The sequence below is a fragment of the Lithobates pipiens genome, unplaced genomic scaffold, assembly GCF_037356315.1.
Source record: "Lithobates pipiens isolate NorthernLeopardFrog02 unplaced genomic scaffold, aLitPip1_a1.2 Scaffold_18, whole genome shotgun sequence".
Classification (NCBI taxonomy): domain Eukaryota; kingdom Metazoa; phylum Chordata; class Amphibia; order Anura; family Ranidae; genus Lithobates; species Lithobates pipiens.
The window spans coordinates 587,120,431-587,192,519 of record NW_027507758.1 but is presented as its reverse complement, the minus strand read 5'-3'; the positions used below and the strand labels follow the sequence as shown (position 1 = coordinate 587,192,519).

Genomic DNA, 72,089 nt, shown 5'->3' with positions numbered 1-72,089 from the left:
TTTATTTCTTAATTCGCTCCGTATGATATCTTGATCCTCATTCTGAATTCGCTTTTTAATCGGGTTACCAGCCAAGTATTTTTTAATATTCAAGGTCCTTACATACTTCTGTATTCCTACATAAGTTTCAAATTTGTCTAAATTCTTTGTCGGGGCATATTTGAGACCTTTATCTAGTACGCCAATCTCTTCTTGGGACAGGGGGAGGCCACTCAAGTTGAAGATCCCCTCACCTTTTAGTCTCTTCTTTGCCTGTATTCTTTTTCCGGACCTCTTCCCTCTCTTCTTACAGGACTTCTTCTTTGATCCCATTGATCGTTTAGGCGTCTTGGTGGGTGATTCTCCGTGCCCCTCCCTAAAAAAGGCCTGCTTTGATACTGGTCCTGGTAGTAGCCATGGGATCTCCCATCTCCAATTTCCTCATAATGGTCCCTTAGGGGAGCATAATAATTGTTTGTAGGTATTGGATAGCGTCCATCGGGATAGGGGTAATCGCGCGGTGTGCCCCAATTATCTCTATGACCAGTCCCATAATTATGTGGGGGGGTCCTTCCTCGTTGGCCTTGCATTCCTTGGGGTGGGCCCCTATTTTCCCTTTGATCCCTAAGGTCATATGGTGGCTTATTGTAGTTGCCATTCTGTGTCCTTCTCTGGTTATTATTTTTCCAGTAAGGCTTCTTACCCCCATTATGTGGTGTTTGGTTTGAGTAGGGCGGTCTCCTCTCAGCTCTTTGTGGTGTGGAGTAGTTGTGGTCATTTTCTCTCTCATTACCCCTTGGGGCCCTAGATGGTTCTACCCGATTTCCAGTTTGTAGATCATTTTGCTCTGGTCTGTATTGGATACTCCCAGGTTGTGTAATTCTCTCTGGGGTGGAGAATGTAGAGATCGGATCCAAATTACCTCTCTGTCTCTGCCATTTAAAAACATCATCATTTTTAAAATCATTGATGTCCCTTGTGTACTTCTTGCTTTTCCTAGTCTGGACTTCTTTGTCCTTCTTGGCTAGGTCTTTATTCAATTGTGACATGAGTGAGGTGAGCTCAGGCTTATCCTTATGTGTTTCCAGTTCCCCTTTTATCTCTCCTATGGTCTGGTCTATTTTCTTTAATTTCCTCTGTTTTCTTTTGAGTAGGAAAGTAAGTAATTCTAAACCTTTTGTGTTAAAGAAAGAAAACCATTCGTCAATCGACTCCTGGTCAACCAAACCATCGTTTGGTGTAATATCCCATCTGAGTCTTCTCGGCACTATGCTGTCTTTCTGGTACTGCTCAAAAGTGGTTATGTCCCACCATAGGCTCACTTTTTTCTCCATATTGTGGCCCAACTTCCGCATCAGACTCTCTAAACCCCCATTTTTTATTACATTGGAGTCTGAGCTATTAAATACTTGTTCTAGATCAATTTTCCTTTTTTCCATAAAAGAAAATACCTCCATTATGGCTGCAAGGATATATGGGAGAGTAAGTCAAAGTAGTAATGGTAGGTTATCCTCGCGCTATAGTGGTAAAGTTAGAGCAGGTTGGTGTGGTTGCAGCAAAAAACACCGACAGAGGTGCAAACCCTCCCCTCAAAGTGACAGTAAATAGTAAATAGATGGTGTTGCGCTCCACATAAAATAAATTAAGTCTAATAACACAATTAATAAATAATCTCATAAAATCTTGAAAACGCACTCATGTGATTAAAATTAAAATCACTAAATAATCGCATAAAATCTTGAAAATGTGCTCATGCGATTAAAAATTCCATTAATTCTAAAATAAATACCAAGTGAATAATAAAGTGCTTGAAGCTATTTCCTACTAATATTCATAAAATGAAGAAGCTAAAATAATCTATATACTCGTGATAAAGTGACAAGAAAAAAAATCGCAAGTCTTAAAATTATCAACAGAATCGTGACATCAAACAAATCTGTGTCAGTCCATGAAAGTGCATACAAGTGCCAGCATATGTGCAAAAAAGAGTATATATAAAAATATACAATAAAAATATAAAAAACGGTGTATGAAAAAATTATTATCACAAAATGCAAAAGATAGTAGTCCAGCAAACGTGATAAAAAATGTCTCTAAATAAGTGTACAAAGGCTAAATCATAAAGTTCATGCAGAAGATGAAATAAATCCACGCTGTGCTATGTGAAGAAATGAATCCTATGAACAACCCCGGGATGATTCCACCAGTGATTTTTCAGCTCCTTAAACGTGGGTGCTCACACACTGAGTGCAGTGGGTACCTTACCTCACTGCTGTCAGTAAGACAGCAAAATACTCCAGTGCAGCAGTTGTGTCCTCAAATGGGGTGTATATCCTCAGTAGGTATAGGGGAACTTCAACACTTTGCGGTGTATATCCTAAATGTAGTATGGGCGCCCCCAAAACCTTTTCCTCCAGATATTCCGCAAGGGATCGCAAATCAGACCCAAGAAAGAAAGAGGGGTGCTCCAATAGTGAAGTACGTTCACACAAATGCTTTATTATAAAAAGGAACTAAGTCCTGGGTACTCACAATTATACAGTAACAATCAAGCGGTTTTTTCACTAACAAACAACGAACGGCTTCCTCGTTCGTACCCCGGACGTCACTTCCGGTATCCTCCTAGGCCAATCCTACGCGTATCGTCATTGATCACGTGACTTCATCAGGGACTAATGCATAGGAGGTGGACGAACGTTTAAATAGTGGAGACACTGAATCGCAATGACAGAAATATTAAATTATCATGGGTAGTTAATAGCGAATCCATCTCTTTTCTTGATCTAGAAATATTGCAAGAAAATGAAACTCTACGCACAAGAACGCACTTTAAGAATGTGGACAAAAACAGTTATTTGCCAATCATGAGCTGCCACCACAAAAACTGGTTGTGCAATATTCCAAAAGGGCAGCTGATGCGATTGCGCAGAAATTGCACAAAAACGGAAGAATATCTGACACAAGCAGAGAAGATTGGTCATAGGTTCACAAATAAAGGATATAAAGACGAAGAAATTAGAAGGAAAATTTTAGAAGTTAAAAATATGGATCGCATGGAGATGATTAAAGACAAACAAATCCCTAAGCTGGAAGCAGGCAAAGTACCAATCGTTCTGAATTATAATGCCCAATATAAGAAAATAGAGGCAATTATTAAAAAATACTGGTACATTTTACGCTCAGATGTGCATCTAAAAGACCTTCTACCCCAATTTCCCAAGTTCGTGTACAAAAGGGCACCAACATTGAGGGATAAGATCGTCCGGAATGTTCCTGACCCACCATACAATGGTGTGACCTTTTTCACAGGAAAGGGTTTTTTTCCATGCAAGCGGTGTTTCGCGTGTACAAAAACAAAACGCCCACCCGAAAAAAGATTCAAATTTAGCTCCACAAGCACTGGGAATTCCTACGATATTAAAGAGTTTATTTGTTGTAACACTGAAGGGGCCGTTTATGTCCTACAATGCAGTTGCGGCCTACAGTATGTAGGCCGCACCAAGAGACCGCTGAGGGTTCGCATAAAGGAACATATTAAAAATATAATTAATGGATTTGACAAACACAGTGTGTCAAAACATTTTCTAACACACCATAATAAGGATCCCACCCACCTCACATTTTGGGGGATCGAGCCCTACAGAAAGCATTGGAGGGGGGGGCATAAAGTGAGAACGCTCAGCCAGCTAGAATCTAAATGGATTTTTACCTTAGACACTTTCACACCTCAAGGACTCAACATAGAATTTGATCTTAACTGTTTTATCAGCGATTTTTAGGTAATTTTAGATATTTTATTATGAATTTGAATTTTATATATTTAAAGCATTATGACATACAACATCTTGCCTGTTACTGTACTCTACAATGATATACTGAAAGGGGTGTGTTTGGAACTCTGGACTTCATTTCCGGTACCCATCCCCCAAATCGCATATATATGCGTCCTTTTGATATCTTGATCATCGCTTAAAGTGTCGGGAGCATTTTTAATTTTATTTTATCTTAATATGAAAAATATTATGTCACACTATTCTAGATATTTTACTTATTAACCAGTACCAATATTTTAATAATTTATAGGAAAGATTTAGAGTCAATATGTTTTTTTTACCAATTAAAGAATATCTAATAATTCGCACATTACCCTCCATCTCAAGCCATTTTTTATAATTTTATAATAATTTTTTATGAATTTTCTATTTCTTATTACAATACTAGTTCAATTTTAAGTTTAATTTTAAACCAGCTCACGAACGAACTGCGGTCCCGTCGTTCCAATAGCAAGTGAATGTGTTTACATTGCCACTGACATTAAGAATGCTATTAGGGAGATCCCGGGTTATTGTTTGAATAAACATAACCACCAAATGTCCCAATTAGGCTTGAAGCCAGGTAAGCGGACACAGATCTACCTAATACACGAATAGACTATTTCTGTATCTATAGAAAATACGACCGTGAAGCGCACAAGAACCGGTCGAGAAGGTAGTCTATCACAAAATGGCCGTCTAACTAGAGTCGTGCCTGCGAATAGTAGTAAATAGGATTGACTACAGGAAAATGGCCGCCCATTACAAAGACTATTTAAACGTTCGTCCACCTCCTATGCATTAGTCCCTGATGAAGTCACGTGATCAATGACGATACGCGTAGGATTGGCCTAGGAGGATACCGGAAGTGACGTCCGGGGTACGAACGAGGAAGCCGTTCGTTGTTTGTTAGTGAAAAAACCGCTTGATTGTTACTGTATAATTGTGAGTACCCAGGACTTAGTTCCTTTTTATAATAAAGCATTTGTGTGAACGTACTTCACTATTGGAGCACCCCTCTTTCTTTCTTGGGTCTGATTTGCGATCCCTTGCGGAATATCTGGAGGAAAAGGTTTTGGGGGCGCCCATACTACATTTAGGATATACACCGCAAAGTGTTGAAGTTCCCCTATACCTACTGAGGATATACACCCCATTTGAGGACACAACTGCTGCACTGGAGTATTTTGCTGTCTTACTGACAGCAGTGAGGTAAGGTACCCACTGCACTCAGTGTGTGAGCACCCACGTTTAAGGAGCTGAAAAATCACTGGTGGAATCATCCCGGGGTTGTTCATAGGATTCATTTCTTCACATAGCACAGCGTGGATTTATTTCATCTTCTGCATGAACTTTATGATTTAGCCTTTGTACACTTATTTAGAGACATTTTTTATCACGTTTGCTGGACTACTATCTTTTGCATTTTGTGATAATAATTTTTTCATACACCGTTTTTTATATTTTTATTGTATATTTTTATATATACTCTTTTTTGCACATATGCTGGCACTTGTATGCACTTTCATGGACTGACACAGATTTGTTTGATGTCACGATTCTGTTGATAATTTTAAGACTTGCGATTTTTTTTTCTTGTCACTTTATCACGAGTATATAGATTATTTTAGCTTCTTCATTTTATGAATATTAGTAGGAAATAGCTTCAAGCACTTTATTATTCACTTGGTATTTATTTTAGAATTAATGGAATTTTTAATCGCATGAGCACATTTTCAAGATTTTATGCGATTATTTAGTGATTTTAATTTTAATCACATGAGTGCGTTTTCAAGATTTTATGAGATTATTTATTAATTGTGTTATTAGACTTAATTTATTTTATGTGGAGCGCAACACCATCTATTTACTATTTACTGTCACTTTGAGGGGAGGGTTTGCACCTCTGTCGGTGTTTTTTGCTGCAACCACACCAACCTGCTCTAACTTTACCACTATAGCGCGAGGATAACCTACCATTACTACTTTGACTTACTCTCCCATATATCCTTGCAGCCATAATGGAGGTATTTTCTTTTATGGAAAAAAGGAAAATTGATCTAGAACAAGTATTTAATAGCTCAGACTCCAATGTAATAAAAAATGGGGGTTTAGAGAGTCTGATGCGGAAGTTGGGCCACAATATGGAGAAAAAAGTGAGCCTATGGTGGGACATAACCACTTTTGAGCAGTACCAGAAAGACAGCATAGTGCCGAGAAGACTCAGATGGGATATTACACCAAACGATGGTTTGGTTGACCAGGAGTCGATTGACGAATGGTTTTCTTTCTTTAACACAAAAGGTTTAGAATTACTTACTTTCCTACTCAAAAGAAAACAGAGGAAATTAAAGAAAATAGACCAGACCATAGGAGAGATAAAAGGGGAACTGGAAACACATAAGGATAAGCCTGAGCTCACCTCACTCATGTCACAATTGAATAAAGACCTAGCCAAGAAGGACAAAGAAGTCCAGACTAGGAAAAGCAAGAAGTACACAAGGGACATCAATGATTTTAAAAATGATGATGTTTTTAAATGGCAGAGACAGAGAGGTAATTTGGATCCGATCTCTACATTCTCCACCCCAGAGAGAATTACACAACCTGGGAGTATCCAATACAGACCAGAGCAAAATGATCTACAAACTGGAAATCGGGTAGAACCATCTAGGGCCCCAAGGGGTAATGAGAGAGAAAATGACCACAACTACTCCACACCACAAAGAGCTGAGAGGAGACCGCCCTACTCAAACCAAACACCACATAATGGGGGTAAGAAGCCTTACTGGAAAAATAATAACCAGAGAAGGACACAGAATGGCAACTACAATAAGCCACCATATGACCTTAGGGATCAAAGGGAAAATAGGGGCCCACCCCAAGGAATGCAAGGCCAACGAGGAAGGACCCCCCCACATAATTATGGGACTGGTCATAGAGATAATTGGGGCACACCGCGCGATTACCCCTATCCCGATGGACGCTATCCAATACCTACAAACAATTATTATGCTCCCCTAAGGGACCATTATGAGGAAATTGGAGATGGGAGATCCCATGGCTACTACCAGGACCAGTATCAAAGCAGGCCTTTTTTAGGGAGGGGCACGGAGAATCACCCACCAAGACGCCTAAACGATCAATGGGATCAAAGAAGAAGTCCTGTAAGAAGAGAGGGAAGAGGTCCGGAAAAAGAATACAGGCAAAGAAGAGACTAAAAGGTGAGGGGATCTTCAACTTGAGTGGCCTCCCCCTGTCCCAAGAAGAGATTGGCGTACTAGATAAAGGTCTCAAATATGCCCCGACAAAGAATTTAGACAAATTTGAAACTTATGTAGGAATACAGAAGTATGTAAGGACCTTGAATATTAAAAAATACTTGGCTGGTAACCCGATTAAAAAGCGAATTCAGAATGAGGATCAAGATATCATACGGAGCGAATTAAGAAATAAATCAGTTTTTAACCCTTTGATTTCGAACAACAGACATATTGAAGTTTTTAAAAAAGTGGTTTTACAAGACTTGAAAGATTTAAGAATTAAGAAACTGGAGGAACCTAAACATATAAAGAGCGGCATCAGAAAACTAACAAAGAGGAAGGATATAGTTATCCGACCTGCTGACAAAGGGGGAGGGATTGTAATCCTCTCTAAAATACAGTATAAGAACAGTATGACAAAATTACTGTCAGACAGTGTTACCTATACTAAATTAACAAAAAACCCAGTGTTTAAATGTAGAAAGGAGCTGGAAAAGGTGGTGCATCTGGGATTAAAAAGAAACATCTTGACTAAAAAAGAAGCGAAGTATCTGATCCCCGAGGCATGTAGGACCCCGATTATTTACTCACTTCCCAAGATCCATAAGGATAAAGCAGACCCGCCCCCAAGACCCATAGTTAATGGGATCGACTCTTTAACCTCTAGAATGGGGGAATATATCGATAAATATCTTCAACCAGTAGTCAAACAAACAAAAGCGTACCTCAGAGACACCAAACAAGTATTACAAATTTTGGAAGGGCTACCAAAAGAGGAAGGCCCATTGATTATGGCATCTGCAGACGTTTCGTCACTATATACAATAATCCTACACCATCAAGCGTGTGAGGCAGTGAAGTGGGGCTTAAGGAAATACAGTACTTTGCCATGCGTACAGCGAAAATACTTAGTGAAATGTTTGGACTTTTGCCTCAAGAACAGCTATTTTTGGTATGATCGCGAGTATTACTACCAAAAAACTGGAGTTGCGATGGGAGCGAAGTTTGCGCCCAGTGTAGCTTGTCTTTATATGTCTCAATGGGAAGAGGATGCGATACTACCTGGCAAACCTGAAGAGTTAATACTATATAAGAGGTATATAGATGACATCCTCATACTCTGGAAAGGAGACATAGATAGCCTAACCTTATTCCTGGAGACACTGAATCGCAATGACAGAAATATTAAATTATCATGGGTAGTTAATAGCGAATCCATCTCTTTTCTTGATCTAGAAATATTGCAAGAAAATGAAACTCTACGCACAAGAACGCACTTTAAGAATGTGGACAAAAACAGTTATTTGCCAATCATGAGCTGCCACCACAAAAACTGGTTGTGCAATATTCCAAAAGGGCAGCTGATGCGATTGCGCAGAAATTGCACAAAAACGGAAGAATATCTGACACAAGCAGAGAAGATTGGTCATAGGTTCACAAATAAAGGATATAAAGACGAAGAAATTAGAAGGAAAATTTTAGAAGTTAAAAATATGGATCGCATGGAGATGATTAAAGACAAACAAATCCCTAAGCTGGAAGCAGGCAAAGTACCAATCGTTCTGAATTATAATGCCCAATATAAGAAAATAGAGGCAATTATTAAAAAATACTGGTACATTTTACGCTCAGATGTGCATCTAAAAGACCTTCTACCCCAATTTCCCAAGTTCGTGTACAAAAGGGCACCAACATTGAGGGATAAGATCGTCCGGAATGTTCCTGACCCACCATACAATGGTGTGACCTTTTTCACAGGAAAGGGTTTTTTTCCATGCAAGCGGTGTTTCACGTGTACAAAAACAAAACGCCCACCCGAAAAAAGATTCAAATTTAGCTCCACAAGCACTGGGAATTCCTACGATATTAAAGAGTTTATTTGTTGTAACACTGAAGGGGCCGTTTATGTCCTACAATGCAGTTGCGGCCTACAGTATGTAGGCCGCACCAAGAGACCGCTGAGGGTTCGCATAAAGGAACATATTAAAAATATAATTAATGGATTTGACAAACACAGTGTGTCAAAACATTTTCTAACACACCATAATAAGGATCCCACCCACCTCACATTTTGGGGGATCGAGCCCTACAGAAAGCATTGGAGGGGGGGGCATAAAGTGAGAACGCTCAGCCAGCTAGAATCTAAATGGATTTTTACCTTAGACACTTTCACACCTCAAGGACTCAACATAGAATTTGATCTTAACTGTTTTATCAGCGATTTTTAGGTAATTTTAGATATTTTATTATGAATTTGAATTTTATATATTTAAAGCATTATGACATACAACATCTTGCCTGTTACTGTACTCTACAATGATATACTGAAAGGGGTGTGTTTGGAACTCTGGACTTCATTTCCGGTACCCATCCCCCAAATCGCATATATATGCGTCCTTTTGATATCTTGATCATCGCTTAAAGTGTCGGGAGCATTTTTAATTTTATTTTATCTTAATATGAAAAATATTATGTCACACTATTCTAGATATTTTACTTATTAACCAGTACCAATATTTTAATAATTTATAGGAAAGATTTAGAGTCAATATGTTTTTTTACCAATTAAAGAATATCTAATAATTCGCACATTACCCTCCATCTCAAGCCATTTTTTATAATTTTATAATAATTTTTTATGAATTTTCTATTTCTTATTACAATACTAGTTCAATTTTAAGTTTAATTTTAAACCAGCTCACGAACGAACTGCGGTCCCGTCGTTCCAATAGCAAGTGAATGTGTTTACATTGCCACTGACATTAAGAATGCTATTAGGGAGATCCCGGGTTATTGTTTGAATAAACATAACCACCAAATGTCCCAATTAGGCTTGAAGCCAGGTAAGCGGACACAGATCTACCTAATACACGAATAGACTATTTCTGTATCTATAGAAAATACGACCGTGAAGCGCACAAGAACCGGTCGAGAAGGTAGTCTATCACAAAATGGCCGTCTAACTAGAGTCGTGCCTGCGAATAGTAGTAAATAGGATTGACTACAGGAAAATGGCCGCCCATTACAAAGACTATTTAAACGTTCGTCCACCTCCTATGCATTAGTCCCTGATGAAGTCACGTGATCAATGACGATACGCGTAGGATTGGCCTAGGAGGATACCGGAAGTGACGTCCGGGGTACGAACGAGGAAGCCGTTCGTTGTTTGTTAGTGAAAAAACCGCTTGATTGTTACTGTATAATTGTGAGTACCCAGGACTTAGTTCCTTTTTATAATAAAGCATTTGTGTGAACGTACTTCACTATTGGAGCACCCCTCTTTCTTTCTTGGGTCTGATTTGCGATCCCTTGCGGAATATCTGGAGGAAAAGGTTTTGGGGGCGCCCATACTACATTTAGGATATACACCGCAAAGTGTTGAAGTTCCCCTATACCTACTGAGGATATACACCCCATTTGAGGACACAACTGCTGCACTGGAGTATTTTGCTGTCTTACTGACAGCAGTGAGGTAAGGTACCCACTGCACTCAGTGTGTGAGCACCCACGTTTAAGGAGCTGAAAAATCACTGGTGGAATCATCCCGGGGTTGTTCATAGGATTCATTTCTTCACATAGCACAGCGTGGATTTATTTCATCTTCTGCATGAACTTTATGATTTAGCCTTTGTACACTTATTTAGAGACATTTTTTATCACGTTTGCTGGACTACTATCTTTTGCATTTTGTGATAATAATTTTTTCATACACCGTTTTTTATATTTTTATTGTATATTTTTATATATACTCTTTTTTGCACATATGCTGGCACTTGTATGCACTTTCATGGACTGACACAGATTTGTTTGATGTCACGATTCTGTTGATAATTTTAAGACTTGCGATTTTTTTTTCTTGTCACTTTATCACGAGTATATAGATTATTTTAGCTTCTTCATTTTATGAATATTAGTAGGAAATAGCTTCAAGCACTTTATTATTCACTTGGTATTTATTTTAGAATTAATGGAATTTTTAATCGCATGAGCACATTTTCAAGATTTTATGCGATTATTTAGTGATTTTAATTTTAATCACATGAGTGCGTTTTCAAGATTTTATGAGATTATTTATTAATTGTGTTATTAGACTTAATTTATTTTATGTGGAGCGCAACACCATCTATTTACTATTTACTGTCACTTTGAGGGGAGGGTTTGCACCTCTGTCGGTGTTTTTTGCTGCAACCACACCAACCTGCTCTAACTTTACCACTATAGCGCGAGGATAACCTACCATTACTACTCCTGCAAGATAAACCCAAGTTGAAGAAGAAGGCGTTCACCATTTTGGAAGTTTGTGAAGCTGTAGGATTTTTCTTTGTACTGGAACTGTAGGAGGAAGGGGAAGGCCCATTTGTATTTTATCAATTTCTGGGTGAGAATTTTTAAGGAGAGGTTTGAGGGATCTCCTCTTCTGAATTTTGGCAGGGGAGATATCTGCAAAGATTTGCATGTTGTTACTGTGTATGGCAAGATTGTCACGGTTGCGAGATCTCCTCATAATTTCTTCCTTCACCCCGTAGTGGTGGGGTTTTACTATAATGTCCTGTGGGAGTTCATCCTGGCAGGGGGGTTGTAGTGCTCTGTGGGCCCTATCTAATTCGAGCCTGTGATCTTGACTGTCTGGTATGATGTCCTTTATAAAAGATTTGACGGTGCCTTGAATATCAATGATCGATTCGGGTACACCTCTGATGCGGAAATTATAGCGTCTGCTTCTATTTTCCAAATCATCTATTTTGGACAGAGCAGATTCAAGTTGTTCCTGTAGCGTCTGGATGCACATTCTGGTATTCTGATTTGTGCGTGCAGCAAAATCATCTACTGCCTGTTCAATTGCGTCCATTCTGGCCCCCAGGCTTTGCAGGTCTGCTTTTAGAGGATGCGATCTGCATTGCATTTTGGGCCAACCCTGCTGCCAGCATGTCAGAAAAGCTGTTTAGTAATTGAGTCATTTCAGGAGGGTGATGAGGCAGGGGAGAGGCCTGTAGAGAGTCAGCCAGGCTATTGGGAGTGTTAATCAGGGGAGAGTGAGAGAAGTCTGCCAGCAATCTTTTTAGGAGTGATTCAGTGGAGCCTGGGGAGGCAAGGAAGTCCTAATGGGTACTCACAGTAGTGTAGGCAGGCAAGGGAGGAGGTGGAGGGTATTCAATGCTGTTCTGGATGGTAGGGCCTCTGCATGGAAGAGGAGCGGCCGCCATCTTGGAGGGCTCAGGATTAGCTAGGTCGAAATGGAGCTGATGGTTTACGTCCTTCTTCGGCTGGATCCCTGACATATGGGCAGGTGCCCTGTGCTGTCCGGAGTTCAGGGGGGTCTCGCCTTGGGGTCCCACTAGTTGTAGCTGTGTTTATCAAGTGGTACTAGAATTCAGTAGACATGTGCAGAGTAAAATATTTCGTTTCGGAATTTAGTTTTCGTCCGAAAACTTAATTTATTTAGTTACTCCCGAAATTCGTTTTTATTTATTTCGTTTTTCGTTTTAAAAATTGCATTAGTCCAAAAATCCACATGAATTACGGTCGAATCTGTCTTTGAAGGCTTATGGTGTCTGTTGAATGTATAAAGAAGATTCGATGGAGCTAGTATACAGCATACTTTAGAACCCTATTAAAGTCTATGGGACTCCAACGTTCAAAATCTAAAGTGCTAATTTTAAAGGCTAATTTGCAAGTTACTGTCCTAAAAAGTGTTTGGGGACCCGGGTCCTGCCCCAGGGGACATGTATCAATGCTAAAAAAAGTTTTAAAAACGGCCGTTTTTTCGGGAGCAGTTATTTTAATAATGATTAAAGTGAAACAATAAAAGTGTAATATTCCTTTAAATTTCGTAGGGGGGGGGTTGTCTATAGTATGCCTGTGAAGGGGCGCATGTTTCTGGTGCTTAGAACTGTCCCTGCACAAAGTGTCATTTATGCAGGAAAAAAAGTCCTTTAAAATCACTCGCAGCTATTATGAATTGTCGGCTCCCGTAATACAGAGAACACTCATTGAAAGTCATTGATAAAAAAATAAAAAAATAAATAAATAAAAAAGCGTGGGAGTCCCCCAAATTCAATTACCAGGCCCTTCAGGTCTGGTATGGATATTAAGGGGAACCCTGCCCTAAATTTAAGAAAAAATTTGACGTGGGGTTCCCCCTAAATATCCATAACCAGACCCTTCAGGTCTGGTATGGATATTAAGGGGAACCCCGCGTCAAAATTAAAAAAAAATTGACGTGGGGTTCCCCCTAAAAATCCATACCAGACCCTTTATCCGAGCACGCAACCTGGCAGGCCGCAGGAAAAGAGGGGGGGACGAGAGAGCGGCCCCCCTCTCTCCTGAACCGTACCAGGCCACATGCCCTCAACATTGGGAGGATGCTTTGGGGGTCTGTGACCCCTCAAAGCACCTTGTCCCCATGTTGATGAAGACAAGGGCCTCATCCCCACAACCCTGGCCGGTGGTTGTGGAGGTCTGCGGGCGGGGGGCTTATCAGAATCTGGAAGCCCCCCTTAACAAGGGGACCCCCAGATCCCGGCCCCCCCCCCTGTTTGAAATGGTAAGGGGGTACAAAAGTACCCCTACCATTTCACAAAGAAAGTGTAAAAAATGGTTAAATAAAACAAACACACTTTTGAAAAATTCCTTTATTAAAAATAAAAAAATAAAAAAAAGATTCCAGCGGTGGTAATCCACTCTTGCTATCCAGCGACGGACGGTCATCTCTCCAGTGATGGCTCATCTCATCCAGCGCAGCGAATACATCCTTCTTCTGTCTCCGTGGAGGAGACACTGCAGGCATTCCGGTGGCTGACGTTTCTTATATACGGAGGGCGGGGCCACCCGTCACCTGACCCCGCCCCCCTCTGACGCAAGGGGAAACCCGGGGTTCCCCGTGACGTATGGGTGACCCCGCCCCCTCTGATGTAACGAAACCTGCCTGTGTTACATCAGAGGGGTGCGGGGTCACCCATACATCACAGGGAACCCCGGGTTTCCCCTTACGTCAGAGGGGGGTGGGGTCAGGTGAAGGGTGGCCCCGCCCTCCGTATATAAGAAACGTCAGCCGCCGGAATCCTTGCAGTGTCTCCTCCACGGAGACAGAAGAAGGATGTATTCGCTGCGCTGGATGAGATGAGCCATCGCTGGAGAGATGACCGTCCGTCGCTGGATAGCAAGAGTGGATTACCGCCGCTGGAATCTTTTTTTATTTTTTTATTTTTAATAAAGGAATTTTTCAAAAGTGTGTTTGTTTTATTTAACCATTTTTTACACTTTCTTTGTGAAATGGTAGGGGTACTTTTGTACCCCCTTACCATTTCAAACAGGGGGGGGGGCGGGATCTGGGGGTCCCCTTGTTAAAGGGGGCTTCCAGATTCTGATAAGCCCCCCGCCCGCAGACCTCCACAACCACCGGCCAGGGTTGTGGGGATGAGGCCCTTGTCCTCATCAACATGGGGACAAGGTGCTTTGAGGGGTCACAGACCCCCAAAGCATCCTCCCAATGTTGAGGGCATGTGGCCTGGTACGGTTCAGGAGGGAGGGGGGGCCGCTCTCTCGTCCCCCCTCTTTTCCTGTGGCCTGCCAGGTTGCGTGCTCGGATAAAGGGTCTGGTATGGATTTTTAGGGGGAACCCCACGTCAATTTTTTTTTTAATTTGACGCGGGGTTCCCCTTAATATCCATACCAGACCTGAAGGGTCTGGTTATGGATATTTAGGGGGAACCCCACGTCAAATTTTTTCTTAAATTTGAGGCAGGGTTCCCCTTATTATCCATACCAGACCTGAAGGACCTGGTAATTGAATTTGGGGGACCCCCACGTTTTTTTATTTATTTATTTATTTATTTATTTATTTTTATCAATGACTTTCAATGAGTGTTCTCTGTATTACGGGAGCCGACAATTCATAATAGCTGCGAGTGATTTTAAAGGACTTTTTTTCCTGCATAAATGACACTTTGTGCAGGGACAGTTCTAAGCACGGGAAACATGCGCCCCTTCACAGGCATACTATAGACACCCCCCCCCCTACGAAATTTAAAGGAATATTACACTTTTATTGTTTCACTTTAATCATTATTAAAATAACTGCTCCCGAAAAAAACGTCTGTTTTTAAAACTTTTTTTGCATTGATACATGTCCCCTGGGGCAGGACCCGGGTCCCCAAACACTTTTTAGGACAGTAACTTGCAGAATCTTTTCTCTCTGTCAAATCTTTTTTCTCTGTCGAATATTTTCTCTATATAATCTTGGACTAATAGAGGTAAGGTTAGGCACATTCGACCACAGGTTCTATAGACAGATTGTTATTGTCAGAGTCATGTCGAATCTCCTATTCTATATCGAACTGTTGTAACAATGAAAACGAAAATAAAGCATTTATTTATGTCGGATCTTTCGTTTTTCGGATTTTGTGCTTTCGTTATCGTTTGTCAAAACGAAAACGAAAATAGCTGAAATTGGGACGAAAATGCATTCGGACGAAAACGAATGCACATGTCTAGAATTCAGCCACTAAAATCAGGCAAGGCAATGGGCCATAGGAATGTGTACGAGATTTAAAGGGACCACATCCTTTATTCTCTGAAAACAAGAAAATTCCTCTGGATGGGACTTTAGAGGGACAGTGAACAACTAAGCAATCACAAGGAAGTACAAAAAAATATATATAATTTTAATAGCTCAAGGTTAAAATAGATACAGTACATAAAAATTTGTTTAAGATGCAAATACAGGTGTAATGCAACTGAATGACAAAAGTTGACAACCACCATTGGGCTGTTGAAAAAATGATATAAGCAACAGATATACCCAACGCGTTTCAAGTTTACATTATTGGTTCTCTTCTTCAGGGGTAGGAGGTTAACATCAGCATGTTAGTACGTCTAAAATTAGCAAGAAAGAAAATGTAAGGGTATATATTTATAACAAACAATTGAACAAGAAAATATTTTTTTCTTTTTACTCTTACTCCAGTGTGCCCAACAATTGCCACTACTGTGCCCCATCAAATGCTGCCAGTGTTCCCATCAATTGCTGCTACTGTGCCCCATCAAATTCTGCCAGTGTGCCCATCAATTGCCATGACTATACCCAATCAAATTCTGCCAGTCTGCCCATCAATTGCCGCTACTATGCCCCATCAAATTCTGCCAGTGTGCTCATCAATAGCCGCTACTGTGCCCCATCAAATGCTGCCAGTGTGCCCATCAATTTCCGCTGCTATGCCCCATCAAATGCTGCCAGTGTGCCCATCAATTGCCGCTACTGTGCCCCATAAAATGCTGCCAGTGTGCCCATCAATTGCCATTACTCTGCCCCATAAAATTCTGCCAGTGGAGGAGTGCGCATGCGCGAGGCTTCCAAGATGGCCGCGATCATCTAAAGCTCCGCTGCCTCGCGGAACGACGGAACCCCTACCGCACGACACGGCTACCCTTCCGCTTCCCGAGCTATAGGGACGGACTCCCGAAGAGTTGGGGCACATTACCAAATGACCGGTGGACTGGCTAAACGCAATCTGGGCCCGCTGTTCGCTTCATTGGACGTGTGGGAGAAATCCAAGATGGCCACCGCAGCACAGCTCCTATCTCAGGATCACAGATCCGCAGGCACAGTGGATTTCAGGTCAGATACAGACTTTCCTCCTCTCCACGCCACCCCAGGCAACCTCAGGGGTCCTCCCAAGGAAGCCACACTGTCCCCGGCCTCCACGGTCTCTCTGCTGGAACGCACCCTCCAGGAGTTCTCCCCCTCCCCAGCGGGGACATACAGGGCTACCCAGGCCGCCATGGCCTCCCATGAGGCTGCTCATGCAGACCCAGTCTCCCACATGGATGCCCTGTTTGGCAAATTCTCTGAACTATTAGAAAGGGGCCTCTCCCAAACTGCCTTGCAAATCACGGGGGAATTGAAAGCTGACTTTATTTAACCTAGGCGCCCGGATCGAAACGATCGAACATAAAATGGAGGATACCATTGCCAGATCCATCCAAAACTCCAGGCACATTTATTCAGTACAGGAGCAATTAGACCTAGCCATGGCCCGTATCGATGACCTCGAAAATAGGTCACGCAGATATAACATCAGAATTCGCGGGCTTCCAGAATCAATAACTGATGTGTCCAGGGCGGTGCAAGACCTCATTACACAGCTAATCCCTGACATCCCAGCTCCTAAGCTTGAACTTGACCGGGTCCATAGAACCCTCGGCCCCCCTAGGAAGGATGGCACTCCGCGTGATGTTCTGGCCAAGCCACATCACTTTTCGGTGAAAGAAGAAGTTATGAAGAGAGCCAGATCCCTGCAACACGTCACATACCAGGGCCACCAGGTTCAGATCTTTGCGGACCTCTCCCCCTCCACCATACAGAGACAGAGAGCTCTGAAACCCCTCTTGCTTGCAATGTCACAAAAAGACATAAAATACAAATGGGCATTCCCATTTGCGGTCAGGTTCACGGACAAAGGGAAGTCTTTTGCTTTCTCCACTTTCCCCGAGGGGGAAAAGCTCCTCACCAGGCTGAAAATCATTTCTCAAGAAGCTGATATGGACACTTCTAACCCTGGCCAGAGCTCCAACAAACGGCCCACTCCTAACAGCCCACAATCCCCGTTGTGGACCTCCGGAAGAGCCAAGAAGGTCAAGGATAATGCACCCACCTGAGCAACATTCAGACCCCTTTTCAGACTCTCCATTCTGGGTCTGACCGTCCGAGGTCCTGGAGAGGGCCGGAGGACTTCTCCCCAAACATTGAAAGTTTGGCCCTCCACCCTTTTTTGCCCTCCCCTTGCCTAGGACTTGTGCTACCCTCTTCCCCATTGCCTTCAATATCCCGGGACGCTATGCAGCACTTCGTCCATCTACTGGACTGCCCGTAACCCCTCATATTAATTGCGCCCCTTCGAAATGGGCCCTAAGGGCTGCTTTAAGGACTCTTCAGGGGGCTGCAGTCCCCAGCACCCTCCCTGGATATACCATCTTACCTTTTGCCTAATGACCAGCATTCATTGTTTAGCCCCAGTGTCTTCTAATCATTATGTTTAGCCGTGCCTTAAGTTTTTTATTGCTGCTTATCTTCTATTGTTATTTAATGTTGAATCAACAGACCGGGTTGTTACCCGACTAGGGGTCCCCAGTTCCGCGAGGGACCACATGTGTAACTCCCCCTCCCTCGGCCTCTCCCGGGCGCCTGAGGGTCGGGACTTCTGACCTTATGGGTCGGTTGTTTACATTGTTCTTTCTTGGGATTTCGGGGGGTGTCTCCTGCCCTGATCTCCTCTTTCTCTTCTCAGGAACGCTTTCTTTCCTTGCCCTTTCTCCTTCTCTCTCCCCTCTAGGTGGTAAGCTACTCCTGTTGAATGTTTGCATGACACTATTTTTTTTCTCCTCAGGTCTGGCTGAGCTAACCCAGTCGGCAATGTATTCTGGGAAAAAACCACGGGCCACCGATCCCAATGCTCTTGCCGAGAACCCCGCTATGGATTGGGTAAGTGAGGTCGCTTTCAGATGCTGGGCTCCCCCTCTGCTCCATGGCTGATCCACAGGCTGCTAGGCTTAAGATAGCCACCCACAACATTCAGGGTCTTAATTCCCCCATCAAACGGAGAAAAGCCCTTGATTAATACAAATCTCTGAAACTAGATATAATTCTACTTCAGGAAACGCACCTTCCTATCCGTTATAGTCCCAAGTTCCTACATGCCCACTTCCCTCAGTTCTACTTAGCCAACGCGGAATCCAAGACCAGGGGGGTGGCCATTTTGATTGCCAAAACATGCAAATTCAATAAAAGTTTTGAAAAGGCGGATCCAGAGGGCAGGTTTTTACTTGTAAAGGGCACTGTGGGGGACCACCTTTATTCCTTGGTCTCCTACTACGCCCCGGGTCAGGCCAAATTCTTCGAATCCCTGCTGCGCACCCTAGCGCCTCTTTTGGAGGGAACGGTTATTGTCGGAGGGGACTCTAACGTCGCCTTTGATCAAGGCCTTGATAAATCCTCCCCCTCACATTCCCGGTTAACCAGGCCCACGAAGGCAAGCCTGCGGATCGCCAAATTGCTTCACGCTCATGGGTTATCCGATGTTTGGCGGGAATTAAACCCCACAAAGAGAGACTACACTCACTACTCAGCGCCACACCAATCATATGCACGGATAGACCACATACTTGTCCCCTCCTCGCTCCTACCCAGGGTGCTCAAAGCCTCCATCACTGACACAGTGATCTCGGATCACTCGCTGGTAATTGTGACGGCCCTCTGGGGTTCGAGTGGGAGACACCCCAGGCATTGGAGGTTAAATGAATCTCTCCTATCAGAGCCATCACGAGTTATGGATCTCGACAAAGCACTGCAGGAATATTTCTCTATTAATGCGACTCCTGATGTCTCCCCCGAAACCCTGTGGGCGGCGCACAAAGCGTTTATTAGGGGAAAACTCATTCAATTAGGTACTCAAATAAAACAGGAAAGGCAATCAACCATCCTGAAGCTAGAAGAGGAATACTCTAAACTCAGAGCTCTTCACAAAAAGGACCCCCTCCGCACCCCCACCTCCCTGCTAGACAAGACTCGCTTAGAACTTAATCTCGCCCTCACCACGAAAGCAGAAAAATCGGTTAGGTGGTCTGGCCACAAGTTTTACTCACAGGCGGACAAAATAGGCACACTCCTGGCTAATAGACTCTCCCCTAGAACCAAGCTAAGCACCCTCCCTCGGATCAGAAGTGCAGGACACCCACCCACGTCTAATCCGGTCACAGTTCTGAATGCCTTTCAGAACTTTTACACCTCTCTTTACAGTAGCCCCCCATCTCCCAAAGCTAACCTCCTTCCAAAGTTTTTGGAGGGACTCCCCATCCCTGTCTTATCGGACGTTCACAAACAAGTCATGGAATGCCCCTTCCAGGTAGAGGAGATATTGGGAGTCATAAAGGAACTTAAAAAAAGCTCCGCCCCTGGCCCCGACGGTCTTTCGATCCCTTACTATAAAGCCTTTGCCAACACGCTTGCCCCCCACCTGGCCAATCTCGGTAATCATAAAGCTAATGGAAGCCCCCTGGATCCCCACCTTAACACGGCGTATATCACGGTCATCCCCAAACCTGGCAAGAACTTAGAGGATGTCAGCAACTACAGACCGATTTCCCTCATTAATAATGATCTCAAAATTCTCACGAAAGTTATGGCCAATAGGCTGGCCTCCTTTATCGGACGCTACGTCCACAAGGACCAAGTTGGTTTTATCCCTGGCAGACAGGGACCTGATCAAATTCGGAGGGCGATCGATATTATCTCCATTCTGCAGTCTAATTGGGAAGGGGGACCCAAACAATCTGGCTTCCTCCTTTCCTTAGATATTCAGAAGGCTTTCGACTCGGTCTCCTGGCAGTACATCTTCCAGCTCTTTGACAGGTGGGGATTTGGGGCTCGTTTCCTTGGCTTATTACGGGCCTTATACTCCCAGCCGAGGGCCCAAATTCGAATTCAGGGATACCTTTCCACTCCAATTCCCATCACCAGGGGGACCAGACAAGGGTGCCCCCTATCTCCCCTCATATTTGCAATAGCCATTGAAACACTGGCGATCGCAGTCCGCCACAGCATAGACATTGGAGGTGTCCAGTGCGGTAGTCAAACGCACAAATGCGGACTCTTCGCGGACGACATACTGTTATTCCTTACTTCCCCCCTCACAACCCTGCCCAACTTATCCCGGGTACTAGACGACTTTGCCAAGGTCTCAGGCTTGCGGGTTAATTACTCCAAGTCTGTGGCTTTGAATATTTCTCTCCCCACCCACCAAGTCCTCTTACTCAAACAATCCTTTCCGTTCCAATGGAGTGACACTGCCATCCAATACTTGGGTATCTCCCTTACACCTAAAATGGAGATGTTGTATGCCCACAATTACCCCAAATTATACAAACAGCTGGAAACTGATCTCTCCTCATGGTCTAAACACGAACTCTCCTGGCTTGGCCGGATTAACTCCATAAAAATGACCCTTCTTCCCAAAATCCTCTACTATTTCCGAGCCCTTCCAATACCAGTCCGGAAGGACCACCTCTGCTCTCTGCAAAGCAAAATACTGAAATATATTTGGGGCAATAAGGGGTACCGTCTTTCGCAAAACACGCTCTTCCTGCACAGACGCAGGGGGGGGCTGGGCTTACCTAACCTTCACAAATACTACCTTGCAGCTCGCCTAGCCCAACTCTCCTCGATCTACTCCAAATACGAGAAACCGTATTGGCAGTCCATAGAACGCTGTTCCGTACCCTCTTTTACACTAGATTTTCTATTGTGGTGCCCGCCCAAAGCCAGGCCGCCCATCATGTCCCCATCCCTCTCTCACTCCTGCGCCCTATGGGACAGTCTTCGCAAAGAGCCTTCCCTAGTCTCCACTTTAAGACCCCTTGCTCACATGTTCCGTAATCATGACTTCCCCCCTGGTCTGGACATTGAGGCCTTCAGATGGTGGTTGGACAAGGGACTTTACCGGATAGGTCACTTTTTCAATTCAAGGGGTCCGATTTCCCTGGCTTATTGTATTGAACACTTAGAGCTACCAGACTCAGAGAGGTTCCGCTTCCAACAAATATCTCACTTCTTGAACTCGCTTTGGAAAAACAAACCCCTTCCTCCTCCCTTTACTGAATATGAAGCCTGGTGTGGTAGGATCGGGGAGCAGAGGGGTGGTATTTCAGTAATCTATGCGGCTCTCACTTCCCCAACGGGCAAATCCCCTTATATGACGGCATGGGAATCTGATCTCCAGACCTCTGGCAGTCTTGTAACCTGGCAGCTGGCCCTAGCCAGATCCTTTCGTGGGATCCAAAACACCTCACTAATGGAGGCTAGCATCAAATTGATAACCAGGTGGTACCTCACTCCAGCCAGGCTAGCCAAAATATACCCCACGGCTAACCCCTTATGTTTTAGGGGGTGCCAACTTCGTGGCTCCATGATCCACATCTGGTGGGAATGCCCTAGGCTTCGATCGTTCTGGACTAAAATCTTTAACTTGATTTACATAGTCACAGGCTGCCGGGTTCCAAGAACTCCAGAGGTTGCGTTACTCAATGCCCCTGTTCCTTTGCTGTCTGGTAACACTCAGAAACTAACTTATTTTATCCTATTAGGAGCCAAAATTGCGATTGCCTCCGCATGGAAGCAACCCAGACCCTCCTTCCTCGCAGTTAAGAGGAAGATATCTTGGATAATGTCCCAAGAAAAACTGTCAGGTATTCTGTCAGATACCACACCTAAATTCCGAAAGGTGTGGGACCCTTGGGCCCGTTACATGGGAATTTCTCTGCTGCCTGGGGTACCCCCAGGCTCTACTCTAGTGACCAGACCTCACCCCTAAAGCGCCCCCTCTTACATTGAATGCTAAACATTCTCCCACTATACCCTTCCACCCTTTTAGGACATAGCTTACATCCCCTTACCCCTCTGTCCTCCTCTTCTCCTCCTCTTTTCTTTCCTCTGTCCTTCTAGACGTTCTAAGTTTATGGTTTGCTCAACAGAGCTATAATTGACAGGTTCACTGTACAGTCCAATTTAATGTTGCGGTGCCCACTGTGGACGGCCCATCAACTTCTTTATCCCTCTGAGAGGGGGGGTCCCGGGAGGATACTCCCCCATCCTGGCACAGCAAGTTCCCTATTAGGGGTGTCGGGGTGGGGGCTCCTGGTTGCTACCCCTTACGGTTCTATTGGGTGGGCTCTCCCTGGGGGGTCACCCCTTGTTTATCTCTCTATTTGTTTAGCCCCTCGCTGAGGAGGGGCATGATGACTGTACCCTTTTGATATTGTCTGTCTTTCACTAATGTCTCCTGTTTTCATTACTTACATTGTGTCAGCGGGCCCTCCCTGCTGCAGATTGTTTATATTCTGGTGTATGTTTGTAAGTGCCTCTATCGTAAAATAAAATCTTTTGAAAGTAAAATTCTGCCAGTGTTCTTATCAATAGCCGCTACTGTGCCCCATCAAATGCTGCCAGTGTGCATCGCCCGGCACTTACTTGTCTCACAGCGGGTCAGCAGCGGTGTCCTGCATGCTCCTCGATCTCGGCTTCCGTCCTCTCTCGGGCATCCAATCCCAGCAGAGAGTTGCTGGAACAAGTGTGGTGCTTTCATCTGAAGGGATAAAGAACTGCTACTAAATTGCTATTATTTGGCTACATTTTGCTACATATTGAGGAAGCAGGATAAACAATTCTCCTTATTGTATCAATTCACTCCGACTTGTATTAAGAGTCACTTGTTCATATTACGGACGCTTGTGGACAATATTGCACAATAGATCAATTTATATTTATTTTTGCACATGTAGAGATATATTTATTTATTTATTTATTGAGATGATATATATATCTTTTTGGGGGGTAGCACAATTAATTATTTATTTAATTTTGGTGCAGCACAATTAATTATTTGATTAATTATTTATTTGTTCACGTATTGAAGGTTAAAGTAGGATTGTCTTACTGATTTAATCTTGGTTGCCCAATTGAATTTTCTTACATGTATATTTAAAGGGGTTGTAAAGGTAAATATTTTTTCACCTTAATGCATTCTATGCATTAAGGTGAAAAAATATCTCACAGTGCCGGCCCCCCACAGTCCCCCCTGTTTTACTTACCTGACCCCTCGAAAGTCCCGCGCTCGCCCCCAACGTCCTCTTCGCCACTCAGCCTGGCCGCTGATTGGCTGGAGTGGATGGATTGAAAGCAGCGCAGCCATTAGCTCGCGCTGCTGTCAATCACATCTAATGACGCGGCCCGCTGGGGGTGGGGCCAAGTGATATAGTGTGCGGCTATAGCCGCCGGCTGTATCATGGGAGCGCCCCCGCAGGTGCTTCTCACCATGCGAGGGAGCTCGCATGAACGTGAGAAGTACTTGCGGGAGGAAGCCGAGACAGCTGCCGAGGGACCCCTGAAGAGCAAGTTCGGGGCCAGTCTGTACAAAATGAGCTGCACAGTGGAGGTAAGTATAACATGTTTGTTATTTAAAAAAAAATAAAAAAAAAAACTTTACAACCCCTTTAAGCCTTGTATTCGGTTTTTGTAAGTTGTAGCACCTGTATTTTTGTTCTTGATTGTTTGAGAGTGCTGATTGCTCACATGTGATAAGCACACACATATGTGTGATTAATGGTGGTTGTTTAGCGCAGATATTCCCTTTTTACACAAATCCAATCCCAGCGCCTGATGTTTCAGGTGACAGGTAACAGACCCGAGCACCTAATTGGCTGAGAGGCGGTTCAGTGTTAGCAAAGTAAATTCCTTCGCTTTGCTAACACACAACTGAGTGAACAGCGAACGCACAGCATTAGAGCCTACAGCTCTAAGCAGGTGCTTCCAAAAAACACCCATGTCACTGTAATTCAGGTGCCTGGCGCCCGAAAAGGGGCCTGACACCAGAATAGGGGGTCTCAGCGGTGACCATAGATAGATTCAGGCAATGCATGACTCTATCTATGGTGATAGAGCGGTGCCAGGAGAGAGGGGGGCAGCACTCCTGCACCCTTTAGGTATGTACAGCCATGGTGGAACAGTACAAAAAGGATTAATGTGGCGGCATGTACCTCCATGACAAGAAGCCCAAAACCGAATGACAAAGCCACTGACAGACACACACTCTCCTTGGTGGCTTGCTCACAATGATAACGGAAGTTCTTCTATACTTCTGGGCAAGGGAGGTTGGCTGTTGGGTGGAGACATTGCTGTATGTAGTACATTTATTGGTTATTAAAAAATACTGTAAGAGAAGCTAAGTTGAGAGCAGCTGACATTCTTTCATATTTCCAATGGAGAATGGAGATGGACTACAAAAGCTCTTGGCTGGCTATGGTAGTCCATCTGTTGAGCAGAGTCTTGAGCAGAGCTATGGATTTATGTGTTTTTTTTAGTGATGGTTTTAAAGTAGACAATGACAGTGCTGGCTCTCTAAAACTTGTGGTGCGTAACTTTAAACCAACAGGTGGAAGGAGGTGGAAGAGGGAGGGATATCCCTATGCATTCATGTATTTATGGGCAGCAGAGACCCTATAACCAGCACCTCTAATTATAGGAACTTTTTATCACTTCACCAGTTCCAGCTAAGTCAGGAGATTATACATGCCAGGCCGTACTGCTGGATCACACTAATTCCAAGACTTATACAATGCCTTGAAAAAGTATTCATACCCCTTGACATTTTCCACATTTTGTCATGTTACAACCAAAAACGTAAATATATTTTATTGGGATTTTATGTATTAGACCAACACAAAGTGGCACATAATTGTCAAGTGGAAGGAGCATGATCAATGTTTTTCAAAATTGTTTACATACATCTGAAAAGTGTGGTGTGCATTTGTATTCAGCCCCCTTTACTCTAATGCCCTAACTAAAGTCAAGTGGAACCAATTGCCTTCAGAAGTCACCTAATTAGTAAAAATAGCCCGTCTGCATGTAATTTAATCTCAATATAAATACAGCTGTTCTGTGAAGCACTCAGAGATTTGAGTGAATTTTTTTTTTTTTTTTAAAGTGCGCTTGTAAGACTGCTGAGCAAATACGGTGTGACAAAAAGTATTGCAATGACCGCCATTTTATTCTCTAGGGTGTTAGAGAAAAAAATGTATAATGTTTGGGGTTTGTAAGTAAGTTTATAGCAAAAAAAATTGTTTTTAATTTGTAAACACTGAGTCCTGCTCTTTAAGTGGTTAAGAAACTCAAATACATCAATAGTGATAACAATTCAGAAAACTGCATATTAATTCATAGGATGCATTGCATTTATACAATATCCCTTGTTGACAGAAAAGGAACACATGAAAAAAATCAATAATTGAAAAAATAAATACGTGGAAAATTAAAAGAGAGGGGGGGGGCACAAGGAAATAATGGGAGAAGTATTGATCAGAATTGGGATAATCAAACAAAAAATTCAAGTTAGAAATAGTGTACAGGGCTTTGACACTATTTTGACATCACTGATCATGGAGAGGGATTGACCCTGTGTAGCTAATCTGGTGAATATATATTTGGTGTAAATATAAATATATATATATATATATATATATATTATATAAATGGGCATAGCGTCAATATTTTCTTATGATGTATTTTTTTTTGGCTCTCATATATGTTTTTCCTCCTGTTCTACTGGTTTTCTCACTTTTTCATATACATTTCTTATTATCTTGCAATTTTTACCCCTATTGATGTATTTGAGTTTCTTAAATAATGATATCTGTTTTACTTCCATGTTCCCTCATTTACCATCTGCTTTCCCCTAGGTTCCGATCAGATGAGATTGTGTGCTGCGCAAGCGCATGCCCAGAGGTCTCCTGCCTGACGCACGGAGGCCGCTCACGCCCCCCCCACGTGTTCGGCCTTCTTTCATTGTGGTAAGGCGGCCTGGACGGCGTTCAGTTGCCATGGCCACGCATGTGTCGTGGGAAGATGACGCGGGATGGCATCAGCGCTGATGCGACGGTTTGTTGTGACAGGCTCCACGCTGTCAGGCGTGTTTACATTACAGGACACTTGTCTCGCTCACCATCAATTCGCTGATGGCCTAGGCGGGATGGATCGGATGTATGGGATGGCCATTGGCGCGCCATGGTGGGGGGGCATCTCTTTTGGCTCCTCCTCCTTGTTCAAATCACTAAAATGATTGGTTGCCCCAAATCTTACCCTCACATTTAAGGTATGGTGCTGACACACAGACGCTCTAATGAAGTGTGTGTGCAGCACCTGGGTCCACGCCACATACCAGCCCCTGATTAAGGTAAATCTTTCAACCCTCTGTATAGATCATGACTCTTTGAGATGAGCCTTAAGGCTTTATCCACAATGAGGGTCCAGTGCTGTGTCCCATATCTCAGTGTGAAGTGCTGGTACTAATGCTGCCCAGCTCTGCCCTATTGTTGTGAACAGATGACTCACCTGCACACCCTATGTTTACATGTAAATAATCGGCATTCATATGTAAATAGCGGCGGCATTACTAAGAAAATAGCTGCGGCTGGTGGCGTTCATATGTGTACATACTTCCCTGCAGTGAGGAGATGATGTGCTGTAACCTCTAGCAACCAATTGGTGAGCAGTATTACTGTACAGTAATCTCTAGAAACCAATTAACAAGCAGAACTCATTTTGCTGTAACCTCTAGCAACTAATCAGTGAACTGCAATATGTGCTGTAACCTCTAGCAACCAGTCATTAAGCAGTAATGATAGCTGTAACCACTGGCAACCAATCCCCAATTGCTGCCTGATCTGATACAGTAAACTGATTTTAAGTCTAGCTGCTATTTATTGTATGACTCAGAGCAGGTGGAGAGTGAAATTGCATGGGGGGGGGGGCAAGAATTTTTTTGCTCAGGGTCCAATCAATATTAAAGATGACTCTGACTGTCTCATTCCATGTCCTCTCTCCCACTAGTGATGTGCCTGTCTTACACACTTTTAACCACTTGAGACCTGCGTTAGAGCCAAATGACGGCTACAGCGCGGACCTCCTTTGCCGGGACTACGTCTATTGCCGTCGTCCCGTGCACAAGCGGCCTGCGCGGCGCGCTCTGTGATCGGAGAGTCTATGAGACCACGGATCCGAGCAAGGGGTCGATCCCGACCCCTTACCATGTGATCAGCTGTCAGCCAATGACAGCTGATCATGTGTTACAACGGAGCCGGTAATTGGCTATTATTCCTCCTCGTGCTGACAGCGCGAGGAGAAAATAAAGAGCCGATCACCGGCGGCCGTGATCGGGACATCAGTCCCGATCACGGCCAGCTTACCAGTGCCCACCTGCCCCCCTCAGGAATAAATCGGTGCCCCCTGTAAGTGCCACCCATCAGTGCCCACAGTGCCACCCATCAGTGCTCACAGTGCCGCCCACAATCTGCCTCAACAACAGTGCTGCACCCCAGTGCCACATAGCAGTGTCATCTATCAGTGCCCAGCAGTGCCACCTATCAGTGCCCATCAGTCCCATCTATCCGTGCCACCCATCCGTGCCGCCTTATCTGTGCCCATCAGTACTGCCTTATCGGTGCCACCTTATCTGTGCCTATTAGTGCCGCCTTAACTATGCCTATCAGTGCCCACCAGTGCAGCCTATCAGTGCGCCTCATCTGCGCACTTCAATGAAGGAGAAAAATGATCTATTTGCAAAATTTTATAACAAACTATTAAACATGATTTTTTTTTTTTTGGCAAAAAAAAAAACTCCCAGCTGTAATTAACCACTTCCCACCCGGCCAATGCATATATACGGCCGGGTGGGAGCCGTCTACTCCTGATAGGACGTTCAGGAACGTCCTTCAGGAGTAGCGGGATCGCGCGTGCCCGCGCAGCGGCGCGATCCCGATGTGCTCGTGTCACCCGGACACGGCACATCTCAGATCGGCAGGAGGGCTCTGTGATTGGCCCTCCTGATCACATGACGGCCGTGTCCAATCACGGCCGTCATGTGATGTAAACAAACAGCCGGTTGCTAGGCAAACGGCTCTCCTCTCCTCACACGGAAGTCACCGCTGAGGAGAGGAGAGCAGAACGCTGCAGCCGGCTGATGATCAGTGAGTATGGGCTGTTTTTTACAGCTTTTTACTCACTGATCATTAGTGTAGTGTAAACACACAACACACCACACAGTACAAACAGTCCCCACACATGTCCCCAAAACACACATGTCCCCAAAACATACATGTCCCCAAATAATAAAAACACATGTCCCTAATAATAAAAACATGTCCCCCACATATGTCCCACTAAAATCACATGTCCCAATGATTATCTGCACACATATGTACGTGATCACCTGCACACATATGTACATGATCATTTGCGTACATATGTCCGTGATCACACAAACCAATTATTATACACTTAACGGAATTTTTTTTACCAAAAACATGTAGCAGAATACATTTTGGCTTAAATTTATGCCAAAATTTGATTTTATTGGATTTCTTTTCAAATAGAAAAAAGAAAATATTGTTTTTTTTTCCAAATTTCCGCTTTTTTTGCGCTTATATCGCAAAAAAAAACGGAGTCGTGAATAAATAACACCAAAATAAAGCTCTATTTGTGCGAACAAAATAATAACAATTTCATTTGGGTACAGTGTAGCACGACCGCGCAATTGTCACTGAAAGCGCTAGAGCGCTGAAAATTGGGCTGGGAAGGAAGGGGGTGAAAGTGCCCTGTATTGTAGTGGTTAAATACCACCAAAAGAAAGCTCTATTTGTGGGGAAAAAAATAATAAAAATTTCATTTGGGTACCGTGTTGTATGACCACGCAATTGTCATTCAAAGTGCATCAGCGCTGAAAGCTGAAAATTGGTCTGGGCAGGAGGGGGGTTTAAGTGCCCAGTAAGCAAGTGGTTAAGGACTAACAAAGAGGATCCCATGGGATGCCCTCTGTAGGTTACCGTATCTTGGCCCTGATGCACCTTGGCAAAATTGTGAAATTTTGACAATTCAGAAGCGCATGAAGGCCATGGAGAGGCAAGGTCAGGGAAGACTATGAAGGGGGTGCAGGAGATGATCAGTGCCACAGTCAGGGCAGCGCAGTCGTGTGCCAACCTGTGCTTGAGTCTCTCCCTCAGCCCGGCCCTTAACCCCACCTATGCAGGGCTACACTGCTGTGGTCCGGAGGTGCCAGTCCAGTGCTGATCCTCAGCCATGGTGCTGACACTGCCTGCTGATTGGCTTCTCCGCTGCTATCTCCCTCACTGTCTGAAACCAGCACCGTGATAGAAACTGAGCACTGACACCACACCAGCACCGATATGGAGAGCACTGATAGCAGCAACTCGCTGCGGGACCCAAAAATATGACACCGCTCAACCTCTTCAAACAGGAGGGTATGGGCATATAGTACAGTGTGCTATTTTTTTTTTTTTTTTTTTTTCTGGTACAAGGAAGTGAGTCAAAGGTAGAAAAAAGGTCAACGTGCTCGATTAAATAAATAGTTTATAGAGTTATACATATACATGGTCTACTGGTCACATGTGTTGAATTCCTCAGAGATCCGTGCCTCATTCATTTTTATAAATGTGAGGTAGTCAACACTGGCGTGAGCTAGGCGAGTGCGCTTATCGGTCACGGTCCCCCCCTGCTGCGCTGAGCGTCCTTTCGGACGGGACACTGGACAAGGGGCAACCCAACTGTTCCATTGCAAATTGGGCAAGCTCTGGCCAGAGGTCAAGGCTGCCCACCCAGTAGTCCAGGGGTTCATCACTTCTCAGAGCGTCCACATCGGCCGTTAACCCGATGTAGTCGGACACCTGTCGTTCTAGGTGTTCCCTGATGCTGGATCCGGATGACACCTGTCGATGGGCTGGCTGAAAGAATGACCTCATATCAGAAGTCACCAACACATCTTCAAACCACCCTCTTCTTGCAGGCACTGTTGGATTGGTAATCACAACTTTCTCTGGGAGTTCCTCCTCTGCCAGCGCACACAAAAGCAGAATGCAGCATTTCTCGAAGCAAGGCCTGGAAGTGCTCCATTCTGACAGCCCTCTGTGACGGTGGTAACATTTCTGCCATTTTGTGTTTGTACCGGGGGTCTAAGTACGTTGCCACCCAGTACTGGTCATTGACCTTTATGCTTTTTATACGGTTGTCCCTGTTAAAACACTGGAGCATGAAGGCCCCCATTTGCACTAAACTGGAAGCGGTGTGGTGGCCTGGCTCCTGCTCATCCAGAATGTCGTCCTCGTTCTCCTCTCCCCATCCAGCACAACAGGGATCCCAGAAAGGTTTAAACCATGCTCTTCTTGCTCCTCCTCATCCGCCCCAGCATCATCCTCCTCTGACTCCTCTTCAGACTCCTGTTTTTGACTTGTCTCAAAGTATCCCCCCCCCCCCCCCCGGGAATTCATCCAGCAATGCGACTTCCTCATCTTCCTGCTCCTCCACGGCATGATCAATGACACAACACAATGCACTCTCCATAAAGAAGGCATAAGGTACGATGTCACTGATAGCGCCATGGCTGCGACTGACCAGTTTGGTGATCTCATCAAATGGCCTCAGAAGTCTGCATGCGTCGTGCATGAGCAGCCACTGGCACGGTGAAAAAACAAACTCCCCAGAACCTGTTTTGCCGCAGAGTTTGTACAGGTAGTCGTTAACTGCACGTTTCTGCTGGAGCAGCCTATCAAGCATATAGAAGGTTGAGTTCCATCACGTCGGGCAATCGCAAATACGACGTCTGACCGGCAGATTGTGTCGCCGCTTAATGTCAGCAAGGCGAGCCATGGTCGTGTAAGATCTTCTGAAATGGGCCGAGATTTTCCTTGCCTGCCGCAAGATGTCCTGGACCCCAGGGTATTTGACAACCAATCGCTGCACGATCAAGTTTAAGACGTATGCCATGCATGGCACGTGTGTAATTTTGCCTTTTTTCAATGCACTAAGCAGATTGGCACCGTTGTCGCGCACCACTTTACCAACTGTCAAATTGAGCAGTGTTAGCCACTGATCTGCCTATGAACGCAAACCTGAAAGGAGTGCAGGGCCAGTGGGGCTCTTGGCTTCCAGGCACAACAGACGCAGCACGGCATGGCAACGTCTCACCTGGCATGTCGAATAGGTTCTGGGGAGCTTGGGCGGCACAGCCGAAAAGGAGGAGTCAGCCGAGGAGATTGGTGAAGAGGCAGGCCTGCATGCAATCCGTGTTGGTAAAACCAAATCTACATGGGTGCCACGGGTTACATGCTTGACGGCCGTCAGAAGGTTCACCCAGTGGGCAGTAAAAGTGATATACCTTCCCATGTTTGCTAGACCACATGTCTGTGGTCAGATGTATCTTGGCACCGACACTGTGTGCCAGAGATACTTTCACCGCTGAACATGGCCATATAGCTCTGGGATGCACTTCTGTGAGAAATGCTTCCTTCCTGGGACCTTCCATTGTGGTGGTCCAATTTTTTATTTTTTTTTACGCTCGACCATTTGGCCCACGGAAGCCTTTTTTTTTCCAGAAAAACGTGAGGATGGCAGGTGGAGTGGAGGATAATTGGATAATTGTGAGGAGAGAGAAGTAGGAGACTAGGCTGCACGGTGAGAGCCTGGAGTGTGGCTTTGTGGGTTCTGTTGCTCCCACTCGGTGATGGCAGCTCATGTGCTTTCTTAAGGCGGTCGCCCCTAGGTGAGTGTTGGGCTTACCGCGACTTATGCGTTGACTGCGAAGGCTGCAGATAGCAACACTATTGTCAGCACGTTAAAAAAAAAAGCCCACACTGTGGAGCCATGTGCCGGCGTCCTGGGAGCGCCAGGTGTGATCGTACATGGTTGATGCCTCGCCCCTGATACATTAGCAGTCTGCTTTGTCCCTCCTGTGCAATGTAAGTTATTCCTGCTTCTCCTCCCTATCTGCTGGTCCATATCTCCCTCTGAACTCCCCTCTTCCTCTCTTGTGGGCACCCACGTGACATCACTAGACACGTCATCGACGTCGCCTTCCCGACCGCTATAACTGGAGATCTTGGAGTAGGCAGCAACAGCAGGGACCAACCTCCTCCTTGGGCTGATCTGGGTACTGTCATCAGACTGCTGAGTGGCGGTTGTTGCTACCTCCTCTTCCGGATCCAATGCCAAGAGTGGCTGCCCATCGGCAATGTCATGTGATGGATCGGAAAATAATTCCTGTGACTCAAGCGGAGGCTATATGTTGGTGGTGGTGTCTTTTGGAGGTGAAGAGGGTGCAGAAGAGTAAGGCTGAGTGAGCCACTCGACCAAGTCTGGTGCGTCCTTTGATATAATCGCATGCAACTTCTGCAATTTGCCACTTTGCCTCAAGTCTGTTGCTCCTGCCCTACTACCCCTGTGGAAGGGCCTGCCTCTGCATGTAATCTTTTAAATGACCCTGTGACAAAAGTTTCTACAGAAGTGCAGTATGTACAGTGGTGTGAAAAAATGTTTGCCCCCTTCCTCATTTCCTGTTCCTTTGCATGTTTGTCACACTTAAGTGTTTCGGAACATCAAATCAATTTAAACAATAGTCAAGGACAACACAAGTAAACACAAAATGCAATTTGTAAATGAAGGTGTTTATTATTAAAGGTGAAAAAAAATCCAAACCATCATGGCCCTGTGTGAAAAAGTGATTGCCCCCTAAACCTAATAACTGGTTGGGCCACCCTTAGCAGCAACAACTGCAACCAAGCGTTTGCGATAACGTGCAATGAGGCTTTTACAGCGTCCTGGAGGAATTTTGGCCCACTCATCTTTGCAGAATTGTCCTAATTCAGTTACATTAGAGGGTTTTCGAGCATGAATGGCCTTTTTAAGGTCATACCACAACATCTCAATAGGATTCAGGTCAGGACTTTGGCTAGGCCACTCCAAAGTCTTCATTTTGTTTTTCTTCAGCCATTCGGTGGTGGACTTGCTGGTGTGTTTAGGATCATTGTCCTGCTGCAGAACCCAAGTTCGTTTCAGCTTGAGTACACGAACAGATGGTCGGACATTCTCCTTCAGGATCTCTTGGTAGACAGCAGAATTCATAGTTCCTTTTATCACGGCAAGTCTTCCAGGTCCTGAAGCAGCAAAACAGCCCCAGACCATCACACTACCACCACCATATTTTACTGTTGGTATAATGTTCTTTTTATGAAATGCAGTGTTCCTTCTACGCCAGATATACTTGGACACACACCTTCCAAAGAGTTCCACTTTTGTCTCATCGGTCCACAGAATGTTGTCCCAAAAGTCTTGGGGATCATCAAGATGTGTTGTGGAGAAATTGAGACGAGCTTTGATGTTCGTTTTGCTCAGCAGTGGTTTTCTCCTTGGAACTCTGCCATGCAGGCCATTTTTGCCCAGTCTTTTCCTGATGGTGGAGGCATGAACGCTGACCTTAACTGAGGCAAGTGAGGCCTGCAGTTCCTTGGACGTTGTTGTGGGGTCTTTTGTGACCTCTTGGATGAGTCGTCGCTGCGCTCTTGGGGTAATTTTGGGCGGCCGGCCACTCCTGGGAAGGTTCACCACTGTTCCATGTCTTCGCCATTTGTGGATAATGGCTCTCACTGTGGTTCGCTGGATTCCCAAAGCTTTGGAAATGGCTTTATAACCCTTTCCAGACTGATAGATCTCAATTACTTTCTTTCTCAATTGTTCCTGAATTTCTTTGGGTCTCGGCATGATGTGTAGCTTTTAAGGATCTTCTGGTGGACCTTACTGTGTCAAGCAGCTCCTATTTAAGTGATGCCTTGATTGTGAACAGGTGTGGCAATAATCAGGCCTGGGTGTGGCTAGAGAAATTGAACTCAGGTGTGGACAACCACAGTTATAGTATGTTTTAACAAGGGGGGCAATCACTTTTTCACACAGGGCCATGATGGTTTGGATTTTTTTTCACCTTTAATAATAAACACCTTAATTTACAAATTGCATTTTGTGTTTACTTGTGTTGTCCTTGACTATTGTTTAAATTGGTTTAATGTTCCAAAACACTTAAGTGTGACAAACATGCAAAGGAACAGGAAATGAGGAAGGGGGCAAACACTTTTTCACACCACTGTATGTGGAAGAAGGTATTTAATGCCCCGCTTCAATCTGTCGTTTTTGGGGGCCACTGGTCTATCACACCAGTTATAATACCTTTTTCTAATTGCGTTTGTCACTCACTCTTTGTAGTATCGCTGCAGAACCGCTCAGCAGTCCCAATGCTGCGCAGTGGAAATGCACTATACTATGCTTTCTATATGTGCAAGTATTTTATACATGTATTACACCCCTATATACTGCACACCAAATAGTATACCTATACCAGTCCTTAAAAGGACCTTTGTGGACTTAGTAGCTAGTGATTTGTAGACTGTCCCTCAGTCCCTACACTGATGAATGACAGCTGCAGAATCGGGCAGCACTCAGCTCAGCAGCACAGCAGTCAAGTATAATCTGCTTTCTATATTTGAAAAAAAGTATATTATACGTGTACAATCCTATATACTGTACACCTATACCAGTCCTTAAAAGGACCTTTATGGACCTAGTAGCTAGTGATTTGCAGACTGTCCCTGCTCCAAACACCAAACTGTACCTACACTGATAAGACAGCTGCAGAATCAGTCAGCAGTGCACCATAATATACTTGAAAGAAAGTGTATTCTAAGTGTATTACAACCCTATATACTGTACACCTATACCGGTCCCTAAAAGGACCTTTTGTGGACCTAATAGTAATAGCTAGTGATTAAACTGTCTGTCTGTCCGTCCCTGCTCCACACAGCGTCCTGTCCCTACACTGACAAAAGACAGAATGTAAAATGGCCGCCAGATCAGGTCTATTTATAAGGTTGGGGGTATGTCCAATTGTCCATGTGCTGAAATGTCTTAATTGGCTGTCCTGTACCCCATGATGGATGTGACGTGTCAGTTCTTTACAATGTACACGCATATGTCCAACGCGCGAAAAGCACCAGAAGTTTGGCGAATCGTGAACGCGCAAAATTTGCCGCGAACCGCAAGGCCATCTCTAGTTCTGTTAACCTCCTACCCCTGAAGAAGCAAACCAATACGGTAAACTTGAAACATGTTGCTCATCTCTGTTGCTTATATCATTTTTTTTTTCAACAGACCAATGGTGGTTGTCAACTTTTGTCATTCAATTGCATATACCTGAATTTGGATCCAGAACTAATTTTTATGTACTGTTTCTCTTTTAACATTGAGCTATTAAAATTATATATTTCTTTGTACTTCCTTGTGATCGCTTAGTTGTTCACTGTCCCTCTAAAGTCCCATCAAGAGGAATTTTCATGTACACCCTGGGATGTGGGTCAGTGTAACTCTCTATTTAGTTGACCATTCAGCACCCTTTACCAAATTTCTCCTTTTATTCCCTGGAGCCATTATTGTTCTCACCAACGGGAAACCCTAGTGGTCAGGAGACCTAGGTATGTCTAATCTAAGAGGATGGAATACCTTGATTGTGTATATACATGCAATTTACTATCGCTCTGCAGGTGAGAGTTCTGTGAGCACGGAGGTGGCATGGATGGTATATATATCTGCATAAGTTTAGACATTATCCTCGGTGTGGGGATTTATCAAACACTGAAGATGATCACTGTCATTGAGCTCAAAAAGACTGAGTTTAAAGAGACTTTTCATTCCGACATTATATTATGTTTTTTGATTGCATGAAATATGGTTTTAATATACATATGAGCATGTATGCATTTGTTAATGATTTTGAGAGCACACATTGATTAACAATCAGCAGTGCACTGCTACCCTTGATTAGATGATGCTGTAGGAGAGTTTCTACAGGGTGGTAAAAGTAGAGGCTTATCTTGTAATGTATCGAAGGGGCACCACATCCCATGTTATATGGAAGAATTCTGTGTGGAATATGTTTAGGACTTTATTGGCACCCCAAAGAACACACCATGCCTATTATTATTTAAACCAAAACAATTTTTATTAACTAAAAATCTAAGTCCTAAAACGGTTTAAAATTTGTTGGTCTTAAAGTACAAATTGTTTTGCCTTAAATATATCAAGCCTGTGATTGCCCAAATTCAATGGTGGGCAAATAGCAGCATTTAAAATGACTATTGTTGTGCTGGGTGGTGATTGAAGGCCCATCCATGGCTTGAGTTTTCAGAATGTTAAAAGCTAAAGTCATGTAGTTATCAAAAAAGGGACAGCACATTCCATGTTATATAAGAATTTTGTGTCGCATATGTTTAGGACTTTATTGGCACCCCAAAGAACACACCATGCATATTAAAACCAAAACCATTTTTATTACCCAAAAATCGAAATCATAAAATAGTTTAAAATGAAATAAATAAAATAGTTTCTAGCCCAATACTCCCCGGAAAAGACTTCTGACGAAAACCGATGCTCATCTCGAATCCCTGATCACGGCAGCCGAGTGGAATCGGGTGATAAAACAAATGAAATCAGGAAAGAGCCCAGGACCGGACGGCCTTTCCGCAGTGCATTACAAAACATTCTCTGATGCCCTTTGGACACCCTTCCTTAATGCCTTTAATTCCATATCCTCCGAGTCTTCTCTCTAGGGAAATGTTAGAAGCCCGCGTTGTCGTCATCACCAAAGAAAACAAAGACCTAATGTGCACGAGTAACTATAGACCCATATCCTTATTAAATGCGGACGTCAAGATTTTTTCCAAGATACTAGCTAATAGACTCTTGCCACTACTCCCTGCAATCAATTCCCAAGATCAAGTAGGGTTTATCCCTGGCCGAGAAGCCGTGGATAACACCATTAAAGCAATCAACCTATACCACTTGATGACGCATTGTTAGAAGTTTTTGAGTTATTAATATTTTAATTGATAAGGGTTTCTGAAAATATATGTAAGTTATATGTTCGGTGGTAAGTGATGGTTTCTGAAGGTCACACAACAGCAGATCGTATAGATGGGAGTGGTTTTGTTGAGTAGGTATTTCTATTTTTGAGTTACTATGTCAGAACAATGGGTGGAGTTATGCTACTTATCTATAGACTGAACCATATTTGGTATATATGCAAATGTGGATGTTATTAGGATATGCTGACATAACATCTTGAAACAGTATAGGAATAGGGTAGGATGATGGGAAGAGTAGGATCGGTGGGAAGAGAATGGATTCTACACTTTGGAGAATGTAGATCAGATGACCCTTTCCTGCTTCTGAGGCCATCACCATGCCATATGTTACCAGATGTCAATCTTGTCTTTGCTTGTCTTTCTGAAAAATAAACCAACTATTGAACGGACGAAGGATTCTTCAATTTCTACTCCTGAAAGTACGTTTGAAATGCCTTTGATGAAGAAATACCTATCTCCGCTATACACACCCTTTTGGAGAAGGGATACTGATTCACATATTACACAAAGACTTTGCTATTCATTAAACGCCCTGTGAGTGAGTATGTAGAGTTTCCACTACACTACATTTACATTTTGCTATTCTACACTCACTTTTAACACGCATACAAACCAAAAAGGCTTCTTCCTCTCCATGGATGCGGAGAAGGCATTCGACAGAGTGCCTTGTGAGTACATGAGGGCTGTCCTTCAGGCAATAGGCCTGAGTCCATGCCTTTTGGACCTAATCTTCTCGCTTTACATGGGACCATCGGCCAAAGTCCAAGTAAACACTGTCGAATGCCTTCCCCATCTCTAATGGTACGAGACAAGGATGCTCTCTATACCCCATTCTTTTCGTTCTTGCGCTTGAGCCATTCCTCCGCAAACTGAAATTCAACCCCGATATCAAGGGTATCCGAATGCCCAAAAAGGAGTACAAGTACGCAGCCTTCGCAGATACCCTGCTTTTCCTAACAAACCCAGTGATCTCCCTACCGACACTGACGCAATTCAAGAACTTTCGCCTACTATCCAATCTAAAAATCTATTTCTCAAAGTCCTTTGCCCTCAACATATCCCTACCTCCACCCCTAGTCTCCCATTGCAAAGAAGACTTCCCATTCCAATGAAAACGGGAATCTATCACTTACCTGGGAATACAGCTCCCATCCAAACTCCCTGACCTATACACGCTGAATCACCTTCCCCTCTTGAACAGACTGTCTTCTGACCTTAAATCATTGAACAAACCACTATTTTCCTGGTTCGGTAGGGCGGCAGTACTAAAAATGAACATTCTACGGAGAATGCTCTACAAACTATTTCTATACAGCCTCCACCTGTATTTTTTTTTTTCAAAGTATACAGAACCATCTGCTCCAGATTCCTATGGGGGGACTGCAAATACAGAATTGGCTACTCCCAACTTTCTCATCCAAAACGACTTGGAGGAATAGGTCTTCCAGACCTCCTAAATTATCATATGGCTACACACCTTACAAGAATAGTGGACTGGAACGTTCACTCCACCCAAAAGGACTAGAAGCGTCTTTTACAAACGTGTCTAGACTCCCTCCCATATCCTTCCAAAGAACATAAGACACCCCTTAATTTGACCCACTCTAGAATGCTTTCGGAAAACATGCCACAAAACCCCAATATCCTCCACTCTCGGCCCGCTAACACCGGTTAAATTAAACCCCGACTTTCTGCTGGGCATGCATAGCCAATTCCTCACCAATAACTGGCCGCATGATCAGATGAGGGCATGCCAATTCTTCCACCAAACAAAGACATGCAATGCTCAAGGCAGCTCATACCCTTCGAAAGATTATGCACCCAACAGTCACCAAAAGCCCACCTAATATCTGTTACACATGATCTCATTTCCGCTAACACATTAGCCAACGAGAGCCCCGCATGTAAAGAACGGGAGAAAGATCTTGTCATCTCGCTCTCAGAAGAGCAATGGGAATCAATCTTTCTAAACCTCCATAAAAGATCCATTAACGTTGACACCCAAGAAAACTGATACAAAATCCAAACTAGATGGTACCGTATACCCTCCCTCCTACACAAATTTAATCCCACCATATCGGACGTATGTTGGAGGTGTCATCAGGAGAAAGGCTCCTTACTTCACATGTGGATTTTGCACCTCCCTACCCCGCATCACATCCAAAGTTACCTCATACACACTTGAATTCACCCCAGACCAGTTCCTCCATCACTCGTCCTTTCCACGCCACTCATACCACAAATCGTTAGCAATGCATATGATCAATGCAGAAAAACCATGCATCCCCTTATTCTGGAAATCCACCTGTGCGCCCTCACTCAGATTGGCTCCACAGACTCAGTGAAGTGGCCGAAATGGAAACTCATCCACATCGCACGGGACACTCCCACGAAACTTGGCGTAAAATGGGCCTGCTGGTCTCATTTTCAGTCAACACCGGAATACGCTACTATAATGGCCTCACCCACACAGACGACGACTTAACCTGGGCTCGCCCTCATATGCCATACTCGGAACCCCACTATAACCCCCCCCTATATCTTCCTCCCTCTCCACTTGACGAATCCGCTAATGCAGAAGATCATAAGTACCCCCGACACTTAGGACCCCCCTTGAACACAATGGAATATGGGAAGCCAGAGATGCCTCCCTTCCCATTTACCCTTGACCTCCCTCCCCTTACCTTTTCTCCTCTCCACCCATCCCTTACCTTGCCTTTACCACACCCCTATGACAACCCTATCTACGCATACTCCCTAACCAGCACCACCTATCCAATAGCCAAGCAACTAGTCCATCTCCCCCCCTCTACAAGGTCCAAGACCAGACAACAAATACCCATAACGCGAGTGGAAGAACGTCAGATCTCCTCCCCACTCACTTAAACACGCATAACCAGGCTACTTCTAAGTTTTCTGGGTTCCTCTACAGCACATCTCACCATAATTAAGCCCCTTCCGCACTATTCCATGCTACCTCTATAATTTGCTACTCCTTACCACCTGGCACCCTACCCAGAATAGTAGGGTGGGATGCAACTCCCGACCACCTACCCACCTTGGCTATGATTTTGTACTAGAAGTCATTTAATAACGTGGAAGTGTTTTGGCCTTGTAACCCCCTAACATGTGTTTATTTCTGTTTTAATTTACCTGTAAATCTTTTCATATTTCTCAAAGTAAAATTTTGGTGAAAAAATAGTTTAAAATTTAGTTGGTATCAAAATACACTTTATTTTTTTTATTTTTTTGCCTTCAATAGATCAACCTGTGATTGCCCAAATGCAATGGCGGCGCCAAATAGCCCTATTTAAAATGACTATTGTTTTTGCCAGGTGGCAATTGAAGGACCATCCACAGCTTAAGTTTTCAGAATGTTAAAAGCTAAAGTCATATTGTTATAAAAATATAGGAAAGTGTAAGTGTCCCAGAAGGAACATGAAAGCATTGATTAGCCGTGAAGAACTTTAACACATCTGGTTTTATACAATGTTCATCCAAGTCTTATTGAATGTTCCAAGACTGCGTCTTATCTATTTTTGATCACTAATGTGCCCTCCTGTCCTCTTCTCACCTATAACAAAAATAATGACTCGCTCACAAGTGAATTTTATTAATTTAGCCACTTAACCCCTTGACAACTGGGCGCTTAAACACCCCTCGTGACCAGACCAATTTTCAGCTTTCGGTGCTCTCACACTTTGAATGACAATTACTCAGTCATGTAACGCGGTACCCAAATGATTTTTTTTTTTTTTTTTTCCCCCACAAATAGAGCTTTCTTTTGGTGGCATTTGATCACCGCCTGGGTTTTTTTATTTTTTGCGCTATAAACGAAAAAATTTGATAACATTTTGCAAATTATTTTTTTCATGAATTTTGGCCACAATTTATACTGCTACATATCTTTGGTTAAAAATAACCCAAATTAGTGGATATTATTTGGTCTTTGTGAAAGTTAGTCTACAAGCTGTGGTGCGAATCATACAAAATTGATCACATCTGATGTACTGGTGGCCGATCTCACTTCTTGCGACCTAAACAAGTCGGGAAAGTACAAATACCCCCCAAATGACCAATTTTTTTTGAAAGTAGACATTCCAAGGTATTTAGTAAGATGCATGGGGAGGTTTTTGGTGTTTGTAATTTTTTTTTTCCCACAATTCTTTGCAAAATGATTTTTTATTTTTTTTTTTCCACAAAATTGTCATTGTAATAGACACGTAGAAAGGCCCAACATGCAGAGCGCGCCATCACGTGTTCTAGGAGCATAAATTACACATCTAACTTGTTGACTACCTATTACACTTTTGAAGGCCCTGGAGCACCAGGACAGTGACACGTGGCACTAATATGCGGCACTGACACGTGGCACTGATATATGGCACTAATATGTGGCACTGATGACACGTGACAGTGATGTGGCACTGATTATACATGGCATTATACGTGGCATTGGGGCAAATGGCACTGACAGGTGGCATTGGGGCAAATGGCACTGACAGGTGGCACTGGGGCAAATGGAACTGGGAACAGATGGCACTGGCACACTGGGGAGATATTTTACTTATGGCCGCTGCAGCCGTTTATTTCTCCCTCCTCACACGCTGTCTTTGTGTGAGGAGGGAGAGCAGCGCTGAGAGATGATCGCATATGTTTACATATGAGATCATCTCTCATTGGGCATGCCGATCGCGCTGTAAACGGCCGCTGTGATTGTCCGTTTACAGCGATCTGTGTCTGGGGGACGCGGCCAGAACAGAACTTCCCAGATGCGGGAGCGCGCATTGCGGAAGTAAACAGGAGGCCGTCCAGGGACGACCTCCCGGCAATTGGCATCCACTCTGCAGCCGTCTTTCGGCTATAGAGGGGACGCCTAGTGGTTAAGGACAGAGCCTTTTTTTAACACCTGTTTACAAGGTAAAAAAATAAATAAAATTTTGCTAGAAAATTATGTGGAACCCATTATTTTTATATATATATATATATATATATATATATATATATATATATATATTGTGAAAGATGTTGCGTCAAGTAAATTTGATACCCAACATGTCATGCTTTAAAATTGCGCCCGCTCATGGAATGGCAACGAACTTTGACCCTTAAAAAATCTCCATAGGCTATGTTTTTAAAAATTTCTACAGGTTACATGTTTAAAATGACAGGAGGTCTAGTGCTAAAATTATTTCTCTCGCTCTAACGATTGTGGCAATAACGTGTAGTTTGAACATCGTTTTCATATGCGGTTGCGACTTGCGTATGCATTCGCTTCTGCGCATGAGCTTAAGTAAGGATAAGTTCACCACTTTTTTTTTATTTTTTTTTTTTCTATATTCCAGCCCCCTATGTACCAATATAGCATTAATGTAGTTATTTTGCTAAAATATCAAAGCTTTCTATTCTACAGATGCGTACCTTATTGTCCTCATCCATGTTCCCAAACATATTCATTAGTTATGTCTTTCCTCCTGGAAAGACTAGAGGTCATAACACAGGAAGGAGTTGACCAGCTGACCTCATTAGCACATATCTTGCATCATCCACCCTCCTACCTACCCACCCATTCCAAGCTGCACATTTTTTTTTTTTTTTTTTATGAAATGCAGTTAATCAGTGATCACCCTTCTCACTAAATGCATAATATACAATCAGATTGCACAGTGTATGGCCATCTTTATGCAAGTACATAGCATAGTTGCCAACTGTCCCAAATTTCCCAGGATTAGGACATTTGTCCCGATTTCAGTTTGTCCCGGGAAATTGAATTTCCAGTTTTTTTGGCGCCGACCGCTAGAGGCTGGCGGCCGGCGGAGACAATGTCTCCGCTGGCCGCCATTTTTAAGAAGACCAGAAGTTGGTCTACAATATAGAGTACCTGTGGCGCCGCCCACCCTCGCTGCCAGTGTGTGTATATGTGTAAAGTGCAGTGGGGGCGGCGCCACACTCTCTCCGCGTGGCAATGGCAGCATGTCCTGTCGGGGGGCCAGTGTCTGTCTCTGTGGCTGTCGGGGCCAGTGGTATGTCGGGGGGCCAGTCTGTGGCTGTCGGGGGCAGGTCTGTGGAGTATGTGGGGGGGGGGGCTGGTCTGTGGATGTCAGAGGGGCACCAGATGTAAGGAGGGGCTCCGCTGATGGACACAGATGTGAGGAAGGTACCTCTGATGGGACACCTGATGTAAGGACAGACTCCGCTTGGGACAACTGATGGCATCTGGTGGCAGGCAACGTGGCTAGTGACGCACTCATGGCTCCCACTGACTCTGCATTATGGTGAGTTGAATGATTTCATTTCATATTACAATGTAATAATAGAAATAATGCGCTTCAATCATCCTGACACCATAACAATCATGGCGACGGGATGATTGAAGCGCTAACACCAGGTATTTGGAGTATCTTTATCCGATTGTCAAACTCTGGAAAACACATATTGCTATTGTGGTGTAGGATCGGGGGGGCTGCTGCCCCTCCTTTCCCTCTCCCCCCCCCTCCCTCTCCCTCCTTAGACTCTAACCACACCCCTTTGAGCCACGCCCATATTTCGCCGCTTCGCGCAATGCATTTTTCTCTAGTCGTCTGTCCAGGACAGCACTAGAGAGATAGGCTCCACCTCCAGAGGCAGGAAACACAAACCAGATCTTTAAAGGGCGGTCTCCGTCCCTTCCCCTTCAGTCTTTGTGTTTCCTCCACCGGAGGAGGAGGCTGGATCAGGAGCTCTCCTTCCCCTGACGGTGGGATAGCCCATAAGAGACGGGGAAGGAGTTCTGGGTACCTGTTGGTAACAGACATCTGAAGTCCTCCGGTCGGGTTGACTGCAGCTACGAACCGGCATTCTCCTTCTGAAGCCCGGGGAGGGCTGTCGTTTCCACACCTGACAATAGGTTCAAAATTGGGCGCGAAGTCAGGTGGGGGGCGGGCACAGGCATCGAGTTCCGGCCTGTGGAACGCAGGAGGAGGATAGAGGACTTCCGGCAATCCACTACCGGTTCCGGGTCGCGCGGCGAGCGTGGACGTTCGGGACCTTGGCGGCTATTTTAAAAAGCCGCGGCCACAAAGCGTTCGTGCTGCATCGCTTACGAAGGGAAAAGCCTCCAGGCGGTTAGGTGTGATTCCGATCGAATATGGATGCAGTGGAGAGTGGCAGTGGAGCCAAACCAGCTCAGGTAGGCAAACACAGAGGTGTCTTGTACCTACAGGGCTGGGAGAGAGGGGGGGGGGGGGGGGGAGTAATGGACTAATCAATGCAAAGGCATTCTGAAATGGTCCAGGTGTATTTTTTTCCTCCCTCCCTCTCTCAAACAGGATCCGGACTAAAGAGTCTTGCGAATCCTGTTAGCGGTTGGTGGGGTGCACATAGGTGTTTGGTGAAGGCGTCCTATTGTGCTAAGGTTTCGCTGACGTTAGCTTGTCTGTTTTTCCCTCCCTTCTTCTCTCCTTCTCTTGCCTTAGGCTCTGCCCAAAGAACCAGAGAGGTCAGGGGGGAAGAAGAGATGTCCTTCATGTGTGAGTAAATTAAAAGAAGGATGGTCTAAGCCCCTTTGCAAACCATGCATAGACAAATTGGTCTATAAGGAAGCTACGGGAGCTTGTAAGGATTTGATTTCTGGAGTACAGAAAGAAATGGAGTCCATCAAAGCAATGTTGGTGAACCTTGAAACCCCAAAACCAGCCGCAGTTCCCTCTGCTTCCACCCCAGTGGAAGGTGACGAATCAGAGGAGGAGGAACTTGATTCTCTGGATGGCCTAAGTGAGGCGGCATCATCCAGAGATGTTCCTGTTCAAGGGTCAAGCTCTCCCAGATACAGGCTCTCACTCGAGGAGGTTGATGCCTTACTGGGGGTAATTTTATGAGACGCTCAAAATTAGAGAGGAGCCAGTCTCCCTGTCCTTGCATGACTGGATGTATCAGACCCTAAAAACAGATTCAGTTAGGGTCTTTCCGGTTCATAGCACACTGATTGGTTCCTCCCACTCTTTTTTGATTGAATCTGAGAAAAAGTTATTTTTCCCTAAAAGTATGAAGCAGAGATTCCCCTTCAGCGAGGACCCCTCTTGTGTTTGGAATAAAGTGCCCAAGGTAGACGCAGCTTTTTCCCAGTGTGCAGTCAACAGACCTCGCCTTTGAGGACATGGGTGTTCTTAAGGAACCCATGGATAAAAGGATGGAGGTACTATTGAAGAGGTCATGGGAAGTAACCATGAATAAATTAAAACCTGCAATGGCCACGACAATAGTGGCTCGCAACTTGGAGGTCTGGCTGGAACAATTACAAGGCCATTTGGAAGGGGGTACCTCCAGAAAGGAAATTCTGGATTCCCTTCCTATGCTACATAAAGCAGCAGGTTATATAGCAGATGCCTCTGCGGAGTCTGTTAAATTGTCAGCCAGGACCGCTGCCCTCGTAAATTCATCTCGCAGGGCACTTTGGCTGAAGTCTTGGTCAGGAGACTTGGCCTCAAAAGTGAGGTTATGTGGCATCCCCTTTGAGGGAGACCTTTTGTTCGGGCAGGATCTTGAGAAAGTCCTGGACCGTACTGCGGACAAGAAGGCCTTTCCTGTCAAATCTAAAAAGACTACAGGTAAACGCTTTTTTCGTCCTCAAAGGCAGGGACAGTCACAAGGACAGACCTCTAAGGAGTCAACCCCTAAGAAACAGTGGATGGGAGGAAAACAGAAAAGCAATCTCTTTTCCTCTTCTAAAAAAAACACTAAATCACAGTGACGTGGTTCCTGTGGGGGGGAGACTGGGGCAGTTCCTCCCACAGTTGGAAAACGCTACCCCAAATTCTTTTATTCTGAGGATCATCAGGGAGGGTTACAAAATACAGTTCAAACACATCCCACCTGCAAGGATGTGTCTGACCAAGCCTCTCAAAGACCCCCAGAAAGCGACAGCTTTGCTGTCGCAAATTGGTGATTTAATAGATCAGAGGGTTCTAGTGCCAGTCCCGCCACAGGAAATAAATCAGTTTCTATTCGCACGCGTTTGTAGTGAGGAAACCGTCAGGCAAATTCCGGTTGATTTTGAATCTGAAGTTACTGAACAAGTGGGTAACTTACAAGAAATTCCGGATGGAAACAAAAAATTTTTTACAGTGAGATCAGTACTCCCTCCAAATTGTTTCATGGCCTCTCTCGATCTAAGGAACGCGTATCTACACATCCCGGTTCGAGAAGACTCTCAAAAGTATTTGAGGATAGCGATTCTTTGGGGAAGTCAGATTCGATTCCTCCAATTCAGGGCTCTGCCATTCGGTCTGTCTTCTTTCCCCAGGATATTCACCAAGGTCCTGGCAGAAGCATTGGCTCCCCTAAGGCTGAAAGGGATCGCTGTCATACCGTACTTGGACGACCTTTTATTCTTTGCCCCCTCAAAGCTCCAACTGCAGGGAGATCTGAGGGTAGCTATCTCTTGCCTAAAAAGGCTGGGGTGGTTGATAAACGAAGAAAAGTCGCACCTGATACCAACACAGGCCATACAGTATCTAGGTTTTCTGGTGGATTCAGTGTCACAGAAAGTCTTCCTCACAGGGGAAAAAGTGGAAAAGGTGAAAGATGGTAACCTTCTTGCAGTCCAATCGGACAATCGGTCAGCTATGGCAGGGTTGGGCCTATTAGTGGCAACAATCCCTGCAGTTCCTTGGGCAAGAGCTCATTTCAGGTGTCTCCAGGCCAATATTCTGAGCAGCTGGGACGGGACACAAGAGTCCCTGGACGGGACTATCCATCTATCCTCAAAGACCAAAAGGTCTCTTTGGTGGTGGAAGAGAGAGGAGAACCTAGTACGGGGTCTATGGTGGTCTCCTCCAGTGTCTGTTCACATCACCACGGATGCCAGTGCTTGGGGCTGGGGGGCCCACTTGGGGTCGAAAGTAGCCCAAGGATGCTGGGGGAAGACGCAGTCCCAAAGGTCGGCCAATTGGAGGGAGTTGCAGGCAATCTGGGAAGCCTTAAGGGCGTTTGCCAGGGATCTGAAGGACCACCATGTACAGGTCCTCTCGGACAGTATAGTGGCGGTTTCCTACCTAAACAAGCAGGGAGGAACAAGATGCCCGTCCTTGATCAAGCTAACAAGTACGATCATGCATTGGGCAGAAAACCTAAAATCGGTTTCAGCGGTCCATCTAAAGGGGGTGGACAACCACCTGGCAGACTTTCTGAGTCGACACCGGGTGTACGAATCAGAATGGTCACTAAACAGGGAGATTTTCCAGCTGTTAGTGCGCAAATGGGGTCTTCCGGAAGTGGACTTGTTCGCCAGGAAAGCGAACACCCAGGTCCCAGTATACTTCTCCCTAGAGAGGGAGGCAGGGGCAAAAGGGATAGACGCTTTGGCACAAAGCTGGGCATTTCACATTTGCTACGCCTTCCCCCCCCCCCCCCCCCCCCCCATTCAAGCTAATTCCTCTAGTCCTGAGGAAATTTTTGCAGGAACGGACCACATTGATACTAGTGGTTCCGTATTGGCCGAAGAGACCATGCTTTTCGATGCTGCTGGGCCTGACAGACGAGCCTCCCCTCATACTGCCCGAGAGAGAGGATCTGCTGTCCCAGGGTCCAGTTCTGTTGCCAGAACTGCAGACCCTAAAGTTATCGGCCTGGCATCTGAAGAGAGTCTCTTGAAGTCTAAGGGACTCTCGGATAGGGTAATTAAAACACTCCTTTCTAGTAGAAAGAAGGTAACCCAAGCAATTTATGTTAAGTACTGGAAGGTTTTTTGTTCATGGTTGGACACTAAAAAGGTGTCTAAGTATCCCGACAGTCTTGGAGTGTTTACAAGACGGTGTGGATAAGGGACTGGCCATTAGTACCTTAAAGGTACAAATTGCGGCCCTGTCTGTTTTTTTGGATCAACCTCTGGCGGTAGACCCGCTAGTTAGCAGGTTCTTTAAGGGGTTGACCAGGATTAAACCTGTTCCTTTCAAAATTTTACCCAAATGGGACCTGTCAATTGTGTTACAGGGATGGGTAAAAAAGTCTCTGGAAGAAGAACCTTCCTTGAAATGGATCACGCTTAAAACTGTGTTCCTAGTGGCTATTTCCACAGCAAGATGCATTAGCGAGCTTCAGGCACTTTCGGTGAAAGCCGTTTTTACAAATTTTTGAAGATAAGCTGGTGTTGCGCATAGTGACAAAGTTCCATAGAACACAGGAAATTGTTTTACCTTCGTTCTGTGGGTCTCCCACTAATCCTAAGGAGGTAGAGTTTAACCAACTGGATGTGAGAGCCTGTGTCTTACAATATCTGGAGATGTCAAAAAACATTAGAAAATCAGATGCATTATTTGTTTTACATGCGGGTAAAAAATTGGGGTCACAAGCTTCAAAAAATACAATTGCAAGGTGGATCAAACAAGCTATTGTAGAAGCCTACAAAGGAATGAAAATGGAATGTCCTTTTTCCCCCATGGCTCACTCCACACGGGCACTATCGACCTCATGGGCAGAGCGAGCTGGAGCAACACCAGAACAAATTTGTCGAGCAGCAACTTGGTCAAGCTACTCGACGTTTATGAAGCATTACAGATTGGACCTTATCTCAGCGCAAGACCAGGCGTTTGGGAGAAAGGTCCTTCAAGCGGTAGTCCCCCCCCCCCCCCCCCTAATCTGGTAAGTTCTGGTTGATCCTCTCTAGTGCTGTCCTGGACAGACGACTAGAGAAAACGAGAGTTAGACTTACCGGTAACTCTGTTTCTAGGAGTCGTCCAGGACAGCATGATTCCCTCCCTATATGCTGTTATAATGCTGGACAAGTGTTTTTGTCGTTACAGAAGCCGTTTCCGGGGAAGTTCTCGTTTACAAGACTGAAGGGGAAGGGACGGAGACCGCCATTTAAAGATCTGGTTTGTGTTTCCTGCCTCTGGAGGTGGAGCCTATCTCTCTAGTGCTGTCCTGGACGACTCCTAGAAACAGAGTTACCGGTAAGTCTAACTCTCGTTTTTTACCTTATGCCACACCTATAAATGCACGCCCCGCCCCCTAATTATACCATGACTCCGCCTACTGCCAAAAAAGTGTGTCTTGACCATAAGCCTGTCCAGGAAGTAAGACATTACTAATAAATAAATATGTTTGGAAATATGGATGAGGACAGTAAGGTACGTGTCTGTAGATTTATTTGAAAGCTTTGATATTTTTGCAAAATACATACATTAATGCTATATTGGTACATAGGGGGATCTCTCTCTCTATCTCTCTATCCCTCACAAATGCGCTTCTGGAAGAATGGTCAAACATTCCCATAGACACACTCCTAAACTTGTGGACAGCCTTCCCAGAAGAGTTGAAGCTGTTATAGCTGCAAAGGGTGGGCCAACTCAATATTGAACCCTACAGACTAAGCCCTTGTACACACAGTCGGAGATTCCGACAACCAAATCCGTCGGATTTTGTCCGAAACTGTTGTATACACAGTCGGACGAAGTTGATGGAAAATCCGATCGTTCAGAACGTGATGACGTTGTTTCGTTACGACGGGACTACGTTCAGGCTAGTAGCCAATAGCTTTGATGTAGGCATTTGATCTGAGCATGCGTGGCACTTTGTCCGATCGGAATTCTCTACACATGATCGGGGTATGTCCGATCGGAGCATTTTGTCGGAAAATATTTCCGGCAAGTTGGAAAATTTGGTCCGACGGAAACAGTCCGCTGCAGACCACACACAGTCGGAATATCCGACCAAACGATCCGATCGGACACATTTCGTCGGAATCTCCGACCGTGTGTACAAGGGCTAAGACTAGGATGCCATTAAAGTTTATGTACTTGTAAAGGCAGGCATCCCAATACTTTTGGTAATGGTGTATATGATGTTCTATAGCAAACAAGGTTACCTATAGCTGATCTCACTTAAAACAACCCTTACTTGCAAGCATTACAAATTAAGTGTATGCTTGGGCATATGAACTGGGATACCATTCAACTTTTATGTGTGTTTAAAGTATGGCGTCCCAATACATTTGGTAATATAGTGTATTTGCATCCCTAACCATGTCATGTCTAAAAGCCTTTTGTCATTTTCTTATTGTCTTCTTTATATCTAGGACTTTTAAGTACCTGTTTAGAAATGGACCAACATTTAAAGAAGAAGAATGTGCTTTGTATGATGCTTGCTTTGAATGTTTTGATCATCTGCTATTTTGTCTACTGCAAATCAAGTCTTCTAACAACATTTTACTATACAAACCATGGGAGTAGCTCCTTCATTAATCTAGCTGACAAAAATAGATCCCTTTGCATTAATAAGCAATCAAATGCTGTCATGTGGACTGCAAATACTTCTTCACGCTTTGGAAACAAAATGGGGGTGCATGCAGTGCTTTATGCTCTGGCAAAGCTTAATGGACACCAAGGATACATTTTACCAGAGATGCATAATGAGCTAGGAAGGATATTTAAGATAACATTGCCTGTGCTTCATCGGGATGTAGCTGAACGGATTAAATGGAGGAAATATAATCTGAATGACTGGATGTCACCAGAATATTCCAACATCTCTGGACAATATGTTAAATTGGGTGGTACTCCATGTTCATGGACCTTCTATCATCATATAAGGGAAGAGATTCTACAAGAATTCACTTTTCAAGACCATATTAAGGAAGAGGCAAATTCATACCTTGCAAACCTGAAAGGGAATAGAACAAATGTGACCTTTATCGGAGTTCATGTTCGCAGGGGGGACTATTTATCGGTCATGGCTCGGCAACGGAAAGGTGTGGTAGCCGACAAAAACTATATGCAAAAAGCTATGGACTATTTCAGAAAGAAGTATGATAATCCTCTCTTTGTGGTGACCAGTAATGGGATGGATTGGTGTAAAGAGAACATTAATACCTCTCTAGGAGATGTACATTTTGCTGGAGATGGTAAGGAAGGTTCTCCTGCCAGTGATTTTGCCCTCCTGGCACATTGTAACCACACCATTATGACCATAGGGACATTTGGCTATTGGGCTGCATACTTGGCTGGTGGTGAAACCATCTATCTTACAAACTTCACTTTGCCAGATTCTCCTTATCTTAAGATTTTCAAATACGAAGCCGCATTCCTTCCAGAATGGATTGGAATTCCTGCAGACCTGTCTCCACTTTTGAAAAAATGAAATCCTTTATTTTTTTTCATTGCTGTCTTATTTGACTGTAAATTAAATTTGAAGCTTCCTGTGGGACATAATGGAAGTACAGCTATAATATTTGTGTTTTTTAAATATAAATACTTGTCAAAAAGGTAGGTATTAGTTTTTATTAGTCTGGCAGAAGAAAGTGATGGAGAAGCGGTTTCTTTTGGATTTTCACCGGTTCTATACTGTCTTTTGGCTCTTGCTTATTTTTTTGAACATTGTCCTTTTGGAAGTCTGACCACTATATCAACTTTTGTTGGTTTATTACAGTATCATCTGCAATCATTCTTCTCCTTGTACATGTAGATTACTGTTAGGATGTCAATGCTTTCTATTTTTTATTTTATTTTTTATCTCAAAGGACAACTTTCACAATCCAACATCTGTCACTCATATGTTTGTCATCCTAATTCCCCGTACACACGATCGGATTTTCCGACAAAAAATGTTGGATGTGGGCTTGTTGGCGGAAAATCCACCCGTGTGTATGCTCCATCAAACATTTTGTTGTCAGACTTTCCGCCAACAAAGGTTGGCTAGCAGGTTGGCAAAGCAGGCCAACAAATGTTTGTCGGACTTTCCAATTGTGTGTACAAAAGTCCACACATGCTCGGAATCAGAAAAGCCGAAGATATAACTAGCGTTCGTAATGGAGATGTCCCGTATGTCTTGTAGGTCACTACGTTTCTAATTCTTGGCCAACATTTGTGTATGCAAGACACGTTGGAGCCAACACCCTTTGAACAAAAAATCCATGGTTTTGTTGTCGGAAAGTCTGATCGCGTGTATGGGGCATTTCGTTTGTGGGCCATGTCTACTTCCTTTGCATGCTTTATTTCCATGTTTTATACCTTTTGAAAATAATAAAAATGATATTCAACCTTAAATATAATTACTGGTCCTATTCACAAGTAATGGCTTGAGGTGATTGAGCTGGCACATACTACTGATCCATAGGAGTGAAATTACTGTCAAGGCAAATTATATACATTTCTAGGTGTCGCTGCCTTTGTATGTGACCTCATATGCCAGTGGTTTAAAGAATGCCTTGGACAAAAAGTACCAGAGGTTAATATGGGCCATCAGTAGTACAGGTAACCCTATGATTATGTTTTTGTGGAACAACAATCCTTTTCTCAGGCCTCATATTTGCAAATAACTGCAATTTTCTGCAGTGGGACAAAGCATGCAGTCAAAAACGGGCAATAACATGTTACGCCCACTTTTTTTTTTTTTTTTTCCCCCCAGGCAATTTTTCAGTACTGTAATAGTTTGACTGGCAATTACTTGGTCATACAAAACTGTACCCAAATTAATTGTAGATCTCTTTTAGGGACAAAGTTTCCATTTATTTATGTACTGTATTTTGCTATACAAAGCAAAAAACATTACAGATTTTGAAGAAAAAAAATGTTCCCTTTCTCAGTCCTAACCATTTGCAAATAACACTGCAATTTATTGCTGGCTGCCACATCCTTAACCCCTTCATGCCTAGGCCTTTTTCTGACACTTGTTTGCTTTCAAGTTAAAATCAGTATTTTTTGCTAGAAAATTACTCTCTCTATATCTATATCTATATCGTGGTCTTACCAATGCAATTTTACTTTGAAGAAATACACTTTCATGAATAATAATAAAAAAACACAGTAAAGTTGGCACAATTTTTTTTTTTTTGTATTATGTATCAATTTACTCTGCGTAATGTCATGTTTCACATAACCTGTCACGATTTAAAATTGCGCATGTTCATGGAATGGCGACAAACTACGGTACTCAAATCTCCATAGGCAACCATTTCTACAGGTTATTTGTTTAGAGTTAGTGCTCGAACGATTGTGGAGGGATAAAACGTAAAACGCTTTACTTTTTTATTTTTTACACTATCACTTTACATTTTAAATTTTTTAGTTTTGACACTGTCCCTCTACTTTTTATTTTTTTCCCCCTGATCACTTATATTGCTGGCTCTAAGAAATGGTACTGGGGTGACACGTGCAGTTGCAGACACCACCCCAGTACAACCCCTTCAAGCCAAAGGCCACATCTTTGTGTTAACATGAAGGAGTTAACAATGAGTCATCAGCTGTCCACGGGCTTCCCCACTGACAGCTGAAAGAAAAAAAATGATTGCTGGCAATACAAAAAAAAAACTGTGGGGGAGGGACCCCCAGTCCAAACCAGGTCCTTTGGGTCTGGTATGTATTTTAAGGGGAGAACCATACCAAAAATAAAACATGGGGTCCCCCCAAAATCCATAACAAACTCTTATCCAAGCTGGCAGGCCAGGAAAGGGGGGGGGGGGGGGAACAAGCAAGCACCCTCCCCCTTCCTGAACCATAGATGGGGTTGGGTGCTTTGAGGACAAGGGACTCTTGCCGACAACCCTGAGTGGTGGTCTCTGAGCAGGGTGCTTATCGGAATCGGGGAAAACCCCTTTAACCACTTCAGCTCCGGAAGGTTTTACCCCAGACCAGGCCATTTTTTTTGCAATACTGCCCTGCATTGCTTCAACTGACAATTGTACAGTCGTGTGACTCTGTACCCAAATAAAATTGATGTCCTTTATTTCCCACAAAGAGCTTTCTTTTGGTGTTATTTGATCACCTATGTTTTTGCGCTATAAACAAAAAAGACTGACAATTTTGGAAAAAAACAATAGTGTGTACTTTTTGCTATAAAACATCCCAAAAAAAATCTAATGTCTTCATCAGTTTAGACCAATATGAGTTCTGCTACATATTTTTGTTAAAAAAACAAAAAAATCCCAATTGATTGATTTGCGTCTACAAACTTTGTTATATTATGTCATTTTTTACTTTCTATTTTTATTTTTTTTACTAGTAACTTTTTACAGCACTTTTTAGCGGGACTTCAACATTGCAGCAGACAAATCCGACACCTAACTGACACTTTGACGCTTTTTGGGGACCAGTGACATTTTTACAGTGATCAGTGTTAAAAATATGCACTGTTACTGTACTAATGACACTGGCAGTGAAGGAGTTACCATCAGGGGTGATCAAAGGACTAAGTGTGTCCCTAGTGCTTTCTAACTGTGTAATGGGTGCTTTGACTGGGGGAAAACAAAGAACCGTGTTTCTGCTTAGTAGAAACGCAAGATCTCCATTTTCCCCTCTGGAAGAAGGGATATCCGCAAATTGGCTCCCACTGTGTTCAATCGGTGCTCCGGCGGCACCCGTGCCTAGGAGCCAAAGAAAAATAAATTGCATACAGCTATGTGATTTTGTGCTTAAAAGCTACCCTGCCACAGTATATGTACGTGGGGTGGTCCTTAAGTGGTTAACAAGGGGCCCACAGATCCTTGCCCCCACTATGTGAGTGAGAATGGGGTACATTTATCTCCCTATTCATTCACCAACACAAACTGTAAAAAGACTACAAGGGTAGTCCTTTATTATGATTGTAAAAAAATCAAAAAACCAATGTCCCCCGATTGAAGATCCATCATCAATTACGATGTCCGCTGCACCACCGAACCTTAAAGAAAGGGAAAAAAATGCACCACACTCATCCAAGGCAGATCGCCCCCTCTGCCGTCTGACAGTTCTTAAACAGGAAAAGGGCAGGGCCATCTGGTGATGTCACCTGGTGGCACTGCCCCCTTGTGACATCACCTACTCAGCATGGGCCATATGGTCCACACAGAACACACACTCTCAGAGCATACAGGGCCGGGGCTTAGATTTTTATCAGCCCAGGTGAAGGTGCTTTTGGTACCCCCCCCATCATCCTCCCACCACCTGAATGGAACGTGCAATGGGGGGATTATTTACTCCCCACATCCCCTCACTGTCTACAGTCATGCTACTACCTTCATGGTGTGCCAGTAATAAAATGGGGTGCAGCGTGAAGGACATCACGCAGCATTGAAAACTTGAGCTTGAGTATTTAAAAAAATTTGAAGCCCCAGCAGGCCTGCTGTTCAGAATCGAAGGGCCCTGTACAGCCCTTCTGACAGCACCCTGCATTTCATTTGCATTTTTAGTTTTTTTTTTATGATCGCAATCCGTAAATTCGAAAAATTTGAAAATTCGAATATTCATAAAAAATCTTAAATCCAAAAGTCTAAAAATAAGAAGGAAAATTCGAAATAATACCCAACTATCAAAGTATAGGTATTGGAATTTCCTTTCAAATTTGGCTGTTAGTAACAAATACAAATTTATCCGAAGTTATAAATTATCCGAAATAACATCTAAACAAATAGAACGGAAAGAATTAATAATAATTAAAAAAATATATTATTATTTATTATTAATTTGTTACTTTACATTCATTTAGGTACGGCATTAGTTATTTCGGATAATTCGTAACTTCGGATACGTTTTATATTGGTTATGTTCACTAACAGCCACATTTGAAAGGAAATTCCAATACTTATAATTTAATAGTTGGGTATTATTTCAGATTTTCAATTTTTTTAGATTTCTGAATATTCTGAAAAATTTGTTAAATGGGTTTTCGTTAATTTGGATGTTTCCGAATGAATCTGACAAAATTCGTTAAAAAACGAATGAAACAAATTGCACATGTCTAGCTACAATTAGAATTATTATTCGCAGAAACAAACACAGTATAAATTTTCAAAATTCCTACTGAAACTAAAATGGTAATTAGTTGCTGTGGCCTCTACAGAGCTGTTTGTGGGCAGCTTATTAGGCTATGAGGTTGCAGCAGCTGTATGAACACTGCTATAAGTCAGTGTGGATTTGGGGCCACTCCATCACACCTGCAAACCTATCAAGTTAGGACCTGCAACTGTGCTTGTACCCGTGTTAATTTAGTCGACTAAAACATTTTAGTTGACAAAAATGACTAAAACATTTTTGTCTACTAATTTAATACTATTTTAGTCAACTAAAATACGACTAAAACTAAAATGCCATTTTAGTCAAAAGACTAACTAAAACTAAATTGCAATTACTGAAATGTATTGTAAATTTTAGTCGACTAAATACGACTAAAACTAAAACAATTGCAGAAGCCTAAAATGGGACTAAAACTAAAATGCCATTTTAGTCCTAAGACTAAAATTAACACTGGTTTGTACATCTGCTGCATCCTTATAGAGTAACAGGCAGCTCCAGTTGGCTGCACAAAGAAACTGCCCATTCACACTGTATGGGCCAGAGAACCTGTGTAAACGAGCCCTTCATTGATTTATTTTTTTTACAATATTTAAAAAAATTATTTTGCAATCATTTTTTACTTTTTTTTATTTTATTTTTTTTTGTGGAACACTACAGATAGGGAAGCTTGGGTAAAATATCAGATATCTAAATGAACCCTTGATATCTCTCTTTTGAGATGGAGAAAGAAATTGAGGACACAGATTCTTCAATTCTTTCCTCTGCAGCCTCAGCTGCACTACTGATGAATGAACAGGAATTGTTTTATACAGAGGCTCCTGTCCATTCGTAACCTGAAGCATAGTAAATTTTGTGCTTCAGTTATAAATCAAAATGGTGCGTGATCGGTAACAATCACTTATTGGGTCCATTCACTGTTTACCAGCCCCTTCCCCTGCTCTCCATCTTGAACATCTCCCTGTGTGCCAGTGGCAGCTGGTGGGAGAGGAGGGAAGGGCGAAAGAGCTGCAGGGAAAAGAGGCACACAACGGTTCACATAGCGGGAGGATTCAGATGTGGACAGGACAGGGAGGGGGTCACTTGCAGGAATGATCCCATTTGTCTCTCTCTGTAGCAATCATTTAAAAAAACTTTTTTTTTGCATGGCGTCCCTCTTAAAATGTGTATCAGACTCGAAGGATCTAGTGTGCATTTAAGGGAATATGGGCGCTACACAATGAACTGTGCTGACTTTGAAGCTGACAGCTGGGTAGGGGAGAGTAACCCCTGACCACTGTCACTGTGGGGGGGGGAGGGGGTTGGCTGAAGGATGTGGGGAGAGGTGCTGGAGCAAATAACATATTATAACTAGTGATGGACGAACTTCCGACGGGACGTTTCGCAAACACTGCCAAAAGTTTGAACCGCAAGGTTAGCGGCGGACCCCATTGACGTTAATGGCAGGCGAACCCTAAAAACCTCCAGGTCATATTTTCAGCCACAAAATACTTACTAGCTGTGCACACATAGTCCCACAACATGGACGCTGACATAACAAAAGTATTAAGTGAATCTGGGATCGACAACGACAAGCATTCTTTTTTTTTAATCTGTGAAATTTTGACAATTCAGGAGTGCATGAAGGCCATGGAGGAGAAGCAAGGTCAGGGCAGGCTATGAAAGGGGTGCAGGAGATGATCAGTGCCACAGTCAGGGCAACGCAGTCCTGTGCCAGTGTGCCAACCTGTGCTTGAGCCCCCTCCCTCTGCCCGGCCCTTACCCCCACCTATGCAGGGGTCCACTGCAGTGGTCCAGAGGTGCCAGTCCAGTGCTGATCCTCAGCCATGGTGCTGGCACTGCCTGCTGATTGGCTTCTCCGCTGCTATCTCCCTCACTGTCTGAAACCAGCACCGTGATAGAGACCGAGCACTGACACCACACCAGCACCGTGATAGAGAGCACTGATACCAGCAACTTGCTGCGGGACCCAAAAATATGACACCGCTCAACCTCTTCAAACAGGAGGGTACGGCATATAGTACGGTGTGAATTTTTTTTTGTACAAGGAAATGAGCCAAAGGTAGAAAAAAGGTCCGTGTGCTCGATTAAATAAATGGTTTATAGAGTTATGCATATACATGGTCTACTGGTCACGTGTTGAATTCCTCCGAGATCCATGCATCATTCATTTTTATAAATGTGGGGTAGTCAACACTGGCGTGAGCTAGGCGAGTGCGCTTATCGGTCATGATCCCCCCCCCCCCCCCCGCTGCGCTGAACCTCCTTTCAGACAGGACACTGGACGAGGGGCAAGCCAACAGTTCCATTGCAAATTGGGCAAGCTCTGGCCAGAGGTCAAGCCTGCCCACCCGGTAGTCCAGGGGTTCATCACTTCTCAGAGCGTCCACATCGGCCGTTAACCCGATGTAGTCGGACACCTGTCGGTCTAGGCGTTCCCTGATGCTGGATCCGGATGAGACCTGTCGATGGGTCGGCTGAAAGAATGATCTCATATCAGAAGTCACTAATACATCTTCAAACCACCCTCTTCTTGCAGGCGCTGTTGGATTGGTACCCGCAACTCTTTCTCTGGGAGTGGGAATTCCTCCTCTGCCAACGCATGCAAAAGCAGAATGCAGAATTTTGTCGAAGCAAGGCCTGTAAGTGCTCCATTTTGACAGCCCTCTGTGATGGTGGTAACATTTCTGCCATTTTGTGTTTGTACCGGGGGTCTAAGTACGTTGCCACCCAGTTCTGGTCCTTGACCTTTATGCGTTTTATACGGGGGTCCGTGTTAAAACACTGGAGCATGAAGGCCCCCATTTGCACTAAACTGGAAGCGATGTGGTGGCCTGGCTCCTGCTCATCATCCAGGATAATGTCGTCCTCTTCATTCTCCTCTCCCCATCCACGCACAACAGGGATCCCAGAAAGGTTTAAAGCATGCTCTTCTTGCTCCTCCTCATCCGCCCCGGCATCATCCTCCTCTGACACCTCTTCAGACTCCTGTTGTTGACTTGTCTCAGATAAAGTAGCCCCCCCGGGAATTCATCCAGCATTGCGACTTCCTCATCTTCCTGCTCCTCTACAGCTTGATCAATAACATGACACATACTGTACGATGTCACTGATGGCGCCATGGCTGCGACTGACCAGTTTGGTGATCTCATCAAATGGCCGCAGAAGTCTGCATGTGTCGCGCATGAGCAGCCACTGGCGCGGTGAAAAAAACCAAACCTCCCCAGAACCTGTTCTGCCACAGAGTTTGTACAGGTAGTCGTTTGCTCCAGCAGAAACGTGCAGTTATCAAGCATGTAGATGGTTGAGTTCCATTGTGTCAGGCAATCGCAAATAAGACGTCTGACCAGCAGATTGTGACACCGCTGAATGTCAGCAAGGCGAGCAATGGCCGTGTAAGATCTTCGGAAATGGGCCGAGATTTTCCTTGCCTGCCGCAAGATGTCCTGGACCCCAGGGTATTTGACAACGAATCGCCGCACGACCAAGTTTAAGACGTGTGCCATGCATGGCACGTGTAATTTTGCCCTGTTTCAATGCGCTAAGCAGATTGGCACCGTTGTCAAAGGTTAGAACTTTACACTGTTGTACAGGCATTTTGTTTGTACAGAACCCTTGCTAGATTGTATCAATATATTTTCTACTTGTCTATTTTTCAATAATTATATAACTGAAAAAACTTTATATGTTAATTTTACTGTAATTGAAACTTCTTATTGTAGCACAATTTAACCTCCATAAGAAAATTTTAAACAAAAAAATTGTCAGTCATGCTATGTACACACGGTAGGCCTTTCCAGCAGAAAAAGTCCGACAGCATCTTTTCATTGGATATTCCGATCATGTGTGGGTCTCATTGGACTTTTTTTGTTCGAAAATTCTGACGGACCTAGAAATAGTAAGTTTTAAATCTTTCTGACAGAATCCATTCCTATCGGGAAAACCGTTCGTCTGTATGCTGTTCCGACGGACCAAAACGACATAAGGGCAGCTATTGGCTACTGGCTATTGAACTTCCTTTTTCTAGTCCCATTGTACGTCACCACGTTCTAGCTGATCGGACTTTGGTATGATCGTCTCTAGGCAAGACCGTTTCAGCGGAATTCCGCCAGAAAAACCATCAGTTTGTTCCCGTCATGTGTACGCGGCATTAGGTGTCTGACTTGTCTGCCACAATGTCGCAGTCCTGCTAAAAATTGCTGATCGCCATCATTACTAGTAAATAAAATATAAATAAATAGGCCATAAAAATCTCCCATAGTTTGTAGACGCTATAACTTTTGCGAAAACCAATCAATACACGCCTATTGTAATTTTTTTTTTTTTTTTTTACCAAAACTATGTAGCAGACTACACATTGACCTAAATTGATGAAGAAATGTGATTTATTTTTTTATTTTTAGTTTTTTTTGTTTTGTGTTTTTTCAAAATTGTTACTATTTTTTGTTTTATAGCACAAAAAATAAAAACCGCAGAGGTGATCAAATACCACCAAAAGAAAGCTCTATTTGTGGGGGAAGAAAAGGACATCAGTTTTGTTTGGGTACAGTGTTGCACGGCCGTGCAATTGTTAGTTAAAATACCACATCATCGTATCGCAAAAAATTGACTGGTCATTAAGGGGTTAAAACTGTCCGGGGCTGAAGTGGTTAATCAAAAGTTGTCAGTGCCAACAAGCTGTCCCATTGAGGATCAATCCACTGCCATCTACCAGAAGCCCAACCGCACTTTAACCACTTAAGGACCGCCGTATTGCCATTGTACGTCATCGCAATGGCACAGGTAGGCACAAGCATGTAGATGTACCTGCCTGCCTTCCAGCGGGTGGGGGGTCCGATCGGACCCCCTCCCACTGGATACGGCGGTCAGTTTCCCTCCAGGAGCGATCCGTGATGAGGGGATGGCCGTTGGTTTCTGGCCACCCCCTCTGGATCGCTCCTGACCAATGACGAACTTCCTCCCACTGTGTATTGTTTACACAGGAAGGAGGAAGTGATGTCATTCTCCTCGGGGCGGTCTTTTTGACCGGACTACGAGGAGAAGACTAAAAGTAAGTGCACCAAAACACTACACTGACACATAGGTACACAAACCCCCCCCCGATCCCCCCTCCCCCCCCCCAGTCACAGTGTCACTGATTGCATTGATCATTTCTTTACTGATCAATGCATTCAGTGTCAGTTGTAACAGTTAAAACTGTCAGGGCAGTTAGTGTTAGGTCCAGGGTAGCCCCCTATCACCCCCAATAAAGATTTAACCCCCTGATTGCCCCTAGAGTTAACCCTTTCACCCCCTTTTGCCAGTGTCACTAAGCGATCATTTTTCTGATCGCTGCATCAGTGTCGCTACTGTCGCTAGGTAGCTAGTTATTTTTTTAGGTTCACGCCAGGTATTTATAGCGCTAGGTACCCCGATATACTACCCTATAATGGTTTTAACCCCCTGATTGCCCCTAGTTGACCCTTTCACCCCCTTTTGCCAGTGTCACTAAGCGATCGTTTTTCTGATCGCTGCATTAGTGTCACTAGTGTCGTTAGGTAGCTAGTTATTTTTTTAGGTTCACCGCCAGGTTTTTATAGCGTTAGGTTACCCCCATATACTACCCAATAATGGTTTTAACCCCCTGATTGCCCCTAGTTAACCCTTTCACCAGCGATCACAGTATAATGCCCCGTACACACGAGAGGACTTATGTCCGACAGACTTCCAAAGGAGTTCCGCCGGAGTTCCGACGGAGTTCTGACAGACTTTTCGGCCGAACGGACTTGGCCACACACGATCACACTAAACTCCGACGGATTTGAACGTGATGACGTACGACCCGACTCGAATAAGGAAGTTCATAGCCAGTAGCCAATAGCTGCCCTAGCGTCGGTTTTAGTCCGTCGGAGTAGCATACACACGAGCGGAGTTTTCGAAGGGGACCGGGTCCGGCGGAGTTCCTTCGGGAAAATTTGAAGCATGCTTCATTTCTAAAGTCCGTCAGACTTTGGCGAATCAAAAGTCCGTTGCAGCCCACACACGATCGGATAGTCTGACGGACTCGGTCCTTCGGACTTTGGATGTTGAAAAGTCCGCTCGTGTGTACGGGGCATAAGTGTCACTGGTGACGCTGGTTAGCCAGTTAGTTATTTAGGTTCCCCGTCAGGTTTTTATATAGTGCCAGGGCCCCCCATATACTACCTAATAAAAATTTGAACTCCCTGATTGCCCCTAGTTAACCCTTTCACCACTGATCACCGTATAAGTGTTACGGGTGACTCTGGTTAGTTTGCTTTTTATAGCATCGGGGCACCCACCATTTATTACCCAATAAAGGTTTAACCCCCTGATCACCCGGCGGGTGATATTAATTAGGTTTTAGGGTCAGGGTCTGCGTCGCCCCAGGCAGCGCTAGGTTAGTGCCAGTACCGCTAACACCCACACCCAAAGCATAAACCTCCTGTAGTGGTATAGAATCTGAACAGATCAATATCTGATCTGATCAGATCTATACTAGCGTCCCCAGCAGTTCAGGGTTCCAAAAAAACGCATTGTTAGCGGGATCAGTCCAGATACCTGCTAGCACCTGCGTTTTGCCTCTCTGCCCAGCCCACCCAAGTGCAGTATCGATCGATCACTGTCACTTACAAAACACTAAACACATAACTGCAGCGATCGCAGAGTCAGGCCTGATCCCTGCGATCGCTAACAGTTTTTTTGGTAGCATTTTATATTTAAATCTGGAAGGCAGTGCTTGGTTTTTGGGGTCCCGTACGTGGCTAGGCTCCCAAAAAGTCCCCCACATGTGGTATCCCCGTACTCGGGAGAAGCAGCAGAATTTATTTTGGGGTGTAATTTGACTTATGCCCATAGCATGTGTGAGCAATATATCATTTAGTGACAACTTTGTGCAAAAAAAAAAAAAGTTTGTAATATTCCCGCAACTTGTGGCAAAATATAAAATATTCCATGGACTCAACATGCCTCTCAGTAAATAGCTTGGGGTGTCTACTTTCCAAAATGGTGTCATTTTGGGGGGTTTTGTGCTATTTTGGCATTTTATGGCCTTCGAAACTGTGATGGGTAGTGAGGAGTCAAATCAAAAATTTGCACCCTTAGAAATCCTGAAGGTGGTGATTGGTTTTCGGGGTGCCGTGCGCGACTAGACTCCCAAAAAGTCCCACACATGTGGTATCCCCATACTCGGGAGAAGTAGCGGAATATATTTTGGGGTGCAATTCCACATATAACCATGGCATGTGTGAGCAATATATCATTTAGTGACAACTTTTTGTAAAAAAAAAAATATTTTTTTATTTTTTGTCATTATTCAATCCCTTGGGACAAAAAAAAAAAAAATATTCAATGGTCTCAACATGGCCCTCAGCAAATAGCTTGGGGTGTCTACTTTCAAAAATGGGGTCATTTGGGGGGGTTTTGTGCCATCTTGGCATTTTATGGCCTTCAAAACTGTGATAGGTAGTGATAGGTAGTGAGGAGTAAAATAAAAAATGTATGCCCTTAGAAATCCTGAAGGCGGTGCTTGGATTTCGGGGTCCCGTACGCGGATAGGCTCCCAAAAAGTCCCACACATGTGGTATCCCTGTACTCAGGAGAAGCAGCAGAATGTATTTGGGGTGTCATTTCACATATGCCCATAGCATGTGTGAGCAATATATCATTTAGTGACAACTTTTTGTAAAATTTTTTATTTTTTTGTCATTATTCAATCCCTTAGGACAAAAAAAAAATATTCAATGGGCTCAACATACCCATCAGCAATTTCCTTGGGGTGTCTACTTTTCAAAATGGGGTCATTTGGGGGGGGTTTGTACTGCCCTGCCATTTTAGCACCTCGAGAAATGAGATAGGCAGTCATAAATTAAAAGCTGTGTAACTTCCAGAAAATGTACTCTAGTTTGTAGATGCTATAACTTTTGCGCAAACCAAAAAATATACGCTTATTGACATTTTTTTTGCTAAAGACATGTGGCTGAATAAATTTTGCCCTCAATGTATGACTAAAATTTAGTTTATAAGAAAAATCGAATAACAAAAAGAAGAAAATATATTTTTTTTCAAAATTTTCGCTTTTTTCCATTTATATCGCAAAAAATAGAAATCGCAGAGGCAATCAAATACCCTCAAAAGAAAGCTCTATTTGTGGGAAGAAAAGGACGCAAATTTTGTTTGGGTGCAATATTGCATGACCGCGCAATTACCAGTTAAAGCAGCACAGTGCGAAATTGGAAAAAGACCTCTGGTCCTTAAGGTGTTTATTGGTCCGGGGCTGTAGTGGTTAAAGTTCTTCTTTATGTCGGTTATGCTTATCTAACACCAAAGTTTGTGTCAGGTCTGGGTATGTTTCTAAGTGCGCAAAATGCAATCATTAGCTAAAAAAATTTGTATGAAATAGTATTATAAAGTGTTTATCCAGGAACTGTCTGTATGATTTGGGGATGAGGATGAATAGTATTTCTAAGTAGGGAAAATTGAAATATACATCTTTCCTTTTCTTACTTGGGGTCAACCTTCTGATTATTATTATTTTTTTTTATATTGACATGTCCTTTCAACCTAACTATTGAAGACTTAAATGTATATCTATAAAAATATTAATTCAGTGTAACATCTACCTTCATAATTAAACTGAATCTTTTCACTTGTGTCTAGTTATTATCTGCATTAACAAATCTCCAAGGGGGAATAGATCTTGGTAAAATTAACCTGTCCTTACATCTCCTGAATATGTTATTATGCACCAACGTTAACATAATTATAAGCTGACTGTGTACAGTATAATCACTGGAGGGGCAAATGTGTCTCTTGGCACGACACAACACTTGTAATGAGCCCCTTCTTGTTTTGCTGTCTACGAAGGGTGTTATTTTCATTAAAAGCAGTAATTCCCAGTGAGCATTAAGCTATTCATTACTTCTTTTAAGTTCAATAATAAAGACTCTGTGCTTATTTATTGTCATATTCGAAATAAAATAAAAAAAACTCTTCTTGCGACTATTACACTTTTAAAACTTGTTTCTGATATATTATATGGAGCACTGACCCCCTAAGGAGCGGCTGATTTTTTTTTTTTTCGGGCTTACCAATTACCTCCACAAGCTTGTACTTGTTGTTCTTGTCCAGGGATTCCCAGGGTTGATGACCCATTAACTGTAGAGACCAACACTTGAATTCCTTTTTAGGATTTTTATTTGCATAAAACTGTTGAACAAACTCAGTTGGGAATAGAGGGTATGGTCAGGAGGACCAGGACCACGGAGTCTGCAACAACTTCTGGACCGGAACCCAGAACCACGTGACTTCAGCACCTTAAGTACCCTCTCCCGGAATACACAGTGAGGCAAACGCGCCCACTGATTGGCTCCGAGAGAGATTGGTACCTAATGCCTCCAACTAGACTGCGTTCTAAGGCCTCTCACAGGTGTACAACCCCACCTGTGACCAGGCAGAACTTCTATACAGCCCAGCCAAACTGATGCCAAAGCATAATTTAGAACAATTAAACCCAAAACTCAACTACAGTTTTCTGCAAAAACTACATTTAGAGACATAGCGCATACTCATTAGGAGTACCGGCGCTACACACTCCCCTCGGTTATTGAGACGATGTCCTCATCGTCTCGCTAAAAAAAATTCCTAACACTACAAAAATGTTGTTAAGCACCTGAGCTTTTTGAGGTGTTGGGATGAGGAAAGGAAGGGTATAACAACATGGTTGAGATTTATCACAGTAAAACAGTTCACATCAACAGACTGTGTACACATACCACCCAATCCTATCTATCTACACCACCCATTCTCCGGCAACTTGACAGACGATCTCGGTGAATCCTGAAAAAGAAACACACAACAGCAATACAAACACATTACACTATTTGTTAGAAAGCAGAATTCTATCCCAGACTCAATAGAATTCTCTCTTCTAAGTCTTACAACTTTTTTTTCTAAAACGACTAAGTGCTTTAATTTGTCTTTTCCTAAAACAAAAGAACTACTGTGTTTTGCACCGACCCATGCCACCTAGTGGTCAGAGCTGCTGTAACTACAAGTGCTTCCCTGAAAGTAAGTACTGTGACCCATATGGTAATCTTGACACACAGTTCTCCACCAACTAACCTGCCTAAAATACCCACAGTCCTTATACTTTCAAAAAAATGCAACAAAGAGGGAGAGAAACTTTCTTCTTGCAATCAAAGACTCAGTTCAAAAAGCAGTTCTCCAATCCCGAGTTTGAGCCAGCCCTAAAAGTTATAAAATATCTAAAATGGAATGTATCGGAGCATGAATGGGCAATACAAATCCTGGTGGATGGGGAAAATGCCACTATTCCAGGATCTGGGACAAGAATTTAAAGACAAATGGGTACAATATTTTCAATTAAGAAGGTTTATTGATCCAATCAAAACGAGAATTAGCAGACAGATAACTAAATTTTAACAAATGGCAATAGATAATTTTTTAATCGATTTATCTTTATCTAAGATATATAATTTACTACTTCCTTCTGGAGATATTAAGGAAATAACAGGAGTGAAAAAATGGGAGGAAGAAACGGAGAATATACTAATGGAAAAAGAATGGAAGAAATCTTTGAGAAAATACATAAACTATCAATAGCTACTAAATATCAAGAAAAAAATTATAAGATTGTAATAAGATGGTATAGGAGTTCAGTGGCAATGAATACGATAAATAAAGAAAATTCTGAAAAATGTTAGAGATGTAAGATAGAGAATGGGACTCTTGAACATATATGATATAGTTGTTGCAAGATAAGAATATTCTGGAAAGAGATAATGGAAATGTATCAAAAAGTGGTGGGGATAGAGATAAACACAGATATAAATACTGTATTATTTTCTCTTATATCAAAAACATTAAAACAAGGGGAGGTAAAGCTATTGCATTATATGACTACAGCAGCAAAGGTAGTAATAGCGCGTAAATGGGAAAAAAGTAAATAGCCCAACGATAACGGATTGGGTATGTGAACTGAACGAAATGTATCATATGGAAAAACAGATAAGGGAAGAAGGGTATATAAAAAAACCAAATATCAAAATTGTGGATAAAATGGGAGGAGTTCTGGTTATCAGGGAGATTGAAAGAATATTTGTAAGAGAAGGGAAGGAAAAGGAGGAGGGGGTTGGGGGAGGGATGCAGAGGAGGGGGGGAGGGAAAGAATTATTTTTTTTTTTTTTTGAGTGCTTGAATTTTGGATAAATATATGTATGATGTATTAATAGACAAATGTTAAAATGATGTATGTCTGTCTTTTTTTTTTTTATATAAATAAAAAAGAAATAAAAAAAAAAAGCAGTTCACCAGTAAATTCAGGGATCTGGCAACACTAAGTCTCTTCCATGTTCATCCATGGTATTGATGAAGTACACGGCACTGTCGTTATCTGGCCTGCAAATGACAACTTTGTCCGCATAATGTGCCGATCATAGCTTCAGTGTTGTAGACATCCCAGAAACGTTCATACATCTCCCGGCAGCTTGCTTTCTTACGAAGTGGCTTTGGAACTTTAAGGTAGTTCCAGACATCTTCCGCAAAACACTTCTCACGATTTTCCTCAATGTCCATGATTTCCCTAGACACATAAGGAAACTCAAGTCCATACTCTGTTGCCACCCACTTGTTCAGAAGTCTCTGAGACCTGGCAAGTCTCAGCAAGTTGTGGGCGGTTCCATCCCCAGAGGGTATGCATGAATTTGGGGACTTTTTTACCAGGGCCGTAGCATCCCTCGTGAGCGTTGGCAAGTTTTGCAGGTTTTGGCAACAATGTACCACTAACAGATAGGGTCTCCGCTCGTGGCGTTGCATTCCCTGAAGTAAGGGCTAGCCAGCCTGAAATGGCAGCACAGGTAGCGGCCACATCATCCCCACATGACCATAACAATTCCTCAGACATTCCGTCAAAAAGTTCCTCAATGTTCTGAACTTCACAAGAGGAACAGAAGGAATCTAAGTCAGAGTCCTGTGATTCCTCTACTAGCACATAGCCTTTTCCAGTCCCTTTCCCCACAAGTTACCCAGTTTTCTCACCAGTAGTTTGGGTTGGTTTCTCCTGGGTGGTCGCTTTCTTCCAATGAGCTGCAACCAGACTGGGGTGTGGTCCTTTCCTGCGGTTTACGGGAAGGCTTCACACACTCTACTTTCTCCAAAGCAGGCATAATAGTAGCAACAGTAGTAGACGAGGCTGTGTCCATAACCTTGGGAGTAGATTCTCTGACCTGAGAAGAAGCAATGTCCTTGTTTAAGGTACTAGCGACAGTGGATGAGGCCGAAGCATTAGGCCTCACAGCCGGAGCATACACAATAGCCTCCTCGGTTGCCACGCCCGTGGCCCAATCCATATGATAAGCCTGAGGCGATTCAGTAGGCTGCTCCACTTTAAAAGCATAGTCCCCGCATCTCCGACATCGAGCAAACGGTTGAGGGCTGGCAATCAGACCGTCACATCCTCCACAGAGCATCCCGAGAGCCTCAACATCCCCAGTGGTATAAAGTATGAACCGCCCCTGTGTCAGCAGGCGGATTCCTGTGTCAGTCAGTACAGTGACGGGTATCTGCACGCTTGTAGGACCTCTGACCGATGGCATCCTAGGTCCTGGAGCAGATGGTACACACGGAACATGTTTGCTCAAAACTTTTTCTGCAGCTAAGCAACACGTGACTAGCTCCCCTCTCTTCCTGCAACACACTCATGCGGTGCCTCGTGTAGGAAGCCGAAATAGATGTAGACTCCTCCCACTGGCTCCCCTGGTTGCGCAATTTTGCGGGCTTTCTGCAGGACTCCTCCCATGCTTACGCACCACAGTGAAAGTCTTTGCCTTAGCAAAGATGGCGCAGTTCAAAACTTCACCCTCTATTCCAATAAACTCACATGTATGCCTTTCTCCTTTGCGAGAGGTAACGGCAAATCCTGGACTACGAGCCCACACGTGTAGCACTGACCTCCGAAGAATTTTTCTGGGCTTACCAATTACCTCCACCAGCTCGTAACTCGTTGTTCTTATCTAGGGGTTCCCAGGGTTGATGACCCAGTAACTGTAGAGACCGACACTTGAATTCCTTTTTAGGATTTTTATTTGCATAAAACGGTTGAAAAAACTCAGTCTCTAAGTTGGGAATAGAGGGCATGAGGGTAAGGTTTAGCTCGGGTGCTTGTAACTGCTGGCTTCAATAAAAATCTCTTTCTGTACACAATCCAGGGAATAGCCACTCGCAAATGGATTCTTTAACTGTTGAATAAATCCTTGAGCTTGGATCTAGCAGCCAAAAAGTATTTCTAACTTTGCAAAGTCTCTCACACAAACTTGGTTGAAGAACTTGGTTGTAACCGGAAGGGTAGAGGTAGGAACTTTTCTTACTGTACCAGAATCTTTCAGCCAGTCCAGCGATACCGTAAGAATTGTGGATTCAATCAATGTCCATGGCAGCTCTGCTTCCAGGCTCTTACCAAGCAGCCAGCCTTGTGCGAGGCTCTCCTACTGAAGAGTCCTCCCCTGGTTGTATGTAGAGTTGCTGGACCTCTACAAAGGCGATGGCACTGGAACACCTTAGAATCCTCCTTCCAGTTACCGTGCCTCGAACTAGCCAGATTCGAGGCTCAGGAATGGATGGATCCGCACCCCAGGCCATGAGGGCCCCTGGGGGCTGGTCAGAAGGACCAGGACCACGGAGTCCACAACAACTTCTGGACCGGAACCCAGAACCACGCGACTTCAGCACTTTAAGTACCCTCTCCCGGAATCCACAGTGAGACAAACGCGCCCACTGATTGGCTCCGAGAGTGATTGGTATCTAATGTGTCCAACCAGACTGTGTTCTAAGGCCTCTCACAGATGTACAACCCCACCTATGACCAGGCAGAACTTCTATACAGCCCAGCCAAACTGATGCCAAAGCATAATTTAGAACAATTAACCCCAAAACTCAACTACATAGCGCTTACTCATTAGGAGTATATAAGCATATAAATTAAAATATTATACACTATAGGATTGTGAATTATGTTTTCAATGTTAAATTGTAACAAAGTTTACAGTTTATATTTTGTTTTAAATATAAATCTGTGTCTCCTGTATCCTCTCCTCGATCCTCTCCCCCTCCCCTCTCTGCCTGTCAGCTCCATGTCCGTGCCGCCCCCTCCCATCCTGCTGCTCAAATTACTGTTTTGTTTTTCATATAATCCTCTGTTTTTTAACCACTTCAGCCCCAGAAGGTTTTACCCCCTTTATGACCAGAATATTTACGGCACTGCATTGCTTTAACTGACAACTGTGCGGTCGTGCAACTAGGTACCCAAACAAAATATATGTCCTTTAGTTCTCACAAATAGAGCTTTCTTTTGATGTTATTTGATCACCTCTGTGGATTTTATTTTTTGCGCAATAAACAAATAAAAAAACAATTTTGAAAAAAAATGTCCCTAATTTTTTTTCTTAAAAACAAATTTCTTCATCAGTTTAGCGTATATTAATTGCTTTGCGCAAAATTTATAGCATCTACAAAATAGGGAATCGATATATATGGGATTTTTTGCTATTTACATTTTTTTTTTTACTAGTAATGGCGGCGATCAGCAATTTTTATTGGGACTTTTACATTGTGGCTGGACAGATCAGAAACTTTTGACACCTTTTTGGGACCATTGACATTTATACAGCAATCAGAGCTAAAAATAGCCACTGATTACTGTATAAATGTCTCTGGCAGGGAAGGGGTTTATACTAAAGGGCGATCAAGGAGTTAAATGTGTTCCTTCAGTGTGTGTTCTAACTGTGGGGGGATGGGAGTGACTAGAGGAGGAGACCAATTGCTGTTCCTAACTAATAGGAAGACACGATCTGTCTTTCCTCTCATGACAGAATGGGGATTTGTGTCTTTAATTATGAACATATTTCATTTAGCGTGTATCTATGGAGGGCGTGCAACATATCTCCACAGAAGTGTCTGTTAGCATGCCTAAGCGTGTGCATACAAACAATGGGACCCAAACCTCATTGTTCTACACATACTCACTTCAAAGGATCCAATGTTTAGATATGCAATGAGAGTCAACAGTCATCAATACTTAACGTTCCTGAAGATCATGTACCTACAAGTTAAGTCTCCCACTCAAAATAGTTGGTGCCAAAGATTTGCATTAAAGGGAGCTTACTTATTCAAAGTATAGGATTGGAGATGTAGCCAATCCTGAACCAGGAATAGGGAAGCCCACCAATCAGAGCCACGCCATGCCAACCATTGAGGCATCAGACTGTAATAATAATATACACAGACTAGATGGGAGGGAAACACATACACTATGGCAGAGCAGTGATGTGAATGGAACCTCTATGGGAATAGTAAATATGGGAAATCTCTCTTGTACTTATATCTAAATATGTTGGTCTTATGTATTTTCTGTCCTCCTGCATGTAGATTAAAGTTTTAAGGAATATACTCTGTATTCCTTCATGTAATCCATGATTTTTTCCTGTACAATTAAATAGATTCCCCTGCTCTCCATCGAAAACATCTGTGCCCGCAGCAGCTGGCGGGAGAGGAGGGAGGGCGTCAGAGCCGTAGGGAAAAGGGGCACACAACGGTGCACATAGCAGGAGGATTCAGATGTGGACAGGACAGAGAGGGGGATTGGTGTGGCAAGGGAGGCAATTGCAGGAATGATCCCCTGTTTGTCTTTCTCTGCAGAGGTCTTTTTTTTGCATGACGTCTCCCTTATAATCTGTATCAGACTCAAGGGGTCTAGCAAAAATTTAAGGGAAAATGGGCGCTACGCAATAAACTGTGCTGATTTTTAAGATGAAAGCTGGGTAGGGGAGAGGAACCCCTGATCACTGTCATTGTGGGGGGGGGGGGGGGTGGCTTAGGGATGTGGGGAGAGGTGCTGGAGTAAATTACATATTACAACCTAAATACATGTATAACGT

At 43.7% G+C, this 72,089-nt stretch overlaps 1 protein-coding gene across 1 annotated transcript; it reads left to right on the top strand.

Annotated features, from left to right (window-relative positions):
* Positions 1 to 26,732: 26,732 nt before the first annotated feature.
* On the top strand, positions 26,733 to 52,777 carry LOC143989128 (galactoside alpha-(1,2)-fucosyltransferase 2-like). Its single transcript, XM_077489151.1, has 2 exons — positions 26,733 to 26,829; positions 50,457 to 52,777. The coding sequence occupies exon 2, from the start codon at positions 50,480 to 50,482 to the stop codon at positions 51,515 to 51,517; it is 1,038 nt and encodes a 345-aa protein (XP_077345277.1). The 5' UTR covers positions 26,733 to 26,829; positions 50,457 to 50,479; the 3' UTR covers positions 51,518 to 52,777.
* Positions 52,778 to 72,089: the final 19,312 nt, after the last annotated feature.

Excerpts from the sequence above, each read along its gene's own strand:
- LOC143989128 (XM_077489151.1), top strand. The coding sequence starts at position 50,480 with ATGGACCAACATTTAAAGAAGAAGAATGTGCTTTGTATGATGCTTGCT.